This window comes from Oncorhynchus kisutch, linkage group LG14, assembly GCF_002021735.2.
Source record: "Oncorhynchus kisutch isolate 150728-3 linkage group LG14, Okis_V2, whole genome shotgun sequence".
NCBI classification, from domain to species: domain Eukaryota; kingdom Metazoa; phylum Chordata; class Actinopteri; order Salmoniformes; family Salmonidae; genus Oncorhynchus; species Oncorhynchus kisutch.
In genome coordinates this window covers 6,121,505-6,193,593 of record NC_034187.2, presented here as the reverse complement: position 1 = coordinate 6,193,593, position 72,089 = coordinate 6,121,505, and the positions used below count along the sequence as shown (strand labels likewise).

Here is a 72,089-nt window from a genome sequence, read left to right as displayed (position 1 = left end):
CAAGACTAATGAACAGTGAGACATACTATCCCCATTAAGACTAATGAACAGTGGGACATACTACCCCCATTAAGACTAATGAACAGTGGGACATACTACCCCCATCAAGACTAATGAACAGTGGGACATACTACCCCCATCAAGACTAATGAACAGTGAGACATACTAGCCCCATCAAGACTAATGACAGTGGGACATACTACCCCCATCAAGACTAATGACAGTGGGACATACTACCCCCATCAAGACTAATGAACAGTGGGACATACTACCCCCATCAAGACTAATGAACAGTGGGACATACTACCCCCATCAAGACTAATGAACAGTGAGACATACTAGCCCCATTAAGACTAATGAACAGTAGGACATACTACCACCATTTAGACTAATGACAGTGGGACATACTACCCCCATCAAGACTAATGAACAGTGGGGGACACTACCCCCATCAAGACTAATGAACAGTGGGGGACACTACCCCCATCAAGACTAATGAACAGTGGGACATACTACCCCCATTAAGACTAATGAACAGTGAGACATACTACCCCCATCAAGACTAATGAACAGTGGGACATACTACCCCCATTAAGACTAATGAACAGTGGGACATACTACCCCCATCAAGACTAATGAACAGTAGGACATACTACCTCCATCAAGACTAATGAACAGTGGGGGACACTACCCCATCAAGACTAATGAACAGTGGGACATACTACCTCCATCAAGACTAATGAACAGTGGGACATACTACCCCCATTTAGACTAATGAACAGTGAGACATACTACCCCCATTTAGACTAATGAACAGTGGGACATACTACCCCCATCAAGACTAATGAACAGTGGGACATACTAGCCCCATCAAGACTAATGAACAGTGAGACATACTACCCCCATTAAGACTAATGAACAGTGGGACATACTACCCCCATTAAGACTAATGACAGTGGGACATACTACCCCCATCAAGACTAATGAACAGTGAGACATACTACCCCCGTTAAGACTAATGAACAGTGGGACATACTACCCCCATTAAGACTAATGACAGTGGGACATACTACCCCCATCAAGACTAATGAACAGTGGGACATACTACCCCCATCAAGACTAATGAACAGTGAGACATACTAGCCCCATTAAGACTAATGAACAGTGGGACATACTACCCCCATTTAGACTAATGAACAGTGGGACATACTACCCCCATTTAGACTAATGAACAGTGGGACATACTACCCGCATTAAGACTAATGAACAGTGGGACATACTACCCCCATTTAGACTAATGAACAGTGGGACATACTACCCCCATTTAGACTAATGAACAGTGGGACATACTACCCCCATCAAGACTAATGAACAGTGGGACATACTACCCCCATCAAGACTAATGAACAGTGGGACATACTACCCCCATTTAGACTAATGAACAGCGAGACATACTACCCCCATTAAGACTAATGAACAGTGGGACATACTACCCCCATTAAGACTAATGACAGTGGGACATCCTACCCCCATCAAGACTAATGAACAGTGGGACATACTACCCCCATTTAGACTAACGACAGTGGGACATACTACCCCCATCAAGACTAATGAACAGTGGGGGACACTACCCCCATCAAGACTAATGAAGAGTGGGACATACTACCTCCATCAAGACTAATGAACAGTGGGACATACTACCTCCATCAAGACTAATGAACAGTGGGACATACTACCCCCATCAAGACTAATGAACAGTGGGACATACTACCTCCATCAAGACTAATGAACAGTGGGACATACTACCCCCATCAAGACTAATGAACAGTAGGACATACTACCCCCATTTAGACTAATGACAGTGGGACATACTACCCCCATCAAGACTAATGAACAGTGGGGGACACTACCCCCATCAAGACTAATGAACAGTGGGGGACACTACCCCCATCAAGACTAATGAACAGTGGGGGACACTACCCCCATCAAGACTAATGAACAGTGGGACATACTACCCCCATTAAGACTAATGAACAGTGAGACATACTACCCCCATCAAGACTAATGAACAGTGGGACATACTACCCCCATTAAGACTAATGAACAGTGGGACATACTACCCCCATCAAGACTAATGAACAGTAGGACATACTACCCCCATCAAGACTAATGAACAGTGGGACATACTACCTCCATCAAGACTAATGAACAGTGGGGGACACTACCCCATCAAGACTAATGAACAGTGGGACATACTACCTCCATCAAGACTAATGAACAGTGGGACATACTACCTCCATCAAGACTAATGAACAGTGGGACATACTACCTCCATCAAGACTAATGAACAGTGGGACATACTACCCCCATTTAGACTAATGAACAGTGAGACATAGTACCTCCATCAAGACTAATGAACAGTGGGACATACTACCTCCATCAAGACTAATGAACAGTGAGACATAGTACCTCCATCAAGACTAATGAACAGTGGGACATACTACCTCCATCAAGACTAATGAACAGTGGGGGACACTACCCCCATCAACACTAATGAACAGTGGGACATACTACCCCCATCAAGAATAATGAACAGTGGGGGACACTACCCCCATCAAGACTAATGAACAGCGAGACATACTACCCCAATCAAGACTAATGAACAGTGAGACATACTACCCCCATCAAGACTAATGAACAGTGGGGGACACTACCCCCATCAAGGACTAATGAACAGTGGGACATACTACCCCCATCAAGACTAATGAACAGTGGGACATACTACCTCCATCAAGACTAATGAACAGTGGGACATACTACCCCCATCAAGACTAATGAACAGTAGGACATACTACCCCCATTTAGACTAATGACAGTGGGACATACTACCCCCATCAAGACTAATGAACAGTGGGGGACACTACCCCCATCAAGACTAATGAACAGTGGGGGACACTACCCCCATCAAGACTAATGAACAGTGGGGGACACTACCCCCATCAAGACTAATGAACAGTGGGACATACTACCCCCATTAAGACTAATGAACAGTGAGACATACTACCCCCATCAAGACTAATGAACAGTGGGACATACTACCCCCATTAAGACTAATGAACAGTGAGACATACTACCCCCATCAAGACTAATGAACAGTGGGACATACTACCCCCATTAAGACTAATGAACAGTGAGACATACTACCCCCATCAAGACTAATGAACAGTGGGACATACTACCCCCATTAAGACTAATGAACAGTGGGACATACTACCCCCATCAAGACTAATGAACAGTAGGACATACTACCCCCATCAAGACTAATGAACAGTGGGACATACTACCTCCATCAAGACTAATGAACAGTGGGGGACACTACCCCATCAAGACTAATGAACAGTGGGACATACTACCTCCATCAAGACTAATGAACAGTGGGACATACTACCTCCATCAAGACTAATGAACAGTGGGACATACTACCCCCATTTAGACTAATGAACAGTGAGACATAGTACCTCCATCAAGACTAATGAACAGTGGGACATACTACCTCCATCAAGACTAATGAACAGTGAGACATAGTACCTCCATCAAGACTAATGAACAGTGGGACATACTACCTCCATCAAGACTAATGAACAGTGGGGGACACTACCCCCATCAACACTAATGAACAGTGGGACATACTACCCCCATCAAGACTAATGAACAGTGGGGGACACTACCCCCATCAAGACTAATGAACAGCGAGACATACTACCCCAATCAAGACTAATGAACAGTGAGACATACTACCCCCATCAAGACTAATGAACAGTGGGACATACTACCCCCATCAAGACTAATGAACAGTAGGACATACTACCCCCATCAAGACTAATGAACAGTAGGACATACTACCCCCATCAAGACTAATGAACAGTAGGACATACTACCCCCATCAAGACTAATGAACAGTGGAGGACACTACCCCCATCAAGACTAATGAACAGTGGGACATACTACCCCCATCAAGACTAATGAACAGTGGGGGACACGACCCCCATCAAGACTAATGAACAGTAGGACATACTACCCCCATCAAGACTAATGAACAGTAGGACATACTACCCCCATCAAGACTAATGAACAGTAGGGGACACAACCCCCATCAAGACTAATGAACAGTGGGGGACACGACCCCCATCAAGACTAATGAACAGTGGGGGACACTACCCCCATCAAGACTAATGAACAGTGGGACATACTACCCCCATCAAGACTAATGAACAGTGGGACATACTACCTCCATCAAGACTAATGAACAGTGGGACATACTACCCCCATTTAGACTAATGAACAGTGGGGGACACTACCCCCATCAAGACTAATGAACAGTGGGACATACTACCTCCATCAAGACTAATGAACAGTGGGACATACTACCCCCATCAAGACTAATGAACAGTGAGACATACTACCCCCATTAAGACTAATGAACAGTGGGACATACTACCCCCATTAAGACTAATGACAGTGGGACATACTACCCCCATCAAGACTAATGAACAGTGGGACATACTACCCCCATCAAGACTAATGAACAGTGAGACATACTAGCCCCATCAAGACTAATGACAGTGAGACATACTAGCCCCATTAAGACTAATGAACAGTGGGGGACACTACCCCCATCAAGACTAATGAACAGTGGGACATACTACCCCCATTAAGACTAATGAACAGTGGGACATACTACCTCCATCAAGACTAATGAACAGTGGGACATACTACCCCCATCAAGACTAATGAACAGTGGGACATACTACCCCCATTAAGACTAATGAACAGTGGGACATACTACCTCCATCAAGACTAATGAACAGTGGGACATACTACCCCCATCAAGACTAATGAACAGTAGGACATACTACCCCCATCAAGACTAATGAACAGTAGGACATACTACCCCCATCCAGACTAATGAACAGTAGGACATACTACCCTCATCAAGACTAATGAACAGTAGGACATACTACCCCCATCAAGACTAATGAACAGTAGGACATACTACCCCCATCAAGACTAATGAACAGTGGAGGACACTACCCCCATCAAGACTAATGAACAGTGGGACATACTACCCCCATCAAGACTAATGAACAGTGGAGGACACTACCCCCATCAAGACTAATGAACAGTTTGACATACTACCCCCATCAAGACTAATGAACAGTAGGACATACTACCCCCATCAAGACTAATCAAATCAAATCAAATCATTTATTTATATAGCCCTTCGTACATCAGCTGATATCTCAAAGTGCTGTACAGAAACCCAGCCTAAAACCCCAAAACAGCAAGCAATGCAGGTGTAGAAGCACGGTGGCTAGGAAAAACTCCCTAGAAAGGCCAATACCTAGGAAGAAACCTAGAGAGGAACCAGGCTATGTGGGGTGGCCAGTCCTCTTCTGGCTGTGCCGGGTGGAGATTATAACAGAACATGGTCAAGATGTTCAATGTTCATAAATGACCAGCATGGTCGAATAATAATAAGGCAGAACAGTTGAAACTAGAGCAGCAGCACAGTCAGGTGGAAGTTGAAACTGGAGCAGCAGCATGGCCAGGTAGACTGGGGACAGCAAGGAGTCATCATGTCAGGTAGTCCTGGGGCATGGTCGTAGGGCTCAGGTCAGTTGAAACTGGAACAGCAGCATGGCCAGGTGGACTGGGGACAGCAAGGAGTCATCATGTCAGGTAGTCCTGGGGCATGGTCCTAGGGCTCAGGTCCTCCGAGAGAGAGAAAGAAAGAGAGAAGGAGAGAATTAGAGAACGCACACTTAGATTCACACAGGACACCGAATAGGACAGGAGAAGTACTCCAGATATAACAAACTGACCCCAGCCCCCCGACACATAAACTACTGCAGCATAAATACTGGAGGCTGAGACAGGAGGGGTCAGGAGACACTGTGGCCCCATCCGAGGACACCCCCGGACAGGGCCAAACAGGAAGGATATAACCCCACCCACTTTGCCAAAGCACAGCCCCCACAGCCCCCCACACCACTAAATGAACAGTAGGACATACTACCCCCATCAAGACTAATGAACAGTAGGACATACTACCCCCATCAAGACTAATGAACAGTGGGGGACACGACCCCCATCAAGACTAATGAACAGTGGGGGACACTACCCCCATCAAGACTAATGAACAGTGGGACATACTACCCCCATCAAGACTAATGAACAGTGGGACATACTACCCCCATTAAGACTAATGAACAGTGGGACATACTACCCCCATCAAGACTAATGAACAGTGGGACATACTACCTCCATCAAGACTAATGAACAGTGGGACATACTACCCCCATTTAGACTAATGAACAGTGGGACATACTACCCCCATCAAGACTAATGAACAGTGGGACATACTACCTCCATCAAGACTAATGAACAGTGGGACATACTACCCCCATCAAGACTAATGAACAGTGAGACATACTACCCCCATTAAGACTAATGAACAGTGGGACATACTACCCCCATTAAGACTAATGACAGTGGGACATACTACCCCCATCAAGACTAATGAACAGTGGGACATACTACCCCCATTTAGACTAATGAACAGTGAGACATACTACCCCCATTAAGACTAATGAACAGTGGGACATACTACCCCCATTTAGACTAATGAACAGTGGGACATACTACCCCCATTTAGACTAATGAACAGTGGGACATACTACCCCCATCAAGACTAATGAACAGTGGGACATACTACCCCCATTTAGACTAATGAACAGTGAGACATACTACCCCCATCAAGACTAATGAACAGTAGGACATACTACCCCCATCAAGACTAATGAACAGTGGAGGACACTACCCCCATCAAGACTAATGAACAGTGGAGGACACTACCCCCATCAAGACTAATGAACAGTGGGCGACACTACCCCCATCAAGACTAATGAACAGTAGGACATACTACCCCCATCAAGACTAATGAACAGTGGGACATACTACCCCCATCAAGACTAATGAACAGTAGGACATACTACCCCCATCAAGACTAATGAACAGTGGGACATACTACCCACATTTAGACTAATGAACAGTGGGACATACTACCCCCATCAAGACTAATGAACAGTAGGACATACTACCCCCATCAAGACTAATGAACAGTGGGACATACTACCTCCATCAAGACTAATGAACAGTGGGGGACACTACCCCATCAAGACTAATGAACAGTGGGACATACTACCTCCATCAAGACTAATGAACAGTGGGCGACACTACCCCCATCAAGACTAATGAACAGTAGGACATACTACCCCCATCAAGACTAATGAACAGTGGGACATACTACCCCCATCAAGACTAATGAACAGTAGGACATACTACCCCCATCAAGACTAATGAACAGTGGGACATACTACCCCCATTAAGACTAATGAACAGTGGGACATACTACCCCCATCAAGACTAATGAACAGTAGGACATACTACCCCATCAAGACTAATGAACAGTGGGACATACTACCTCCATCAAGACTAATGAACAGTGGGGGACACTACCCCATCAAGACTAATGAACAGTGGGACATACTACCTCCATCAAGACTAATGAACAGTGGGACATACTACCTCCATCAAGACTAATGAACAGTGGGACATACTACCTCCATCAAGACTAATGAACAGTGGGACATACTACCCCCATTTAGACTAATGAACAGTGAGACATAGTACCTCCATCAAGACTAATGAACAGTGGGACATACTACCTCCATCAAGACTAATGAACAGTGAGACATAGTACCTCCATCAAGACTAATGAACAGTGGGACATACTACCTCCATCAAGACTAATGAACAGTGGGGGACACTACCCCCATCAACACTAATGAACAGTGGGACATACTACCCCCATCAAGAATAATGAACAGTGGGGGACACTACCCCCATCAAGACTAATGAACAGCGAGACATACTACCCCAATCAAGACTAATGAACAGTGAGACATACTACCCCCATCAAGACTAATGAACAGTGGGACATACTACCCCCATCAAGACTAATGAACAGTAGGACATACTACCCCCATCAAGACTAATGAACAGTAGGACATACTACCCCCATCAAGACTAATGAACAGTAGGACATACTACCCCCATCAAGACTAATGAACAGTGGAGGACACTACCCCCATCAAGACTAATGAACAGTGGGACATACTACCCCCATCAAGACTAATGAACAGTGGGGGACACGACCCCCATCAAGACTAATGAACAGTAGGACATACTACCCCCATCAAGACTAATGAACAGTAGGACATACTACCCCCATCAAGACTAATGAACAGTAGGGGACACAACCCCCATCAAGACTAATGAACAGTGGGGGACACGACCCCCATCAAGACTAATGAACAGTGGGGGACACTACCCCCATCAAGACTAATGAACAGTGGGACATACTACCCCCATCAAGACTAATGAACAGTGGGACATACTACCTCCATCAAGACTAATGAACAGTGGGACATACTACCCCCATTTAGACTAATGAACAGTGGGGGACACTACCCCCATCAAGACTAATGAACAGTGGGACATACTACCTCCATCAAGACTAATGAACAGTGGGACATACTACCCCCATCAAGACTAATGAACAGTGAGACATACTACCCCCATTAAGACTAATGAACAGTGGGACATACTACCCCCATTAAGACTAATGACAGTGGGACATACTACCCCCATCAAGACTAATGAACAGTGGGACATACTACCCCCATCAAGACTAATGAACAGTGAGACATACTAGCCCCATCAAGACTAATGACAGTGAGACATACTAGCCCCATTAAGACTAATGAACAGTGGGGGACACTACCCCCATCAAGACTAATGAACAGTGGGACATACTACCCCCATTAAGACTAATGAACAGTGGGACATACTACCTCCATCAAGACTAATGAACAGTGGGACATACTACCCCCATCAAGACTAATGAACAGTGGGACATACTACCCCCATTAAGACTAATGAACAGTGGGACATACTACCTCCATCAAGACTAATGAACAGTGGGACATACTACCCCCATCAAGACTAATGAACAGTAGGACATACTACCCCCATCAAGACTAATGAACAGTAGGACATACTACCCCCATCCAGACTAATGAACAGTAGGACATACTACCCTCATCAAGACTAATGAACAGTAGGACATACTACCCCCATCAAGACTAATGAACAGTAGGACATACTACCCCCATCAAGACTAATGAACAGTGGAGGACACTACCCCCATCAAGACTAATGAACAGTGGGACATACTACCCCCATCAAGACTAATGAACAGTGGAGGACACTACCCCCATCAAGACTAATGAACAGTTTGACATACTACCCCCATCAAGACTAATGAACAGTAGGACATACTACCCCCATCAAGACTAATCAAATCAAATCAAATCATTTATTTATATAGCCCTTCGTACATCAGCTGATATCTCAAAGTGTTGTACAGAAGCCCAGCCTAAAACCCCAAACAGCAAGCAATGCAGGTGTAGAAGCACGGTGGCTAGGAAAAACTCCCTAGAAAGGCCAATACCTAGGAAGAAACCTAGAGAGGAACCAGGCTATGTGGGGTGGCCAGTCCTCTTCTGGCTGTGCCGGGTGGAGATTATAACAGAACATGGTCAAGATGTTCAATGTTCATAAATGACCAGCATGGTCGAATAATAATAAGGCAGAACAGTTGAAACTAGAGCAGCAGCACAGTCAGGTGGAAGTTGAAACTGGAGCAGCAGCATGGCCAGGTAGACTGGGGACAGCAAGGAGTCATCATGTCAGGTAGTCCTGGGGCATGGTCGTAGGGCTCAGGTCAGTTGAAACTGGAACAGCAGCATGGCCAGGTGGACTGGGGACAGCAAGGAGTCATCATGTCAGGTAGTCCTGGGGCATGGTCCTAGGGCTCAGGTCCTCCGAGAGAGAGAAAGAAAGAGAGAAGGAGAGAATTAGAGAACGCACACTTAGATTCACACAGGACACCGAATAGGACAGGAGAAGTACTCCAGATATAACAAACTGACCCCAGCCCCCCGACACATAAACTACTGCAGCATAAATACTGGAGGCTGAGACAGGAGGGGTCAGGAGACACTGTGGCCCCATCCGAGGACACCCCCGGACAGGGCCAAACAGGAAGGATATAACCCCACCCACTTTGCCAAAGCACAGCCCCCACAGCCCCCCACACCACTAAATGAACAGTAGGACATACTACCCCCATCAAGACTAATGAACAGTAGGACATACTACCCCCATCAAGACTAATGAACAGTGGGGGACACGACCCCCATCAAGACTAATGAACAGTGGGGGACACTACCCCCATCAAGACTAATGAACAGTGGGACATACTACCCCCATCAAGACTAATGAACAGTGGGACATACTACCCCCATTAAGACTAATGAACAGTGGGACATACTACCCCCATCAAGACTAATGAACAGTGGGACATACTACCTCCATCAAGACTAATGAACAGTGGGACATACTACCCCCATTTAGACTAATGAACAGTGGGACATACTACCCCCATCAAGACTAATGAACAGTGGGACATACTACCTCCATCAAGACTAATGAACAGTGGGACATACTACCCCCATCAAGACTAATGAACAGTGAGACATACTACCCCCATTAAGACTAATGAACAGTGGGACATACTACCCCCATTAAGACTAATGACAGTGGGACATACTACCCCCATCAAGACTAATGAACAGTGGGACATACTACCCCCATTTAGACTAATGAACAGTGAGACATACTACCCCCATTAAGACTAATGAACAGTGGGACATACTACCCCCATTTAGACTAATGAACAGTGGGACATACTACCCCCATTTAGACTAATGAACAGTGGGACATACTACCCCCATCAAGACTAATGAACAGTGGGACATACTACCCCCATTTAGACTAATGAACAGTGAGACATACTACCCCCATCAAGACTAATGAACAGTAGGACATACTACCCCCATCAAGACTAATGAACAGTGGAGGACACTACCCCCATCAAGACTAATGAACAGTGGAGGACACTACCCCCATCAAGACTAATGAACAGTGGGCGACACTACCCCCATCAAGACTAATGAACAGTAGGACATACTACCCCCATCAAGACTAATGAACAGTGGGACATACTACCCCCATCAAGACTAATGAACAGTAGGACATACTACCCCCATCAAGACTAATGAACAGTGGGACATACTACCCACATTTAGACTAATGAACAGTGGGACATACTACCCCCATTTAGACTAATGAACAGTGGGACATACTACCCCCATCAAGACTAATGAACAGTGGGACATACTACCTCCATCAAGACTAATGAACAGTGGGACATACTACCCCCATCAAGACTAATGAACAGTGGGGACATGACCCCCATCAAGACTAATGAACAGTGGGACATACTACCCCCATCAAGACTAATGAACAGTAGGACATACTACCCCCATCAAGACTAATGAACAGTGAGACATACTACCCCCATCAAGACTAAAAGTGTCCCAACTGGCACCCTATATAGTCCACTACTTTAGACCAGAGCACTATGGGTATGCAAACAATATCTGAGGAATAACACAGTGCCACAGAATTAATCTAGTATGATTCAAATATCTCTCCTTTATTGTATCCATGTACAGTACGCCTACTCCTGATCACACGTACAGTACAGTATGCCTATTCCTGATCACACGTACAGTACAGTATGCCTACTCCTGATCACACGTACAGTACAGTATGCCTATTCCTGATCACACGTACAGTACAGTGCCTACTCCTGATCACACGTACAGTACAGTATGCCTATTCCTGATCACACGTACAGTACAGTATGCCTATTCCTGATCACACGTACAGTACAGTATGCCTATTCCTGATCACACGTACAGTACAGTATGCCTATTCCTGATCACACATACAGTACAGTATGCCTACTCCTGATCACACGTACAGTATGCCTATTCCTGATCACACGTACAGTACAGTATGCCTATTCCTGATCACACGTACAGTACAGTATGCCTATTCCTGATCACACGTACAGTACAGTATGCCTATTCCTGATCACACGTACAGTACAGTATGCCTATTCCTGATCACACGTACAGTACAGTATGCCTATTCCTGATCACACGTACAGTACAGTATGCCTATTCCTGATCACACGTACAGTACAGTATGCCTATTCCTGATCACACGTACAGTACAGTATGCCTATTCCTGATCACACATACAGTACAGTATGCCTATTCCTGATCACACGTACAGTACAGTATGCCTACTCCTGATCACACGTACAGTACAGTATGCCTACTCCTGATCACACGTACAGTACAGTATGCCTATTCCTGATCACACGTACAGTACAGTATGCTGAGCAAGCCGTTTTCAAGTTTGGGCAGAGCTGAAATAATTATAACACCTAGACAACTTGACAATTACTGGTCACATGTACAGTACCTTACTGGTCACATGTATAGTACATTACTGGTCACATGTATAGTACATTACCTTACTGGTCACATGTACAGTACCTTACTGGTCACATGTACAGTACCTTACTGGTCACATGTATAGTACATTACCTTACTGATCACATGTATAGTACAGTACTTTACTGGTCACATGTACAGTACCTTAATGGTCACATGTACAGTACCTTACTGGTCACATGTACAGTACATTAATGGTCACATGTACAGTACTGTACATGTGATCAGTAATGTACTGTACATGATGGACTGTCGTTTCTCTTTGCCTATTTGAGCTGTTTGATAGTGCTCTGCTGCACAGTACAGTCATATCTGACTAAGACCATAATATGGCCGGGCCTTAAATTTGGCAGAAGCAAATTGGGCTTGTTTAAGTTTGGGCCTGAACGTCACGGCCTGGGTAAGGTTCGGGCTTAAAATTCATACACTTGCCGGGCTCTAATCCCAGGCCTCCAACCCATCCACCAGAACCCAGTTTTATGCTGCGTTCACATGCTTGTCGGAACTAGGAAGCTGACATTTCCGACTTGCTAACTGGCTGAAGAAAGATGATCCCAAGTTTCCCACTTGAACCAATAGGAGGCTTTACGAAAATAACTTATGTTCATTTTAACTCAGAGGTTCTGAGTTTCTGATAACACGTGAACACGGCATTAGCCGCAAACCTCAGCCCCCCCTCCCCAGCCTCAACCTCCATCACACGCACCATGTGGGTTCCCGAGTCTAAGGCACTGCACCTCTGTGCTAGAGGAGTCACTACAGTCCCAGGTTCGAAATCCAGGCTGTATCACATCCGGCCGTGATTGGGAGCCCCACAGGGCGGCGCACAATTGGCGCAGAGTCATCCAGGTTTATATAGACTTGGTCTTGTACTAAATAGGGGTATCTTTTGTATACCACCCCTACCGTGTCACAACACAACTGATTGGCTGAAACACATTAAGAAGGTTAAGAAATTCCACAAATTAACTTAAGGCACACCTGTTAATTGAAATGCATTCCAGGTGAATACCTCATGAAGCTGGTTGAGAGAATATTTAGATTTTTGGTTACTACATGCTTTCATATGTGTTATTTCATAGTGTTGATGTCTTCACTATTATTCTACAATGTAGAAAAAAAATATATATATAAGAAAAACCCTTCAATAAGTAGGTTTCAACCCTTCAATAAGTAGGTTTCAACCCTTCAATAAGTAGGTTTCAACCCTTCAATAAGTAGGTTTCAACCCTTCAATAAGTAGGTTTCAACCCTTCAATAAGTAGGTTTCAACCCTTCAATAAGTAGGTTTCAACCCTTCAATAAGTAGGTTTCAACCCTTCAATAAGTAGGTTTCAACCCTTCAATAAGTAGATTTCAACCCTTCAATAAGTAGGTTTCAACCCTTCAATAAGTAGGTTTCAACCCTTCAATAAGTAGGTTTCAACCCTTCAATAAGTGTCCACCGTTTTGACTGGTTCTGTACCTGAATAGACAATGACTCAAGTAAAAGTGAGTCACCCAGTAAAATACTACTTGAGTAAAAGTCTACAAGTATTTGGTTTGAAATATACAAAGGTGAAATAATAAAACCTTTTTTTTTAAATCCTTACATTAAAGAAAACCAGAAGGCACAATTTTCTAGTTTTTATTTTATTTACAGATAGCCAGGGGAACACTCCAACACTCAGACATCATTTACAGATAGCCAGGGTCACACTCCAACACTCAGACATCATTTACAGATAGCCAGGGGAACACTCCAACACTCAGACATAATTTACAGATAGCCAGGGACACACTCCAACACTCAGACATCATTTACAAACAGCCAGGGACACACTCCAACACTCAGACATCATTTACAGATAGGAACATGGCTGGAGACCCCTGGTCTAAGGTGTCTGGGATGATGGAAGTTGATGTGTTGCCATAACCAGCCTCTCAAAGCACTTCCTGATGACAGATGTGAGTGCTACAGGGTGGTAGTCATTGTGGCATGGAGCCTTAAAGAGTTCTTGGGAACATGAATGATGGTGGTTATAAGACATGAGCGGATTACAGACTGGGACAAGGAAAGGTTGAAAATAACCCTGAATATGCCTGCCAGCTGAACTGCTCTGAGAACGCTCCCTGGAATACCTTCTAGCTCCTTGTTAACCTGATTAAACACCTTCCCCGAAGCATGCATCAAATACATTGCGTTTGTCTGGAAGAGAGGCATTGTTGGGCGGATCACGGCTGGGTCTTCCTTTGTAATCCATAATAGAGACTGTAGCTAGCCCCTGACACATGGGCAGGCATCAGAGCCTATGTAATATGATTCCACCTTATTCCTATATGGTCCTTTTGCTAGTTTGATGACTCTGCGGAGGTCGTAGCAGGACTTCCTGTACTTGTTCCTGTCCTCAGTCGTAGCCTCTTGGTAAGCCAGTGTACAGTGGGGCAAAAAAGTATTTAGTCAGCCACCAATTGTGCAAGTTCTCCCACTTAAAAAGATGAGCGAGGCCTGTAATTTTCATCATAGGTACACTTCAACTATGACAGACAAAATGAGAAAGAAAATCCAGAAAATCACATTGTAGGATTTTTTATGAATTTATTTGCAAATTATGGTGGAAAATAAGTATTTGGTCAATAACAAAAGTTTCTCAATACTTTGTTATATACCCTTTGTTGGCAAAGACAGAGGTCAAACGTTTTCTGTAAGTCTTCACAAGGTTTTCACACACTGTTGCTGGTATTTTGGCCCATTCCTCCATGCAGATCTCCTCTAGAGCAGTGATGTTTTGGGGCTGTTGCTGGGCAACACGGACTTTCAACTCCCTCCAAATATTTTCTATGGGGTTGAGATCTGGAGACTGGCTAGGCCACTCCAGGACCTTGAACTACTTCTTACGAAGCCACTCCTTCGTTGCCCTGCGGTGTGTTTGGGATCATTGTCATGCTGAAAGACCCAGCCACATTTCATCTTCAATGCCCTTGCTGATGGAAGGAGGTTTTCACTCAAAATCTCACGATACATGGCCCCATTCATTCTTTCCTTTACACAGATCAGTCGTCCTGGTCCCTTTGCAGAAAAACAGCCCAAAAGCATGATGTTTCCACCCCCATGCTTCCCAGTAGGTATGGTGTTCTTTGGATGCAACTCAGCATTCTTTATCCTCCAAACACGACGAGTTGAGTTTTTACCAAAAAGTTATATTTTGGTTTCATCTGACCATATGACATTCTCCCAATCTTCTTCTGGATCATCCAAATGCTCTCTAGCAAACTTCAGACGGGCCTGGACATGTACTGGCTAAAGCAGGGGGACACGTCTGGCACTGCAGGATTTGAGTCCCTGGCGGCGTAGTGTGTTACTGATGGTAGGCTTTGTTACTTTGGTCCCAGCTCTCTGCAGGTCATTCACTAGGTCCCCCCGTGTGGTTCTGGGATTTTTGCTCACCGTTCTTGTGATCATTTTGACCCCACGGGGTGAGATCTTGCGTGGGGCCCCAAATCGAAGGAGATTATCAGTGGTCTTCTATGTCTTACATTTCCTAATAATTGCTCCCACAGTTGATTTCTTCAAACCAATCTGCTTACCTATTGCAGATTCAGTCTTCCCAGCCTGGTGCAGGTCTACAATTTTGTTTCTTATTTTCCACCATAATTTGCAAATAAATTCATAAAAAAGTGTGATTTTCTGAATTTGTATTTCTAGTTGTCTGTCATAGTTGAAGTGTACCTATGATGAAAATTAAAGGCTGACTAAATACTTTTTTGCCCCAGTGTATATTTGGCCTTGTGTTTTAGGTTATTGTCCTGCTGAAAGGTGAATGTCTCTCCCAGTGTCTGTTGGAAAGCAGACTGAACCAAGTTTTCCACTAGGATTTTGCCAGTGCTTAGCTGTATTCTGTTTCTTTTTATCCTAAAACAACTCTCTATTCCTTGCCAATGACAAGCATACCCATAACATGATGCAGCCACCACCATGATGGTACTCAGTGATGTGTTGGATTTGCCCCAAACATAACGCTTCGTATTCAGGACAAAAAGTGCTTTTCTTCATCACATTTGTATCAGTTTTACTTTAGAGCCTTGTTGCAAACAGGATGCAGTGGGGTTGCCACACCGATTTAATTTTTTTAAATGTTTTTATTAAAATACAAATATAGGTTATTGTATGGGACTTATCAATCTTTTTGCGAAAGATAATTAGAAAAATAAGTGTTTTTGTCTGGGATTTTTACGTGTAGGTTAGGCGGGCTAATGCCAAGGGGGACTACTGTGAGGCTAATGTAAACTAACTTGCAAAAACAGAGAAAGGCAAAAAAAATGGAAAATTCAGCAGCTACACAAAAAACGCGAGTGGAACAAGAAACTAGGACGAGGGAAATAAAACACCTTAATGTTTTCCTTGAATACGGCTTTAACTCCGTCGAAGTAAGTGGGGGAGCAGAGGCCTCACATGTTCAGTGTCTCTGGACAACAAGAGACTGTAGCCAACGAAATTACAGCGCCATTTTGGAAACCAAGCATCTGGTTGGCAAAACAAGATACTTTTAACAGGGGATGGATTGTCAGAAGAGCGTGATTAGGAATGTTGCACACCAGCAAGTGTCCCATCTCATCTCCAAGCCGTAATCTATTGGGGAATAGCAGGCTGCCATTGACATAGTTAGGACAGTGATAGCAGACAGCGCAGTGTCAGATACGTCCAAAGAGCAGCTGATGTCCCGATTTAGGGAGTCGGAGTTTGCCATACAGTTGGATGAGGCAACAGATGTGGTGAAGGAGGCCTATTTTTTTTGTTTTTTTGCTGTTGTGAGGTACAACGCAATTCAGGAAAATGTTTTATCGTGTAAATCGATCAAAAAAGGGAGGGCAACTGGGCATGGAGTTATTTTTAAATCCTGAATGATTCTTTTCCTTGAGAATGATTTGAAGTGGGATGCCTGCGGTGTTATCTACACAGATGGAACCCCCCGCTATTACTGGGTTCGAATTAAAAGAATTAAAAGCAACCACAACAAAAGACTCGTTATGTGGAAATCACTACATAATCCACCGGGAAGCACTTGCCACTCTGGGTAAAAGAAGAAGAGCTGATATCAGATATCTTTGAAAAGCTGAACTCCCTGAATCTGTCTCTGCAATTGTCAGAAGCCGAGTTTTTTTTTTTTAATGTTCCCGAAAGATAGCTCGACCTTTCTTGAAAGTGGCTATGGAAAACATCACTTGAGAATGGGCACAATACCATTCTCGCCAGTTTATTTTTGTAAATTTATTTTACTAGGCAAGTCAGTTAAGAACAAATTCTTATTTTTCAATGCCTAGGAACAGTGGGTTAACTGCCTGTACGCAGAACGACAGATTTGTACCTTGTCAGCTCGGGGATTTGAACTTGCAACTTCCGGTTACTAGTCCAACGCTCTAACCACTAGGCTACTAGCTGCCGCTAGTGAACGATGCCATTGGCGATAATGAGTGATTACTTGACAACCTTTGAGCTCCCAAGATTCAGATCACTCACCCCTTTCTGGTGGACATCGACATCTCCCATTTCCACATGGAAATCCAGGATCAGCTGACCTGTGAACTTCAGTTGCAAAGACAGCGAGTTCTGGTTGAAAGCTGACACAGACTACGCAGCTCTCACAAGATATAGTCAAATCAGAGCTCTCCTGCCATTCGAATCAGCCTACCTGTGTGAGCTTGGCTTCTAATGTTTTTGTCCGTGTTGGAAAACCAAGTACAGATCCAGGCTTGAAGTGGAGGACAACCTTGGAGACTTTCTGTATCCAAAATATCTCAAATCACCAAACTGTCTGCGCAATTGAACTCTAGTTTTTTAAACATTATGCTAATTGTCCCACCAGTAGTAGTAGTAGTAACACCAATGATATTAACACCAATGAGATATTTTTGATATGAGGATTTTCTGAATGAGGACATACATGCTCAAATATGAGGTCATCAATCCATTAAAAATGATTTGCTAAAGTGATATGATTAATCATTTTGCTCAAAATGTCAAGAGTGTGCAAAGCTGTCATCAAGGCAAAGGGTGACTACTTTGAAGAATCTAAAATATATGTTGATTTGTTGAATAGTTTTTCGGGGGTGTTTTGGTTACTACATGATTCCATATGTGTTATTTCACAGTTGATGTCTTCACTATTATTCTTCAATGTAGAAAATATTATTTTTAAACAAGAAAAACCCTTGAATGATTGTGTCCAAACTTTTGACTGGTACTCGCTAACCACATCGTGATGCCATCCAATGCCTGACTGCACAGTCGATGATGTGGCGGGAAACCATTGGTTGATACATGTCGTCGGGTAGGAACTCAACCAGTGTGTGAGGGTGTACTATTTCTGCTTCCATTTCCCCAGGAAGTACCGGACTTCCTCGTCCTGTTGGTTCATCCGAGGATCTTTATGATATTCATAACAGATCAAATTGAATAAAAAGGAGGTGGTTTCAAAGGAAGAAAAAGAGTTGAGACCAAGACAAGTGAATAAACAAACAACATTCTGTTTTCTATTTTATTTCCATGTCTGATGTCCGAAACACTCAAACCAACCACAGTACAGAGGGAAGTGAGGTGAAGTGGAAGTTGTCTCTAAGCCAGACGTTTTCTGAACTCATTTCTGGGGATCTCAAAGTTTTGGGTTTTTGGTCCTAATATATATACCATTCAGCAGACGCTTTTATCCCACGCATGCATACATTTTACATATGAGTGGTCCCGGGAATCAAACCCACTACCCTGGTGTTTACAAGCGTCATGCTCTACCAACTGAGCTACAGAGCACTACACAGCCGTTTCAAATAAGCAAAGCTTGATATTGTGTTGATTATTTGAAATAGTCCGTAATGCTAGGGCAACAACAGAAACATGCACCCCTTGGGGTTCCCAGGAAAGAGATTGTGATCCAGGGCCAGGTATGTTTTCATTCCCTTAAAGGTTAAGGGTAATATTGAGGGTTTTTCAGTCATCTTACTAGGCAAAATCTGGTTAATCAATGTTGTTTCAACAACAACAAAATCTATGTGATGACATTGAATGAACAATGTGGAGAATTACTTCCCTTCAGGGTTGGGGGCCAATTCCCATATCAACTCCAGTCAATTCAGGAAGTAAGTTGAAATTTCAATTCTCGCCAATGAGAAACATTTGGAATTTGATTTAGTTTCGGAATTAAAACCGAATTTGAGGCCAACCCTGCTTCCTTACAGGTTGGTACAAAGACTACAACCCTGCTTCTCTACAGGTCGGTACAAAGACTTACAACCCTGCTTCCTTATAGGTCGGTACAAAGACTACAACCCTGCTTCTCTACAGGTCGGTACAAAGACTTACAACCCTGCTTCTCTACAGGTCGGTACAAAGACTACAACCCTGTCCCCTACAGGTCGGTACAAAGACTTACAACCCTGCTTCTCTACAGGTCGGTACAAAGACTACAACCCTGCTTCTCTACAGGTCGGTACAAAGACTACAACCCTGCTTCTCTACAGGTCGGTACAAAGACTTACAACCCTGCTTCTCTACAGGTCGGTACAAAGACTTACAACCCTGCTTCTCTACAGGTCGGTACAAAGACTACAACCCTGCTTCTCTACAGGTCGGTACAAAGACTACTACAACCCTGCTTCTCTACAGGTCGGTACAAAGACAGTATATGAGTGAGAGAAAACATGCAACACTTCTGATTTGATAAAACAGGCAAAAAGGACAAAAGTTGTTCAACGCGGTTTTTGTTGTAAGACAAACGCAAATGATTTAAAGTTAAAACATATTCATAACAATTAACGATTTTATTTTTTTGGTATTGTTCTCTCACTTTGCTACCTTGTATGAGAGGAGAGAAACCCGTCATCGCTTAATTACAAACATAATTTGTAAATTCATGAGTTCACTTTTCATAACAGTTTAGTCAGATACGAGGCTAGTCCAGGCCAGTAACAAAACTAAAAACGACAACTGTCCTTGCCGGTTACAGCAATACTGCTAGCCAGTACATAAAAACACCCTCATCGCGTACTGTCTAAGACACCCGATGAACAGAAATACTGGGGTCATTGTCTCTTTCACTGACTGGTTATCTGCCTGCCTGCATGACAAACAAAAATAACTGATTTGACCAGAGCCCGAGAGGGAGATGGAGAGAGATACACATAAAAAAGAGAGGTATAGGATGCATGCCGTGCAGCTGTTTAGTTTTGTAGATTTTTTAAAGTTTTTTGTTTGACCCAGGGTTTGGAGAAGCCCTTGTGCTCTCTTCCTCCCTCACTCCTTCCTCTTCTTCACCTCCTCCTTATTTCAGCTCCTCCACCTCTTGTTTGACCTCTGTTACGTAGTGGTGATCCTTCCCATGAGCCACTTCCATGATGGCGATCGCCTGGACAGGAAATCAGGAAGTGACACGTTACACACCAACGTTTGTTGGTCGTCACTATCTAACCAAGTTACAAAGACCCTGCCTATTTAAAAAATATATATATTTAAAAAAAACTGATTTTAAACCTAACCACCCTGAAAAGTGTATGCCTAACTTTTAATTATTATTATTTATTTATTTTTCATACATTTTTTACGATTCAGCAAATTTGGACTTTGCAGCTTGGACATCTAGTGGGAACCCTAGGTCAGGGATATCTGACTACGCCAGAGAGCTACAGAAATACAAACCCTGGGTATTCCATATCTGCAGTAACACACATTGAGTGTGTGTGTACTTCCTGAATGCCCTGGTGAATGACGGGGCGTTACCTTCTTTAATGCCTTGACTCCCTGGGTCTTCCTCTCAAGTCCCAGGTAGAGACGGCCCAGTTTCAGGTACATGGAGGCCACGTTCAGAGAATAGGCTGGGTAGTGGACACTGGAAACACAGGAGAGATGAAACAATCCATCAGAGAGCAGGCTGGGTAGTAGACACTGGACACACAGGAGAGATGAACCAATCAGAGAACAGGCTGGGTAGTGGACACTGGACACACAGGAGAGATGAACCAATCAGAGAACAGGCTGGGTAGTGGACACTGGAAACACAGGAGAGATGAACCAATCAGAGAACAGGCTGGGTAGTAGACACTGGACACACAGGAGAGATGAACCAATCAGAGAACAGGCTGGGTAGTGGACACTGGACATACAGGAGAGATGAACCAATCAGAGAACAGGCTGGGTAGTGGACACTGGAAACACAGGAGAGATGAACCAATCAGAGAACAGGCTGGGTAGTAGACACTGGACACACAGGAGAGATGAACCAATCAGAGAACAGGCTGGGTAGTAGACACTGGACACACAGGAGAGATGAACCAATCAGAGAACAGGCTGGGTAGTAGACACTGGAAACACAGGAGAGATGAACCAATCAGAGAACAGGCTGGGTAGTAGACACTGGACACACAGGAGAGATGAACCAATCAGAGAGCAGGCTGGGTAGTAGACACTGGACACACAGGAGAGATGAACCAATCAGAGAGCAGGCTGGGTAGTAGACACTGGACACACAGGAGAGATGAACCAATCAGAGAGCAGGCTGGGTAGTAGACACTGGACACACAGGAGAGATGAACCAATCAGAGAACAGGCTGGGTAGTGAAATGTAAACGCTGTTTACGGACTTTTTTTATTTTATTTGGGGAGTGCGTTTACCCAGCTTTTGAGGGAAAATGCATTGAAAGTAAATGGCGACTTCCTGTACTCGGAGGGAGACGTCCTGTACTCGGAGGGAGACTTCCTGTACTCGGAGGGAGACTTCCTGTACTCGGAGGGAGACTTCCTGTACTCGGAGGGAGACTTCCTGTACTCGGAGGGAGACTTCCTGTACTCGGAGGGAGACTTCCTGTACTCGGAGGGAGACTTCCTGTACTCGGAGGGAGACTTCCTGTACTCGGAGGGAGACTTCCTGTACTCGGAGGGAGAATTCCTTTACTCGGAGGGAGAATTCCTGTACTCGGAGGGAGACTTCCTGTACTCGGAGGGAGACTTCCTGTACTCGGAGGGAGACTTCCTTTACTCGGAGGGAGACTTCCTGTACTCGGAGGGAGACTTCCTGTACTCGGAGGGAGACTTCCTTTACTCGGAGGGAGACTTCCTTTACTCGGAGGGAGACTGCCTTTACTCGGAGGGAGACTGCCTTTACTCGGAGGGAGACTTCCTTTACTCGGAGGGAGACTTCCTTTACTCGGAGGGAGAGTTCCTTTACTCGGAGGGAGAGTTCCTTTACTCGGAGGGAGAGTTCCTGTACTCGGAGGGAGACTTCCTGTACTCGGAGGGAGACTTCCTGTACTCGGAGGGAGACTTCCTGTACTCGGAGGGAGACTTCCTGTACTCGGAGGGAGACTTCCTGTACTCGGAGGGAGACTTCCTTTACTCGGAGGGAGACTTCCTTTACTCGGAGGGAGACTTCCTTTACTCGGAGGGAGACTTCCTGTACTCGGAGGGAGACTTCCTTTACTCGGAGGGAGACTTCCTTTACTCGGAGGGAGACTTCCTGTACTCGGAGGGAGAGTTCCTTTACTCAAAAATAGCGTTTATCACATGACTAAGTCTCTTTGTAAAAAAGCGTCTGCTGTATGTTTCAGTCACCTGTATGGTTGAATGATCTTCTCTCCGTAGCTCATGGCTCCGTCCCAGTCCTGCATGTACAGGCAGACTCCCATGGCCTGGTACATCATGTGAAGCACGTACACGTTAGTGTCTGCAAATATAGAGCTCATCTTCTCCTGGCTCAACTCACAGATCTCCAGCAGGTCACTAGGGGGTGCTAGAGGGTCAAGGACTCAATATAACAGATTATTTTTATTTTTTATTTCCCCTTTATTTAACCAGGTAGGCTAGTTGAGAACACCTTTATTTAACCAGGTAGGCTAGTTGAGAACACCTTTATTTAACCAGGTAGGCTAGTTGAGAACACCTTTATTTAACCAGGTAGGCTAGTTGAGAACACCTTTATTTAACCAGGTAGGCTAGTTGAGAACACCTTTATTTAACCAGGTAGGCTAGTTGAGAAGAAGTTCTCATTTACAACTGTGACCTGGCCAAGATAAAGCACAGCAGTGTGACACAAACAACAACACAGAGTTACACATGGAGTAAACAATAAACAAGTCAACACCACAATAAACAAGCATACAGATAATAACACTATAGAAAAATCTATATAGTGTGTGTGCAAATGTAGAAGAGTAGGGAGGTAAGGCAATCCTTGCTGTCCCCAGTCCACCTGGCCATGCTGCTGCTCCAGTTTCAACTGTTCTGCCTTATTATTATTCGACCATGCTGGTCATTTATGAACATTTGAACATCTTGGCCATGTTCTGTTATAATCTCCACCCGGCACAGCCAGAAGAGGACTGGCCACCCCACATAGCCTGGTTTCTTCCTAGGTATTGGCCTTTCTAGGGAGTTTTTCCTAGCCACCGTGCTTCTACACCTGCATTGCTTGCTGTTTGGGGTTTTAGGCTGGGTTTCTGTACAGCACTTTGAGATATCAGCTGATGTACGAAGGGCTATATAAATACATTTGATTTGATTTGAATAAATGGGCCATAGGAGGTGAAATAATTACAATTTGGCATTAACATTAGTGACAGATGTGCAGAGGATGAATGTGCAAGTAGAGATACTGGGGTGCAAAGGAGCAAGATAAATAAATAACAATATGTGGATGAGGTAGTTGGGTGGGCTATTTACAGATTGGCTGTGTACAGGTGCAATGATCGGTAAGCTGCTCTGACAGCTGATACTTAAAGTTAGAGAGGGAGATATAAGACTCCAGCTTCATGATTTTTGCAATTCGTTCCAGTCATTGGCAGCAGAGAACTGGAAGGAAAGGCGGCCAAGGGAAGAGTTGGCTTTGGGGGTGACCAGTGAAATATAACTGCTGGAGCGCATGCTATGGGTGGGTGCTGCTATGGTGACCAGTGAGCTGAGATAAGGCTGGGCTTTACCTAGCAAAGACTTATAGATGACCTGGAGCCAGTGGGTTTGGCGATGAATATGAAGCGAGGACCAGCCAACGAGAGCATCCAGGTCGCAGTGGTGGGTCGTATATGGGGCTTTGGTGATAAAACGGATTGCACTGTGATAGACTGCATCCAATTACCTGAGTAGAGTGTAGGAGGCTATTTTGTAGTCAAGGATCGGTAGGATAGTCAGTTTTACGGGGGTATGTTTGGCAGCATGAGTGAAGGATTCTTTGTTGCAAAATAGGAAGCCGATTCTAGATTTAATTTTGGATTGGAGATGCTTAATGTGAGTCTGGAAGGAGAGTTTACAGTCTAACCAGCCACCTAGGTATTTGTAGTTGTCCAGCAATCGGTTAAGAGCATGCATTTCATTTACTAGCTTTTAAGAGCGGTTGGAGGCCCCGGAAGGAGTATTGTATGGCATTGAAGCTCGTCTGGAGGTTAATTAACACACAGTGTCCAAAGAATGGCCAGATGTTTACAGAATGGTGTCGTCTGCGTAGAGGTGGATCAGAGAATCACCAGCAGCAAGAGCGACATCATCGTGGTATACAGAGAAGACAGAATGCATTGCGGAGAAGGTAAGGTGGGATTAAAATGGTCGGTGATCTGTTTGTTAACTTGGCTTTCGAAGACTTTAGAAAGGCAGGGCAGGATGGATATAAGTCTGTAACAGTTTGGGTCTAGAGTGTCTCCCCCTTTGAAGAGGGGGATGACCGCGGCAGCTTTCCAATCTTTGGGGATCTCAGACGATATGAAAGAGAGGTTGAACAGGCTAGTAAATAGGGGTTGCAACAATTTCGGCAGATAGTTTTAGAAAGAAAGGGTCCAGATTGTCTAGCCCAGCTGATTTGTAGGGTCCAGATTTTGAAGCTCTTTCAGAACATCAGCTATCTGGATTTGGGTGATGGAGAAATGGGGAAGGCTTTGGCGAGTTGCTGCAGGGCAGTTGACCGGGGTAGGTGTAGCCAGGTGGAAAGCATGGACAGCCGTAGAGAAATGCTTATTGAAATTCTCAATTATAGTGGATTTATCGGTGGTGAAAATGTTTCCTAGCCTCTGCAGTGAGCAGCTGAGAGGAGGTACTCTTATTCTCCATGGACTTTAGTGTCCCAGAACTTTTTGGAGTTTGTGCTACAGGATGCAAATTTCTGTTAGGAAAGCTATGAATACCTTTTTCAAACTGCCTGTTAGGCAGTTGGTTCCTGACTTCCCTGAAAAGTTGCATATCGCGGGGGCTATTCGATGCTACTGCAGTACGGCACAGGATGTTATTGTGCTGGTCAAGGGCAGTCAGGTCTGGGTTGAACCAAGGGCTATATCTGTTCCTGGTTCTACATTTTTTGAACGGGGCATGCTTATTTTATTTCAGATGGTGAGAAAAGCACTTAAAAGAATAACCAGACATCCACTACTGACGGGATGAGGTCAATATCCTTCCAGGATACCCGGGCCAGGTCGATTAGAAATGCCTGCTCGCTGAAGTGTTTTAGGGAGCGTTTGACTATGATGAGGGGTGGTCGTTTGTCCGCGGACCCATTACGGACGCAGGCAATGAGGCAGTGATCGCTGAGATCCTGGTTGAAGACAGCAGAGGTGTATTTAGAGGTCCGGTTGGTCAGGATGACATCTACGAGGGTGCCCGTGTTTACGGATTTCGGGTTGTACCTGGTAGGTTCCTTGATTTGTGTGAGATTGAGGGCATCTAGCTTAGAATGTAGGACAGCCGGAGCGTTAAGCATATCCCAGTTTAGGTCACCTAACAGTACGAACTCTGAAGATAAATGGGGGGCAATTAATTCACATACGGTGCCCAGGGCACAGCTGGGGCCTGAGGGGGGGGGGGTCTATAACAAGCGACAACAGTGAGATTTATTTCTGGAGAGGTGGATTTTTAAAATAAATGTTTGGGCACAGACCTGGACAGAACTCTGCAGATCACTAGGGTGGTGGTAGAGGGTTAGACTCAATACTGCACATAGATCACTAGGGTGGTGCTAGGGGGTTAGACTCAATACTGCACATAGATCACTAGGGTGGTGCTAGAGGGTTAGAGACTCAATACTGCACATAGATCACTAGGGTGGTGCTAGAGGGTTAGACTCAATACTGCACATAGATCACTAGGGTGGTGCTAGAGGGTTAGACTCAATACTGCACATAGATCACTAGGGTGGTGCTAGGGGGTTAGACTCAATATAGCACATAGATCACTAGGGTGGTGCTAAAGGGTTAGACTCAATACTGCTTCCACCAGTCCAATGAGCTCACAGTATAAACGGTGTAAAGGGAGGAGAAAGGGAATTTGACTGTGGGCTAAGGTTCATAACAGGAGTGATGTGTGTGCAAGGGAAGATTTGATCTGAGCGGCTATTGAAGGTTCATTCATACGGTTGCTGAGTGGTGTGGTACTGGACCTACTGGTACTGGACCTACTAGTTCTGGACCTACTACTTCTGGACCTACTAGTACTGGACCTACTAGTACTGGACCTACTACAACCAATCAAATGTATTTATAAAGCCTTAACATCAGCTGATGTCACAAAGTGCTGTACAGAAACCCAGCCTGAAACACCCCAAACAGCAAGCAATGCAGGTGTAGAAGCACGGTGGCTAGGAAAAACTCCCTAGGAAAAACTCCCTAGAAAGGCCAGAACCTAGGAAGAAACCTAGAGAGGAACCAGGCTATGTGGGGTGGCCAGTCCTCTTCTGGCTGTGCTTGGGTCTACATGGGTCACAAACAACACAGGAACTGAATACCTGACATTTCCATAGTGTAGCACCCCCCCCCCCGCCCCTCTGTCAATCAAACCTCCCCTCCCACACTGTATCCAGGCACTAAAGTGGTAGCAGGCATAAGAGCACAGATAAAAATGACTCCTACAGAGTTAGGTATAAAAGGGTCAACTCTTGTTCTTTTATATCGATTGTTGTGCTCTTTTTATACTCATCAACTTGTCTATTGACTCGCTTAGCTAATTTACTTGACGCTGTTGATTTGCTAATTTACTTGACGCTGTTGATTTGCTAATTTACTTGACGCTGTTGCTTTGCTAATTTACTTGACGCTGTTGCTTTGCTAATTTACTTGACGCTGTTGCTTTGCTAATTTACTTGACGCTGTTGCTTTGCTAATTTACTTGACGCTGTTGCTTTGCTAATTTACTTGACGCTGTTGCTTTGCTAATTTACTTGACGCTGTTGATTTGCTAATTTACTTGACGCTGTTGCTTTGCTAATTTACTTGACGCTGTTGCTTTGCTAATTTACTTGACGCTGTTGCTTTGCTAATTTACTTGACGCTGTTGCTTTGCTAATTTACTTGACGCTGTTGCTTTGCTAATTTACTTGACGCTGTTGCTTTGCTAATTTACTTGACGCTGTTGCTTTGCTAATTTACTTGACGCTGTTGCTTTGCTAATTTACTTGACGCTGTTGATTTGCTAATTTACTTGACGCTGTTGATTTGCTAATTTACTTGACGCTGTTGCTTTGCTAATTTACTTGACGCTGTTGATTTGCTCATTTACTTGACGCTGTTGATTTGCTCATTTACTTGACGCTGTTGATTTGCTCATTTACTTGACGCTGTTGATTTGCTCATTTACTTGACGCTGTTGATTTGCTCATTTACTTGACGCTGTTGATTTGCTCATTTACTTGACGCTGTTGATTTGCTCATTTACTTGACGCTGTTGATTTGCTCATTTACTTGACGCTGTTGATTTGCTCATTTACTTGACGCTGTTGATTTGCTCATTTACTTGACGCTGTTGATTTGCTCATTTACTTGACGCTGTTGATTTGCTCATTTACTTGACGCTGTTGATTTGCTTTGCTAATTTACTTGACGCTGTTGAGGAAGAGAGGCAATTAAGCATTTCCCTTTACCACTCACTATATTGTGCACGTGACAAATAAACCGATTTGAGCGAGGGAGAGAGAAGGAGGTAGATAAAGTGAGTGTGGGGATGGAGAGAGCGAAGGATGCGTAGAAACTAAGAGGTGTACAGTAGGGAAAAGGATATTCTTGTAGTGCTTAGCTCTACGGAACTCTTCAATAACATTCCTGGCATAGTGAACCATCTTTCTGACCTCCTCTGGCTGTGGGGGAGAGCTCAACTTTTGAAGCGCCATCTTACCTCCATCCTAGACACAGGAGAGAGAGAGACAGAAGAGACACAGAAGAGAGAGAGACAGAAGAGACACAGGAGAGAGAGAGAGAGAGAGAGAGAGAGAGAGAGACAGAAGAGACACAGGAGTGAGAGAGAGAGAGAGAGAGAGAGAGAGAGAGAGAGAGAGAGAGAGAGAGAGACAGAAGAGAGTGAGAGAGTGAGAGAGAGAGAGAGAGAGAGAGAGAGAAGAGAGAGAGAGAGAGAGAGAGAGAGAGAGAGAGAGAGAGAGAGACAGAAGAGACACAGGAGAGAGAGAGACAGAAGAGACACAGAAGAGAGGGACAAAAGAGAGACATCTGAAACCGAAAGAATGGCTAGAATGGCTCCAGAGGGGATTGCATGTATTCTAGTTTTCACATGAGGACACGCAGACCAATAACTAACACACACACACACACACACACACACCTGCAGTCTTCTTTACTGCAGTGCGTCTCGCACCTTTACTGCAGTCACAGTGTGTGACCCACCCAGTTTTAAGAATTGTCCTTGTCTTGTATGGAGAGGGAAGAGGAGAAGGTTAGCCCTGTTCCTGGAGAGATACCCTCCTGTAGGTTTAAACCAGGCCTCTCCAACCCTGTTCCTGGAGAGATACCCTCCTGTAGGTTTACACCAGGGCTGCTAGTAGTAGTAGTAGTAGTAGTAGTAGTAGTAGTAGTAGTAGTAGTGGTAGTAGTAGTGGTAGTAGCAATGGTAGTAGTAATACTAGTACTAGTAATACTACTACTAGTAGTAGTAGTAATACTAGTAGTAGTAGTAGTAGTAGTAGTAATACTAGTAGTAGTAATACTAGTAGTAGTAATACTAGTAGTAGTAATACTAGTAGTAGTAGTAGTAATACTAGTAGTAGTAGTAGTAGTAGTAGTAGTAGCAGCAGCAGCAATGGTAGTAGTAATAGTAGTATTGGTAATAGTAATAGCATCGGTAGTAGTGGTAATGGTGGTAGTAGTAGTGTTTTCATAGGCTGTGCGCTAGTTACAGTGACCTAGTATGGTCTGGTTTGTGCGTCTGTGGTTACTAAGTTATTATACTGTACCTTAGACCGTGTGGCACACTCATTACACACACAGGTAAAGAAGTATGAATCCCTCAGTCTCTCGTTCCTGTCGTCTGTCGGGTAGAGCAGGTCAATGTAACTGTTGAAGATCTACACAAAGAGAGAGGAAGGGTTAACAGGACCCCCACAGAGAGAGGAAGAGGAAGGGTTAACAAGACCTCCACAGAGAGAGGAAGAGGAAGGGTTAACAGGACCTCCACAGAGAGAGGAAGAGGAAGGGTTAACAGGACCTGCACAGAGAGAGAGGAAGAGGAAGGGTTAACAGGACCTCCACAGAGAGAGAGGAAGAGGAAGGGTTAACAGGACCTCCACAGAGAGAGAGGAAGAGGAAGGGTTAACAGGACCTCCACAGAGAGAGGAAGAGTTAACAGGACCTCCACAGAGAGAGGAAGAGTTAACAGGACCTCCACAGAGAGAGGAAGAGGAAGGGTTAACAGGACCTCCACAGAGAGAGAGGAAGAGGAAGGGTTAACAGGACCTGCACAGAGAGAGAGGAAGAGGAAGGGTTAACAGGACCTCCACAGAGAGAGGAAGAGGAAGGGTTAACAGGACCTCCACAGAGAGAGAGGAAGAGGAAGGGTTAACAGGACCTCCACAGAGAGAGAGGAAGAGGAAGGGTTAACAGGACCTCCACAGAGAGAGAGGAAGAGGAAGGGTTAACAGGACCTCCACAGAGAGAGGAAGAGTTAACAGGACCTCCACAGAGAGAGGAAGAGGAAGGGTTAACAGGACCTCCACAGAGAGAGAGGAAGAGGAAGGGTTAACAGGACCTCCACAGAGAGAGAGGAAGAGGAAGGATTAACAGGACCTCCACAGAGAGAGAGGAAGAGGAACGATTAACAGGACCTCCACAGAGAGAGGAAGAGGAAGGGTTAACAGGACCTCCACAGAGAGAGGAAGAGGAAGGGTTAACAAGACCTCCACAGAGAGAGGAAGAGGAAGGGTTAACAGGACCTCCACAGAGAGAGGAAGAGGAAGGGTTAACAGGACCTCCACAGAGAGAGGAAGAGGAAGGGTTAACAGGACCTCCACAGAGAGAGAGGAAGAGGAAGGGTTAACAGGACCTCCACAGAGAGAGAGGAAGAGGAAGGATTAACAGGACCTCCACAGAGAGAGGAAGAGGAAGGATTAACAGGACCTCCACAGAGAGAGGAAGAGGAAGGATTAACAGGACCTCCACAGAGAGAGGAAGAGGAAGGGTTAACAGGACCTCCACAGAGAGAGGAAGAGGAAGGGTTAACAGGACCTCCACAGAGAGAGAGGAAGAGGAAGGGTTAACAGGACCTCCACAGAGAGAGAGGAAGAGGAAGGGTTAACAGGACCTCCACAGAGAGAGGAAGGGTTAACAGGACCTCCACAGAGAGAGGAAGGGTTAACAGGACCTCCACAGAGAGAGTAAGGGTTAACAGGACCTCCACAGAGAGAGGAAGGGTTAACAGGACCTCCACAGAGAGAGGAAGGGTTAACAGGACCTCCACAGAGAGAGGAAGGGTTAACAGGACCTCCACAGAGAGAGGAAGGGTTAACAGGACCTCCACAGAGAGAGAGAGAGGAAGAGGAAGGGTTAACAGGACCTCCACAGAGAGAGAGAGAGGAAGAGGAAGGGTTAACAGGACCTCCACAGAGAGAGAGAGAGGAAGGGTTAACAGGACCTCCACAGAGAGAGAGAGAGGAAGGGTTAACAGGACCTCCACAGAGAGAGGAAGAGGAAGGGTTAACAGGACCGCCACAGAGAGAGGAAGAGGAAGGGTTAACAGGACCGCCACAGAGAGAGGAAGAGGAAGGGTTAACAGGACCTCCACAGAGAGAGAGGAAGAGGAAGGGTTAACAGGACCTCCACAGAGAGAGAGGAAGAGGAAGGGTTAACAGGACCTCCACAGAGAGAGAGGAAGAGGAAGGGTTAACAGGTCCTCCACAGAGAGAGAGGAAGGGTTAACAGGACCTCCACAGAGAGAGGAAGAGGAAGGGTTAACAGGACCTCCACAGAGAGAGAGGAAGAGGAAGGGTTAACAAGACCTCCACAGAGAGAGAGGAAGAGGAAGGGTTAACAGGACCTCCACAGAGAGAGGAAGAGGAAGGGTTAACAAGACCTCCACAGAGAGAGAGAGGAAGAGGAAGGGTTAACAGGACCTCCACAGAGAGAGGAAGAGGAAGGGTTAACAAGACCTCCACAGAGAGAGAGAGATGAAGGGTTAACTGGACCTCCACAGAGAGAGAGAGGAAGGGTTAACTGGACCAGGGTTAGAGTTCAGGTTTATTGGGTGTGTGAGTGTTCAGGGTGTGAGGCTTGGTTCTTTTATCCTTGTGTGAACCTAAAAACCCTAATAAGGAAAACAAGGAAAATGTGTGTGTGTGTGTGTGTGTGTGTGTGTGCGTCTCAGGGCGCGTGCGTTCAGGCCAGGTCTCACCTCATCTCCAGGCTGGATGTCCTGCACGGCTCGTACCTCAGCTACTGTCCCCTTATAGGTGACGATGACGTTAGGACTACAACTATGGTTCATCAATGCTACACTGGAGGGAGGAGAGAGGGACGAGAGAGGGACGAGAGAGGGGCGAGAGAGGGGCGAGAGAGGGACGAGAGAGGGGCGAGAGAGGGAGAAATGAAGATAACGTCTTTGTGTCATCCATTCGCAATGATTGTGATTCTATCATCTATCAGTATTTAATATCTCAATGGTTAAAATGGTGAATCCAACATTTTGAATACTGCCATTGCATTGGTGTGAATGGGTCCAGACAGTGACAACATTGTAGACTTACTCAGGGAACACAGCAGAGCCCAGGTGAGACAGCTCCTCATCCTCTATGGTGAAACCATTACAGTTTACCTACAGGGGGGGGGTAGAGAGACAGGTGGGAGAAGGTGAGGGGAGGATAGAGAGACAGGTGGGAGAAGGTGAGGGGAGGGGGGGGTAGAGAGACAGGTGGGAGAAGGTGGTGGAAGAAGGTGATGGGGGAGGTAGAGAGACAGGGGGGAGGTAGAGAGACAGGTGGGAGGGGGGGATAGAGAGACAGGTGGGAGAAGGTGAGGGGAGGGGGGGTTGAAGGGGTACAGGGGGGAGGTAGAGAGACAGGTGGGAAAAGGTGAGGGGGGGCAGTAGAGACAGTTGGGAAAAGGTGAGGGGGGGCGGTAGAGACAGGTGGGAGAAGGTGAGGGGGGGTAGAGACAGGTGGGAGAGAGAGAGAGCAGACGTGTAAGGCCAAATATCTCTACTCCTCGAGGTAGCAGATAGGAAATGCTAGTGGGCTGTCCTGACTAATGTAATGAAAGGCTAAAGGTCAGGTTCCTCAGGGCTGTCCTGACTAATGTAATGAAAGGCTAAAGGTCAGGTTCCTCAGGGCTGTCCTGACTAATGTAATGAAAGGCTAAAGGTCAGGTTCCTCAGGGCTGTCCTGACTAATGTAATGAAAGGTTAAAGGTCAGGTTCCTCAGGGCTGTCCTAAAGGTTAAAGGTCAGGTCCCTCAGGGCTGTCCTGACTAATGTAATGAAACTAAAGGTTAAAGGTCAGGTTCCTCAGGGCTGTCCTAAAGGCTAAAGGTCAGGTCCCTCAGGGCTGTCCTGAGTGGGTGAGTCTGGTGTCATTCAGGAGATTATGTCTGTGTGTTAACAAGACAGGTGGAGCGAGAGAGAGAGAGGGAAAGAGAGAAAGAGAGAGAGAAAGGGAGAGAAAAAGACAGAAAGAGGGGGAGAGAGAGAGCCGGAAAGAGGGAAGAGATTGGCAGCTGACAGCCAATCTAGAACAACCAGGATGTCAAAGAGCTGACATTGCACGGTGAGGCCACCTGTGAGTTAGTCTGTCTAACAACAGAGTCTGTGAGGCCACCTGTGAGTTAGTCTGTCTAACAACAGAGTCTGTGAGGCCACCTGTGAGTTAGTCTGTCTAACAACAGAGTCTGTGAGGCCACCTGTGAGTTAGTCTGTCTAACAACAGAGTCTGTGAGGCCACCTGTGAGTTAGTCTGTCTAACAACAGAGTCTGTGAGGCCACCTGTGAGTTAGTCTGTCTAACAACAGAGTCTGTGAGGCCACCTGTGAGTTAGTCTGTCTAACAACAGAGTCTGTGAGGCCACCTGTGAGTTAGTCTGTTTAACAACAAACTCCGTCTTCCTGACTTCAGAGTCTGTGAGGCTCCTTGATGTGGTAGGAGTCGATAATGAAGGGGCTGTGATTTTTCACTGATTGGCTGGCCTCTCACACAATCCAAACAAAGTGAGGTCTCAACCCGCAGGAAAGAAAAAACATTGTTGAGAGAACTAATCAAAGATCCGCACATTTCAGTTTGAATACTGCATTTACAACGACCTCCTGTCCAGATCAGTGTGTCACAGCTCTCCAACCCGTGTCCCACGTGAGCCAGGCTACCCGTGTCCCACGTGAGCCGAGTCAGCCAGGCTACCCGTGTCCCACGTGAGCCGAGTCAGCCAGGCTACCCCGTGTCCCACGTGAGCCGAGTCAGCCAGGCTACCCGTGTCCCACGTGAGCCGAGTCAGCCAGGCTACCCGTGTCCCACGTGAGCAGAGTCAGCCAGGCTACCCGTGTCCCACGTGAGCCGAGTCAGCCAGGCTACCCGTGTCCCACGTGAGCCGAGTCAGCCAGGCTACCCCGTGTCCCACGTGAGCCGAGTCAGCCAGGCTACCCGTGTCCCACGTGAGCCGAGTCAGCCAGGCTACCCGTGTCCCACGTGTGCCGAGTCAGCCAGGCTACCCGTGTCCCACGTGAGCCGAGTCAGCCAGGCTACCCGTGTCCCACGTGAGCCGAGTCAGCCAGGCTACCCCGTGTCCCACGTGAGCCGAGTCAGCCAGGCTACCCGTGTCCCACGTGAGCAGAGTCAGCCAGGCTACCAGTGTCCCACGTGTGCCGAGTCAGCCAGGCTACCCGTGTCCCACGCGAGCCGAGTCAGCCAGGCTACCCGTGGACAACGCGAGTCGAGTCAGCCAGGCTACCCGTGTCCCACGTGAGCCGAGTCAGCCAGGCTACCCGTGGACAACGCGAGCCGAGTCAGCCAGGCTACCCGTGTCCCACGTGAGCCGAGTCAGCCAGGCTACCCGTGTCCCACGTGAGCCGAGTCAGCCAGGCTACCCGTGTCCCACGTGAGCCGAGTCAGCCAGGCTACCCGTGTCCCACGTGAGCCGAGTCAGCCAGGCTACCCGTGTCCCACGTGAGCCGAGTCAGCCAGGCTACCCGTGTCCCACGTGAGCCGAGTCAGCCAGGCTACCCGTGTCCCACGTGAGCAGAGTCAGCCAGGCTACCCGTGTCCCACGTGAGCAGAGTCAGCCAGGCTACCCGTGTCCCACGTGTGCCGAGTCAGCCAGGCTACCCGTGTCCCACGTGAGCCGAGTCAGCCAGGCTACCCCGTGTCCCACGTGAGCCGAGTCAGCCAGGCTACCCGTGTCCCACGTGAGCCGAGTCAGCCAGGCTACCCGTGTCCCACGTGAGCAGAGTCAGCCAGGCTACCCGTGTCCCACGTGAGCCGAGTCAGCCAGGCTACCCGTGTCCCACGTGAGCAGAGTCAGCCAGGCTACCCGTGTCCCACGTGAGCCGAGTCAGCCAGGCTACCCGTGTCCCACGTGAGCCGAGTCAGCCAGGCTACCCCGTGTCCCACGTGAGCCGAGTCAGCCAGGCTACCCGTGTCCCACGTGAGCAGAGTCAGCCAGGCTACCCGTGTCCCACGTGTGCCGAGTCAGCCAGGCTACCCGTGTCCCACGTGAGCCGAGTCAGCCAGGCTACCCGTGTCCCACGTGAGCCGAGTCAGCCAGGCTACCCCGTGTCCCACGTGAGCCGAGTCAGCCAGGCTACCCGTGTCCCACGTGAGCAGAGTCAGCCAGGCTACCCGTGTCCCACGTGTGCCGAGTCAGCCAGGCTACCCGTGTCCCACGTGAGCCGAGTCAGCCAGGCTACCCGTGGACAACGCGAGTCGAGTCAGCCAGGCTACCCGTGTCCCACGTGAGCCGAGTCAGCCAGGCTACCCGTGGACAACGCGAGTCGAGTCAGCCAGGCTACCCGTGTCCCACGCGAGTCGAGTCAGCCAGGCTAACCGTGTCCCACGCGAGCCGAGTCAGCCAGGCTACCCGTGTCCCACGTGAGCCGAGTCAGCCAGGCTACCCGTGTCCAACGCGAGTCGAGTCAGCCAGGCTACCCGTGTCCCACGTGAGCCGAGTCAGCCAGGCTACCCGTGTCCCACGTGAGCCGAGTCAGCCAGGCTACCCGTGTCCCACGTGAGCCGAGTCAGCCAGGCTACCCGTGTCCCACGTGAGCAGAGTCAGCCAGGCTACCCGTGTCCCACGTGAGCCGAGTCAGCCAGGCTACCCGTGTCCCACGTGAGCCGAGTCAGCCAGGCTACCCGTGTCCCACGTGAGCCGAGTCAGCCAGGCTACCCCGTGTCCCACGTGAGCCGAGTCAGCCAGGCTACCCGTGTCCCACGTGAGCCGAGTCAGCCAGGCTACCCGTGTCCCACGTGAGCCGAGTCAGCCAGGCTACCCGTGTCCCACGTGAGCAGAGTCAGCCAGGCTACCCGTGACTGTGACCACAGCAGTAGTGATGATGCAGAGCTGCTGTAACATAGATGTTTAAAAACTAGATCCTATCCTCCTTACCTGTCCAAAGAGCACAGTGAGGGTTTGGTCATCAGGGAAGTCTATGTGTCGAGAGTAGAAATGATGCAGTGCAGCTATATCCGTCTGGTTCATCTCATTCTTCTCACTGTCCAACTTATCCAGGTCTGAGAGAGAGGAGGAGGGGGAGGAGAGAGAGAAAGGGGAGAGGAGGAGGAGAGAGAAAGGGGAGAGGAGGAGCAGAGAGAAAGGGGAGAGGAGGTGGTGGTGGGGGGGAGGAGAGAGAAAGGGGAGAGGAGGTGGTGGAGGGGGAGGAGAGAGAAAGGGGAGAGGAGGTGGTGGAGGCAGAGAAACATTAATCTTCCCATTTCAGGTCATACACTGAACAACATATAAACTCAACATAAAGTGTTGGTCCCATGTTTCATGAGCTGAAATAAAAGATCCCAGAAATGTTCCATACACACAAAAAGCTTATTTCGCTCAAAATGTTGTACACTAATTTGTTTACATCGCTGTTAGTGTGCATTTCTCATTTGTCAAAATAATCCATCCACCCAACAGGTGTGGCCTATCAAGAAGCTGATTAAACAGCATGATTGCACAGGTGCACCTTGTGCTGGGGACAATAAAAGGCCACTTTAAAATGTGCAGTTGTGTCACACAACACAATGCCACAGATGTCTCAAGTTTTGACGGAGCGTGCAATTGGCTTGCTGACCGCAGGAATGTCCACCACAGCTGTTGCCAGAGAATTTATTGATAATTTCTCTACCATAAGCCGCCTCCAAACGTTACTTTGGACAATTTAGCAGTACGTCCAACCGGCCTCAAAACTGTAGACCTCATGTAACCATGCCAGCCCAGGACCTCCACATACGGCTTCTTCACCTGCGGGATCGACTGCGACCAGGCATCTGGACGAAACTGTAGGTTTGCACAACCGAAGAATTTCTACATAAACTGTCAGGAACTGTCTCAGGGAAGCTCATCTGTGTGTTCGCCGTCCTCACCAGGGTCTTGAACTGACTGTAGTTCAGCGTTGTAACAGACTTCAGTGGGGAAATGATCACCTCTGATGGCCACTGGCACGTTGGAGAAGTGTGCTCATCACGGACGAATCCCGGTTTCAGCTGAACCGGGCAGATGGCAGACAGCGTGTGTGGAGTTGTTTTTGCGAGAGGTTTGCTGACGTCAACATTGTGAACAGAGTGCCCAGAGATGGGGTTATGATATAGGCAGACATACGCTACAGACAATGAACATAATTGCATTTTATCGATGGCAATTTGAATTCACAGAGATACCATGACAAGATCCTGAGGCCCATTGTCGTGCCATTCATCCACCACCATCACTTCATGTTTAGGCGGATCTGTACACAATTCCTGGAAGCTGAAAATGTCCCAGTTCTTCCCTGGCCTACAAACACACCAGAAAGGTCACCCAATGAGCATGTTTGGGATGCTTTGGATCGACGTGTACGACAGCGTGATCCAGGTCCCGCCAATATCCAGCAACTTCCCACAGCCATTGAAGAGGAGTGGGACAACATTCCACAGGTCACAATCAACAGCCTGATCAACTCTATGAGAAGGAGATGTGTCGCGCTGCATGAGACAAATGGTGGTCACACCAGATACTGACTGGTTTTCTGATCCACACCCCTACTTTTTTCTCTATCTTTTTGCTACAGCATCTGCATATCTGAATTGCCAGTCATGTGAAATGCATAGATTAGGTCCGAATTCATTTTTTTTAATTATTATTATTAACAGATTTCCTTATATGAACTCTAAAATCAGTCAAATATTTTCAATTGTTTGGTTTATATTTTTTGTTCAGTGTACTATGGTCATCTAGAACACAACATATGAGTCAGATGTTTTCTTGTTGGCACAATGAGGTCAGACCTAGACTAGCCTGGACCCAGATCTGCCTGGGCTCTTGTCGACTACATTGCTGTCGACATAAAGTCCCTGTGGATCAGAAGGAGGGGGGATACGTTCTTGGAAGGGGGGGCTGGAGGCTGTGCACCTGCTAGGTCATGTGACAGGTATGAGGGGTCATGATATATGCCAGCAGCCTGTTGTCTGTGCAGAAACTCCTCTATGAACAGCTAGACTAGAGGCCCGGAGAGGCCTCCCTAGACTAGAGGCCCGGAGAGGCCTCCCTAGACTAGAGGCCCGGAGAGGCCTCCCTAGACTAGAGGCCCGGAGAGGCCTCCCTAGACTAGAGGACCGGAGAGGCCTCCCTAGACTAGAGGACCGGAGAGGCCTCCCTAGACTAGAGGACCGGAGAGGCCTCCCTAGACTAGAGGACCAGAGAGGCCTCCCTAGACTAGAGGAACGGAGAGGCCTCCCTAGACTAGAGGAACGGAGAGGCCTCCCTAGACTAGAGGACCGGAGAGGCCTCCCTAGACTAGAGGACCGGAGAGGCCTCCCTAGACTAGAGGCACGGAGAGGCCTCCCTAGACTAGAGGAACGGAGAGGCCTCCTCCTCTATGAACAGCTAGACTAGAGGCACGGAGAGGCCTCCCTAGACTAGAGGCACGGAGAGGCCTCCCTAGACTAGAGGCACGGAGAGGCCTCCCTAGACTAGAGGCACGGAGAGGCCTCCCTAGACTAGAGGCACGGAGAGGCCTCCCTAGACTAGAGGCACGGAGAGGCCTCCCTAGACTAGAGGCACGGAGAGGCCTCCCTAGACTAGAGGACCGGAGAGGCCTCCTCCATGTTGCTCCAGTCCCACACAGACTCTGCCTATCCTCCCCTCTCTCAGTATGTACAGGCCAGGATACAAGTGTGTGTGTGTGTTCTCTCCTTCCTCATTTGGCAGTGAGCCTGTACTATAGATCATCTATTAATAGTTCTCCTGTAGGTCACACCATGTGACCAGCTCTAGTTCTACTGCAGGTCACACCATGTGACCAGCTCTAGTTCTACTGCAGGTCACACCATGTGACCAGCTCTAGTTCTACTGCAGGTCACACCATGTGACCAGCTCTAGTTCTACTGCAGGTCACACCATGTGACCAGCTCTAGTTCTACTGCAGGTCACATCAAACAGCAATCACTAACTCAGAGAGGCTGCTGCCAACCAATCCAGGCCACTTTAACAATGTTGACATTTCTGACACTACTCATATATGTATATACTGCATCTACTGCACCTTGACTATGCCGCTCGGCCATCACTCATCCACATATTTATATGTACATATTCTCATTCACCCCTTTTAGATGTGTGTGTGTATTAGGTATTTATTGGGGAACTTGTTAGATATTACTGCACTGTCGGGAACTAGAAGCACAGGCAATTCGCAACACTCGCATTAACATCTGCTAACCATGTGTATGTGACCAATAAAATGTGATGACATCTACAAAAGCATTATGCTCCGATTTTTACCTCAATATAGTGTGACATACAGTTGAAGTCGGAAGTTTACATACACTTAGGTTGGAGTCATTAAAACTCGTTTTTCAACCACTCCACAAATTTCTTGTCAACGAACTATAGTTTTGGCAAGTCGGTTAGGACATCTACTTTGTGCATGACACAAGTAATTTTTTCAACAATTTGTTTACAGACAGATTGTTTCACTTATAATTCCAGTGGGTCAGAAGTTTACATACACTAAGTTTGTTGTGCCTTTAAGCAGCTTGGAAAATTCCAGAAAAATATGTCATGGCTTTAGAAGCTTCTGATAGGCTAATTGCCATCATTTGAGTCAATTGGAGGTGTACCTGTGGATGTATTTCAAGGCCTACCTTCAAACTCAGTGCCTCCTTGCCTGACATCATGGGAAAATCAAAAGAAATCAGCCAAGACTACAGAAAAAAAAATTGTAGACCACAAGTCTGGTTCATCCTCCAAACGCCTGAAGGTACCAAGTTCATCTGTACAAACAATAGTACGCAAGAATAAGCACCATGGGACCACGCAGCCGTCATACAGCTCAGGCAGGAGATGCGCTCTGTCTCCTAGAGATGAACGTACTTTGGTGCGAAAAGTGCAAATCAATCCCAGAACAACAGCAAAGGACCTTGTGAAGATGCTGGAGGAAACAGGTACAAAAGTATCTATATCCACAGTAAAACGAGTCCTATATCCACATAACCTGAAAGGCCGCTCATCAAGGAAGAAGCCACTGCTCCAAAACCGCCATAAAAAAGCCAGACTACGGTTTGCAACTGCACATGGGGACAAAGATGGTACTTTTTGGAGAAATGTCCTCGGGTCTGATGAAACAAAAATAGAACTGTTTTGCCATAATGACCATCGTTATGTTTGGAGGAAAAAGGGGGTGGTTTGCAAGCCGAAGAACACCATCCCAACTGTGACGCACGGGGGTGGCAGCATCATGTTGTGGGGGTGCTTTGCTGCAGGAGGGACTGGTGCACATCACAAAATAGATGGCTTCATGAGGATGGAAAATTATGTGGATATATTGAAGCAACATCTCAAGACATCAGTCAGGAAGTTAAAGCTTGGTCTCAAATGGGTCTTCCAAATGGACAATGACCCCAAGCATACTTCCAAAGTTGTGGCAAAATGGCTTAAGGACAACAAAGTCAAGGTATTGGAGTGGCCATCACAAAGCCCTGACCTCAATCCTATAGAACATTTGTGGGCAGAACTGAAAAAGCAAGGAGGCCTACAAACCTGACTCAGTTACACCAGCTCGGTCAGGAGAAATGGGCCAAAATTCATACCCGAAACATTGGACTCAAGTTAAACAATTTAAAGGCAATGCTACCAAATACTAATTGAGTGTATGTAAACTTCTGACCCACTGGGAATGTGTTGAAAGAAATATATTCTGAAAGAAATCACTCTACTATTATTCAGACATTTCACATTCTTAAAGTCATGATCCTAACTGACCTAAAACAGGGAATTTTTACTAGGATTAAATGTCAGGAATTGTGAAAAAAAATTAGTTTAAATGTATTTGGCTAAAGTCTATGTAAACTTCCAACTTCAACTGTATGTCCTATGTGGGGTTGCAATATTCTGGTAATTTCCCCCAAATTCCCTGGTTTTCCAGAAATCCCAGTTGGAGCACTCCGGAATTCCTGTTTATTCCCGCCATGATTACGGGAATCTTCCAACTAGGATTTCTGAAAACCCTTTTGGGAGTTTTAGTACTATGTATCTTATCTGTGTACTTACGGGCTTCAAACTCGCTGAGGAGTAACAGCCTCTCTGACTGTGTCCGTTCCGTTGTGACTTTCTGGTGAAGACACAGACAAAGCAGAACACATTTAGGGGGAATTGATCCACACAGACCCATCCACCAACCCACCCATCCACCAACCCACCCATCCACCAACCAACCCACACACACACCCATCCACCAACCCACACACACAGACCCATCCACCAACCCACACACAGACCCATCCACCAACCCACACACACAGACCCATCCACCAACCCACACACAGACCCATCCACCAACCCACCCACCCATCCACCAACCCACACACAGACCCATCCACCAACCCACACACAGACCCATCCACCAACCCACACACACACAGACCCATCCACCAAACCACACACACACCCATCCACCAACCCACCCACCCACCAACCAACCCACACACACACACCCATCCACCAACCCACCCGTCAACCAACCCACCCACAGACTCATCCACCAACCCACACACACACAGACCCATCCACCAACCCACCCACACACAGATCCATCCACCAACCCACCCACACACAGACCCATCCACCAACCCACCCACACACAGACCCATCCATCCACCAACCCACACACAGACCCACCCATCCACCAACCCACCCACAGACCCATCCACCAACCAACCCACACACAGACCCATCCACCAACCAACCCACACACAGACCCATCCACCAACCAACCCACACACAGACCCATCCACACACACACCCATCCACCAACCCACACACACCCATCCACCAACCCACCCGTCAACCAACCCACCCACAGACTCATCCACCAACCCACACACACACAGACCCATCCACCAACCCACCCACACACAGACCCATCCACCAACCAACCCACACACAGACCCATCCACACACACACCCATCCACCAACCCACACACACCCATCCACCAACCCACCCGTCAACCAACCCACCCACAGACTCATCCACCAACCCACACACACACAGACCCATCCACCAACCCACCCACACACAGACCCATCCACCAACCCACCCACACACAGACCCATCCACCAACCAACCCACACAGACCCATCCACCAACCCACCCACCCACACACAGACCCATCCACCAACCCACCCACACACAGACCCATCCACCAACCCACCCACACACAGACCCATCCACCAACCCACCCACACACACACCCATCCACCAACCCACCCACAGACCCATCCACCAACCCACACACACACACCCATCCATCCATCCACCAACCCACACACAGACCCATCCATCCACCAACCCACCCACACACCCATCCACCAACCCACCCACACACACACCCATCCACCAACCCACCCACAGACCCATCCACCAACCCACCCACAGACCCATCCACCAACCCACCCACACCCATCCATCCATCCACCAACCCACACACAGACCCATCCATCCACCAACCCACACACACACCCATCCATCCACCAACCCACCCACAGACCCATCCATCCACCAACCCACCCACAGACCCATCCACCAACCCACCCACACACACACCCATCCACCAACCCACCCACACACACACCCATCCACCAACCCACCCACACACACACCCATCCACCAACCCACCCACAGACCCATCCACCAACCCACCCACACCCATCCATCCATCCATCCACCCACACACAGACCCATCCATCCACCAACCCACACACACACCCATCCATCCACCAACCCACCCACAGACCCATCCATCCACCAACCCACCCACACACCCATCCACCAACCCACCCACACACCCATCCACCAACCCACCCACACCCATCCACCAACCCACCCACAGACCCATCCACCAACCCACCCACAGACCCATCCACCAACCCACCCACAGACCCATCCACCAACCCACCCACAGACCCATCCACAGACCCATCCACCAACCCACACAGACCCATCCATCCACCAACCCACACACACACCCATCCACCAACCCACCCACAGACCCATCCACCAACCCACACACAGACCCATCCACCAACCCACACACAGACCCATCCATCCACCAACCCACACACACACACCCATCCATCAACCCATCCACAGACCCATCCACCAACCCACACAGACCCATCCATCCACCAACCCACACACACACACACCCATCCACCAACCCACCCACAGACCCATCCACCAACCCACCCACAGACCCATCCACCAACCCACACACAGACCCATCCATCCACCAACCCACACACAGACCCATCCATCCACCAACCCACACACAGACCCATCCATCCACCAACCCACACACAGACCCATCCATCCACCAACCCACACACAGACCCATCCATCCACCAACCCACCCACAGACCCATCCACCAACCCACACACAGACCCATCCACCAACCCACCCATCCACACACAGACCCATCCACCAACCCACCCATCCACACACCAACCAACAGACCCCACCCACCAACAGACCCCACCCACCAACAAACCCCACCCACCAACCCACACACATACATACAGACCCACCAACAGACCCCACCCACCAACAGACCCCACCCACCAACAGACCCACCCACCAACCCACACACATACAGACCCACCCACCTGTTTCATGATGATCCTGGCCACCAGTCTGACGGTCTCTGACGGACACCAGTTCTCCCCATAGGAACACATGGCTGTACACTCCAACTTGTGCATCGGCCAGTCTCCCTTCTACATGTGTGTGCGTAAAAAAGGCAGACAGAACATATTAGAGACGTGCTTTACTCAAGGACACAGAACACAAGTCTGCAGGCAAGCCATCTGATGTGTGCCCCACTTGCCTTGGCAAACAAACTACTATCTATTCAAAACAGTTTCTGACAGAGAGTCAGAGGCATGAAAGATCGTCATGGCAACCACCAGAACTATGTGTCTGATTCACCTATTCCTAAATGCTGTAATTACTATTATTTTAGCAGAAGTTGTTATCCAGACTTCTTCAGTATATACGGCCTATTCTGGAATCAAATCCACAACCCCTACCCTACACCTGTTCCTGGAGAGAAACCCTCCTGTAGGTTTACACTACAACCCTGTTCCTGGAGAGATACCCTCCTGTAGGTTTACACCAGGACACTCCAACCCTGTTCCTGGAGAGACCCTCCTGTAGGTTTACACTCCAACCCTGTTCCTGGAGAGAAACCCTCCTGTAGGTTTACACTCCAACCCTGTTCCTGGAGAGAAACCCTCCTGTAGGTTTACACTCCAACCCTGTTCCTGGAGAGATAACCTCCTGTAGGTTTACACTCCAACCCTGTTCCTGGAGAGAAACCCTCCTGTAGGTTTACACTACAACCCTGTTCCTGGAGAGAAACCCTCCTGTAGGTTTACACTCCAACCCTGTTCCTGGAGAGAAACCCTCCTGTAGGTTTACACTCCAACCCTGTTCCTGGAGAGAGACCCTCCTGTAGGTTTACACTCCAACCCTGTTCCTGGAGAGAGACCCTCCTGTAGGTTTACACTCCAACCCTGTTCCTGGAGAGAAACCCTCCTGTAGGTTTACACTCCAACCCTGTTCCTGGAGAGAAACCCTCCTGTAGGTTTACACTCCAAACCTGTTCCTGGAGAGAGACCCTCCTGTAGGTTTACACTCCAACCCCAGGTGGAACTAACCTGGTTCAACCAGCTTATTATTACGATCAGGTGTACTAGATTAAGGTTGGAATGAAAACCTACAGGAGGGTAGCTCCCCAGGAACAGGGTTGGAGAGCCCTGGTTTAAACCTACAGGAGGGTAGCTCCCCAGGAACAGGGTTGGAGAGCCCTGGTTTAAACCTACAGGAGGGTAGCTCTCCAGGAACAGGGTTGGAGAGCCTTGGTTTAAACCTACAGGAGGGTATCTCTCCAGGAACAGGGTTGGAGAGCCTTGGTTTAAACCTACAGGAGGGTAGCTCTCCAGCAACAGGGTTGGAGAGCGGTGGGTCAGGTTTCCCAAAAGCATCTTAAGGCCAAGTTAATCGTTAAAACCTTCATAGCAGCATCGCTAAAATGTCAGAGCTGTTTCCCCCGAAGCCATCGTTATTAAAATGTAGCACTTGAAAACCCTGGTAACCCAACGCCTGCCTCAGACCACTGGTAACCCAACGCCTGCCTCAGAGAGAGGCAACAACCGACATACAAGTCCATATACACCTAGTACATTATTCATTTCCTCTGAAAGTGGCGCTGTGATTGTGTAAAAGTGGTGGAAGTCAATGAGGATCATAAGATGGCAAGTCTAATTTACAAACCCACTATCAATTACTATCCCCGGCAACGTCCACACTGAATTGGTAGCCTATTTCATGTCTATTCCTGGTTGGTGATCTCTATAGTTTCAGGGTTGTGAAAGCCTGTGTTGACATAGTCCTCTCCTATTCAATCTCTTTATGAAGAAGATCATATCATGTGCAGCAGTCCTGTGAATGTATTTCCCAGAAGCCCATTCATATTGATCTGCAGAGCCTCTCACCTCAATAGCTGTGTTGTATCCGGTCTTGATATCGCATCTTTTAAATACTTCATTTTCAACTTAGTCTAGTAAAAAAAACAATTTAATTAATTATTTGTGGCTTTTAAGTCATTTGGGTTTTTGCAGCTCCAGAGCTAATGACTATTCAGAATGAAAACATAGTAATTGACAGTTGATTATACTAATTGTTGATACAGTAGTGATTCATGATCATTGCACAGGTGCACCTTGTGCTGGGACAATAAAAGGCCACTCAAATGTGCACTTTTGTCACACGTCTCAAGTTTTGAATTTGGCAGTAAGTCCAACCGACCTCACGTGTAACACAGCTGATAAAACTCTGGGTTTGCACAGCCAAAGAAGCTCATCTGTATGCTCGTTGTTCTCACCAGGGTCTTGATCTGACTGCAGTTCGGTGTCGTAACCGACTTCAATTGGCAAATGCTCACCTTCGATGTCCACTGGCATTCTGGGAAAGTTCACGGATGAATCCCGGCAAGATGGAGTCGTGTGGGGGGAGCGGTTTGCTGATGTTAATGTTGTGAAAAGAGTGCCCCATGGTGGCGATGGGGTTATGGTATGGGCAGGCATACGCTACGGACAACAAACAACTGCATTTTATCGATGTCAATTTGAATGCACAGAGATACCGTGACGAGATCCTGAGGCCCATTGTCGTGCCATTCATCTGCCGCCATCACCTCATGTTTCAACATGATAATGCAAGGCCCCATGTCGCAAGGATCTGTAGACAATACCTGGAAGCTGAAAATGTCCCAGTTCTTACATGGCCTGCATAGTCACCAGATGTTAACCATTGAGCATGTTTGGGATGCTCTGGATTGATGTCAGCTTAGCCTAGTGGTTAGAGCATTGGACTAGTAACCGGAAGGTTGTGAGTTCAAAGTTCCTACTTTCAGAGGAAGGCCCAGTGCTGTTGAATGCAGCTCCCCTTTCAGAGGAAGGCCCAGTGCTGTTGAACACAGCTCTACTTTCAGAGGAAGGCCCAGTGCTGTTGAATGTAGCTCTACTTTCAGAGGAAGGCCCAGTGCTGTTGAACACAGCTCTACTTTCAGAGGAAGGCCCAGTGCTGTTGAATGCAGCTCTACTTTCAGAGGAAGGCCCAGTGCTGTTGAACACAGCTCTACTTTCAGAGGAAGGCCCAGTGCTGTTGAATGTAGCTCTACTTTCAGAGGAAGGCCCAGTGCTGTTGAACACAGCTCTACTTTCAGAGGAAGGCCCAGTGCTGTTGAACACAGCTCTACTTTCAGAGGAAGGCCCAGTGCTGTTGAACACAGCTCTACTTTCAGAGGAAGGCCCAGTGCTGTTGAACACAGCTCTACTTTCAGAGGAAGGCCCAGCGCTGTTGAATGTAGCTCTACTTTCAGAGGAAGGCCCAGTGCTGTTGAATGTAGCTCTACTTTCAGAGGAAGGCCCAGAGCTGTTGAACACAGCTTAGTAGTTGTGTTACACTGGTTGTGTGGGTTCACTATGACCTTTCCTTAGGGGGATCCATTTCTCTGGAACACACACACACACACACACACACACCTTCCCTGGGGACTCATTTATAAACGTTGTGTACTTAAAAAAAAGATATACTCCAAAACAGGCATGCGCCAGTTCAGGGAAAAAGTTGGCATTTATCAAAAGTGAAATTGACGAGATCAATTGTGTTTTGCTCTATGGTCTTTAGACCGTACGCAGGCAGTAGTCTAATGTTTAGTGAAAATGATCACATGCTTATTCATTACAACAACAACAAAAACAGGTAAATAAGATGCGATCATTCGCCACTAGTGAGTAGAGCTATTTGATTTGATATTTTCTAGCATTTTTTTTGTTGCACTCTAAAATAGTTCGAAATAAGCCACAGAATCCATTTCATTTATTATTATTATTATTATTATTATTATTATTATTATTATTATTCATTTCATTTTCCAAGATCATTGCAGAATAAATTCCTCCTCTTTTTCTGTGATGGTTTCCTAGTAGCCTTCATTCAAGTAGCCTAAAGGCCCGACAATGTCCCAGCTTCTCATTGAATTCAAACCCACTTTACGATAGAAAAATTCACTTCCAAGTATTTTTTTCTCTATTCGATGCGGAGAGCAGTTTTTTAAAAACGGTAGAACAGAAGATTCCCATTTGTGTTTTTGTAGATGTCTGAATAATGTCTCAATGAAATATTGTTTACATTCGAAAACATAAGCTATTTTTTATAACCATTGCAGAATGTACGTTGTATTTCATATTCTTATTCCGTGTGTGTTTTTCTAGTAAAACATCACTATTGATTATTGTGTTGTTAGGTTTTGAGTTTGCATAAAGGCATTTCCACTGTACTTGTGCATGTGACATTAAAACTTGAAACTGAAACTCATCACCTTTTCTGGCTGTTGGGTTGATATATCAGAAGAAGCTGTAGCCTACAACAAAATGACCATCTCTCATTTCATTGGCCCTATTAGGGAGGCTGTTATTTAGAGTATTTTGCTCTGTGCAACCGATAGAGAGCGCAGCTTATAATATACAGTACCTTTAACAGATGAACAGACTGTAAGCAGGCCCACTGTAAGCAGGCCCACTGTAAGCAGGCCCACTGTAAGCAGGCCCACTGTAAGCAGGCCCACTGTAAGCAGGCCCACTGTAAGCAGGCCCACTGTAAGCAGGCCCACTGTAAGCAGGCCCACTGTAAGCAGGCCCACTGTAAGCAGGCCCACTGTAAGCAGGCCCACTGTAAGCAGGCCCACTGTAAGCAGGTCTACTGTAAGCAGGCCCACTGTAAGCAGGCCTACTGTAAGCAGGCCCACTGTAAGCAGGCCCACTGTAAGCAGGCCTACTGTAAGCAGGCCCACTGTAAGCAGACCCACTGTAAGCAGGCCTACTGTAAGCAGGCCCACTGTAAGCAGACCCACTGTAAGCAGGCCCACTGTAAGCAGACCCACTGTAAGCAGGCCTACTGTAAGCAGGCCCACTGTAAGCAGACCCACTGTAAGCAGGCCTACTGTAAGCAGGCCCACTGTAAGCAGGCCTACTGTAAGCAGGCCTACTGTAAGCAGGCCCACTGTAAGCAGACCTACTGTAAGCAGGCCCACTGTAGTTGTTTTTTGTTCTTTTGTTGGGGGATTATACAATGCTCAAAAAAATAAAGGGAACACTGAAACAACACAATGTAACTCCAAGTCAATCACACTTCTGTGAAATCAAACTGTCCACTTAGGAAGCAACACTGATTGGCAATAAATTTCACATGCTGTTGTGCAAATGGAATAGACAACAGGTGGAAATTATAGGCAATTAGCAAGACACCCCCAATAAAGGAGTGGTTTTGCAGGTGGTGACCACAGACCACTTCTCAGTTCCTATGCTTCCTGGCTGATGTTTTGGTCACTTTTAAATGCTGGCGGTGCTTTCACTCTAGTGGTAGCATGAGACGGAGTCTACAACCCACACAAGTGGCTCAGGTAGTGCAGCTCATCCAGGATGGCACATCAATGCGAGCTGTGGCAAAAAGGTTTGCTGTGTCTGTCAGCGTAGTGTCCAGAGCATGGACCAGGAGACACTCCAGTACATCAGGAGACGTGGAGGAGGCCGTAGGAGGGCAACAACCCAGCAGCAGGACCGCTACCTCCGCCTTTGTGCAAGGAGGAGCAGGAGGAGCATTGCCAGAGCCCTGCAAAATTACCTCCAGCAGGCCACAAATGTGCATGTGTCTGCTCAAACCGTCAGACTCCATGAGGGTTGTATGAGGGCCCGACGTCCACATGTGGGGGTTGTGCTTACAGCGCAACACCGTGCAGGACGTTTGACATTTGCCAGAGAATACCAAGATTGGCAAATTCGCCACTGGCGCCCTGTGCTCTTCACAGATGAAAGCAGGTTCACACTGAGCATATGTGACAGACGTGACAGTCTGGAGACGCTGTGGAGAACGTTCTGCTGCCTGCAACATCCTCCAGCATGACCGGTTTGGCGGTGGGTCAGTCATGGTGTGGGGTGGCATTTCTTTGGGGGGCCGCACAGCCCTCCATGTGCTCGCCAGAGGTAGCCTGACTGCCATTAGGTACCGAGATGAGATCCTCAGACCCCTTGTGAGACCATATGCTGATGCGGTTGGCCCTGGGTTCCTCCTAAAGCAAGACAATGCTAGACATGTGGCTAGAGTGTGTCAGCAGTTCCTGCAAGAGGAAGGCATTGATGCTATGGACTAGCCCGCCCGTTCCCCAGACCTGAATCCAATTGAGCACATCTGGGACATCATGTCTCGCTCCATCCACCAACACCACGTTGCACCACATACTGTCCAAGAGTTGGCGGATGCTTTAGTCCAGGTCTGGGAGGAGATCCCTCAGGAGACCATCCGCCACCTCATCAGGAGCATGCCCAGGCGTTGTTGGATCCGCCTGTAGTGTTTTTTATTTTTTATAAAAGGAACACTAAAATAACACATCCTAGATCTGAATGAATTAAATATTCTTATTAAATATTTTTCTCTTTACATAGTTGAATGTGCTGACAACAAAAATCACACCCATCGAGGTCTGGATTTGGAGTCACACTCAAAATTAAAGTGGAAAACCACACTACAGGCTGATCCAACTTTGATGTAATAGTCCTTAAAACAAGTCAAAATGAGGCTCAGTAGTGTGTGTGGCCTCCACGTGCCTGTATGACCTCCCTACAACACCTGGGCATGCTCCTGATGAGGTGGCGGATTTCACAGAACTGTGATTGACTTAGAGTTACATTGTGTTGTTTAAGTGTTCCCTTTATTATTTTTTTACTAACAAAATAAAAAGCTTAAAACAACTGAGATCGTGGGACCAAAGTTTGTAACACTTTTTTTTTTTTTACTACGTTAAAAATGTCTAAAATATGCTAAATGCTAAGGTTTGCTAATTCTGTAGCCAGTTAGCTATCTAGTTAAGTACTTAGCTTCTTGCTAAATCAAGCGTTGCTTGGTAACAGCAGAGAATCCCTTTCCTGGATCAAGAGCCTTGCCGTCTAATATTTATTTTGGTTTTTTTGGCGTGCAGCAAACTGTGAGGAGGCTTTTTTTGTTACTTGTATAACTTTATGAGCTGGGAAGTCCTCCTGCAAATATTTTAGGTCAGAGACCTAAAAAAAATTGATCATAATGCGCTAGCATTAGCATTTGCTATGGGATTTGACATGTACTTGTTAGCGTTGCTAACATTCGGTTCTCAGAGGATCAGTGTGGTTTGAAAATAACACCTTTTGTCTTCAGTGCCTGAATTACCGAATATCCTGGGGATGTTACAAGGTCAACATTACAGTTTTCACACACTGTCATATAGTAAGCATTGTAACCACAAACACACTATACCTGGCAGTCAATCTCACAGTAGTAAGCTTGTTTACACTTTCCACATTTGGAGAGGCCTTCCTTCCTGCAGAGAGAGAGAGAGAGAGGGGAGAGATAGGAGAGGGAGGAGAGAGAGAGATGAGAGGAGAGAGAGAGAGAAAGAGGAGAGATAGGAGAGGGAGGAGAGAGAGGAATGGGGGAAGGAGAGAAAAGAGGAGAGAATGTGAAATTTTGTTGTTGAAAGTTGATATGAGCGAGACATCAAGGATAGTAAGATATTACCTACACACCAAGCTCTCGCTGTCTCAAACACACACACTCGTGTGTGGGTTCACATCCATCTCTCTTAAGGGCAGATGGTGCAAAGAAAGGTCACTTTTCTCTATATATATATATAAATATATAAATAGTCCTGGGCATGTCTCCAGAAACAAGTGAGGCTGTGGTGTGTGGGTCCATGTGTGTAGGCTACATATAAAAAGGCCTGTCCTAGAGAGTCAGGAATGCCACTACTAAAGTAGTTCCGGTCTCTCAGCCTCACGGTGTGTCACAAACTAAAGCAGGTTCCGCTCCGGTCTCTCAGCCTCACGGTGTGTCACAAACTAAAGCAGGTTCCGCTCCGGTCTCTCAGCCTCACGGTGTGTCACAAACTAAAGCAGGTTCCGCTCCGGTATCTCAGCCTCACGGTGTGTCACAAACTAAAGCAGGTTCCGCTCCGCTCTCTCAGCCTCACAAACTAAAGCAGGTTCTGCTCCGGTCTCTCAGCCTCACGGTGTGTCACAAACTAAAGCAGGTTCCGCTCCGGTCTCTCAGCCTCACGGTGTGTCACAAAATAAAGCAGGTTCCGCTCCGCTCTCTCAGCCTCACAAACTAAAGCAGGTTCTGCTCCGCTCTCTCAGCCTCACGGTGTGTCACAACAAACTAAAGCAGGTTCCGCTCCGGTCTCTCAGCCTCACGGTGTGTCACAAACTAAAGCAGGTTCCGCTCCGCTCTCTCAGCCTCACAAACTTAAGCAGGTTCCGCTCCGCTCTCTCAGCCTCACAGTGTGTCACAACAAACTAAAACAGGTTACGCTCCACTCTCCGTCTCAGCCTGTAGCCTTCAGACCAAACAAGACCAGGGCTGGGTCAATACAATTCCAATAAATTTAGAAACTAAACCAAATTCCAAATCTTCCTCGTTGAGAAGCATTGAAGAGAATTGGGATTGCAGGGTATTTTCAGGGTACAACAAGTGTATGGTTAAAATTGGCAGAAACCACACACACATTTCTTTCCACAGGGCGGTGTGGTGAGACAGGGATGCAGCTTAAGTCCCACCCTCTTCAACATATATATCAACAAATTGGCGCTGGCACTAGAACAGCCTGCAGCACCCGGCCTCACCCTACTAGAATCCGAAGTCAAATGTCTGCTGTTTGCTGATGATCTGGTGCTTCTGTCACCAACCAAGAAGGACCTACAGCAGCACCTAGACCTTCTGCACATATTCTGTCAGACCTGGGCCTGACAGTAAATCTCAGTAAGACAAACATAACGGTTTTCCAAAAAGGTCCAGTTGCCAAGACCACAAATACAAATTCCATCTAGAAACCGTTGCCCAAGAGCACACAAAAAACGATACATACCTCAGCCTAAACATCAGCACCACAGGTAACTTCCACAAAGCAGTGAACGAGCTGAGAGACAAGGCAAGAAGGGCATTCTATGCCATCAAAAGGAACAAATTTCAACATACCAATTAGGATCTGGCAAAAAACAATGCTTGAATCCGTTATAGAACCCATTGCGGTCTGTGGTCCGCTCACCAACCAAGAATTCACAAAATGACAAACACCCAATTGAGACTCTGCATGCCGAATTATACCAAAAATTATACTCAAATAACACATGATCCAGAAAAGAGACGTACAAATTCTACAACCACCTAAAAAGAAGCAATTCCCAAACCTTCCATAACAAAGCCATCACCTACAGAGCGATGAACCAGGAGAAGAGTCCCCTAAGCAAGCTGGTCCTGGGGCTCTGTTCACAAACACAAACAGACCCCCAGGACAGCAACACAATTAACCCAACCATGAGAAAAAAGATAATTACTTGACACATTGGAAGAAATTTACAACAAAAAAACAGAGCAAACTAGAATGCTATTTGGCCCTAAAAAGAGAGTACACAGTGGCAGAAAACCTGACCGCAGTGACTGACCCAAAATTAAGGAAAGCTTTGACTATGTACAGACTCAAATCTATGTATAGGCGAATTCAACAGGTGTAGGTAGACCTTAACTCTATTTCTAGAACATCACTTTTGGTTAAGAAAATATTTACCAAATAAACATTTTCAAAAATGATACAAATGAACACAATAAAATAAGAATAACGAGGCTATGGGTACCGGTACCGAGTCAGTGTGTGGGGGTACAGGTTAGTTGAGGTCATTTGTACATGTAGGTAGGTGTGAAGTGACTATGCATAGATATTAAACAGCGAGAAGCAGCAGAACAAAACAAATGGAGGGAAGGTCAGTGTAATATAGTATATATATTACATATATTACAAATGGCCATTTGATTAAATTGTTCAGAATCACTAACCTTTGATGATCTTCATCAGATGACACTCACAGGACTTCATGTTACACAATACATGCATGTTTTGTTCGGTAAAGTGCATGTATATATTTAAAACATCTAATTTGAGGGGGGAGAAGGTGTTGTCGTGCCTTCCATCTTGGTGTGTTTGGACTGTGTCCTTGATGTGGACACCAAGGAACTTGAAACTCTCGACCCGCTCCACTACAGCCCCATCGATGTTAATGGGGGCCTGTTCGGCCCGCCTTTTCCTGTAGTCCACGATCAACTCCTTTGTCTTGCTCACATTGAGAGAGGTTGTTGTCCTGGCAACACACTCTGACCTCCTCCCTATAGGCTGTCTCATCGTTGTCGGTGATCAGGCCTACCACCGTTGTGTCGTCAGCAAACTTAATGATGGTGTTGGAGTCATGCTTGGCCACGCAGTCGTGGGTGAACAGGGAGTACAGGAGGGGACTAAGTACACACCCCTGAGGGGCCCCAGTGTTAAGGATCAGCGAGGCAGACGTGTTGTTGCCTACTCTTACCACCTGGGAGCGGCCCGTCAGGAAGTCCACGATCCAGTTGCAGAGGGAGGTGTTTAGTCCCAGGGTCCTTAGCTTAGTAATGAGCTTCGTGGACACTATGAAGTTGAACGTTGAGCTGTAGTCAATGAACAGTTGTTCCGCTTATGCTTTGAGTACACATCCTGGTAATCCGGCCCTGCGGCTTTGTGAATGATGACCTGTTAAAAGGTCTTGCTCACATCGGCTTCCGAGAGTTTTATCACACAGCTAGTGCTTTCATGCATGGTTCAGTGTTGCTTGTAAGGTTGCACATTTTGGGGAATATTCAGAGGTGGAACCTTTCCGTGGGAATTAACGGGAATATATGGTAATTAATATTAATACCATTTAAATGTAGATGTTTATTGCATTGAATATATTTAATATGGAGACAGAAACATAAACCTTTTACCTTATCATAAGTACACATAATTGCAAATGATTAAATCCTACCAAAAGACATTTCTTAAAACAATTTATTTACAAATGTAACTTTAAATTGACTCTTCATATGGGATGATTTCACTGAACAACAAAAGGATATATTGAATGATCGCATCTCCACGTTGCAGCAGGAGTTTCCAGGAGTTGGCGGATGCTTTAGTCTAGACCTCATGTGGCTGGAGTGTGTCAGCAGTTCCTGCAAGAGGAAGGCATTGATGCTATGGACTGGCCCGCCCGTTCCCCAGACCTGAATCCAATTGAGTACATCATGTTTCGCTCCATCCACCAACGCCACGTTGCGCCACAGACTTTCCAGGAGTTGGCGGATGCTTTAGTCAAGGTCTGGGAGGAGATCCCTCAGGAGACCATCCGCCACCACATCAGGAGCATGCCCAGGCGTTGTAGGGAGGTCATACAGGCACGTGGAGGCCACACACACTACTGAGCCTCATTATGACTTGTTTTAAGGACATTACATCAAAGTTGGATCAGCCTGTAGTGTGGTGTTCCACTTTAATTTTGAGTGGGACTCCAAATCCAGACCTCCATGGGGTTGATGAATTTGATTTCCATTGATAATGTGTGATTTTGTTGTCAGCACATTCAACTATGTAAAGAAAAAAGTATTTAATAAGAATATTTCATTCATTCAGATCTAGGATGTGTTGTTTTAGTGTTCCCTTTATTTTTTTTGAGCAGTGTATATTCACCCCACCTAGTATTGTAATCAAAACTTACCAGAAAGCATTGGCTCAGACAGTGTAGCAGTGTGGGCTCAATAGCATCTCAGTAGTGTGCAAGATCTTGAGAATCAGCACTACATGTGATGGAAGAATGCACTGTGCCTGCAGAGTTTCGCAATTCCATTGAATTGGGGATTGTTAACCCCGTTCCACTAGCGGAACCCCTCGCCAACAGCCAATGAAATTGCAAATACGAAACATAAATCTCATAAATCATATTTCTCAAACATACAAGTATTAGGCACCATTTTAAAGATACAATTCTCGTTAATCCAGCAACAGTGTCTGATTTCAAAAATGCTTTACAGCGAAAGCTCCACAAACGATTATGTTAGATCACCACCAAGCCACAGAATAAACACAGCCATTTTTCCAGCCAAAGAGAAGAGTCACAAAAAGTACAAAGAGATAAGATGAATCACTAACCTTTGATGGTCTTCATCAGATGACACTCACAGGACTTCATGTTACACAATACATGCATGTTTTGTTCGGTAAAGTGCATGTATATATTTAAAAAATCTAATTTGAGGGGGGAGAAGGTGTTGTCGTGCCTTCCATCTTGGTGTGTTTGGACTGTGTCCTTGATGTGGACACCAAGGAACTTGAAACTCTCGACCCGCTCCACTACAGCCCCATCGATGTTAATGGGGGCCTGTTCGGCCCGCCTTTTCCTGTAGTCCACGATCAACTCCTTTGTCTTGCTCACATTGAGAGAGGTTGTTGTCCTGGCAACACACTCTGACCTCCTCCCTATAGGCTGTCTCATCGTTGTCGGTGATCAGGCCTACCACCGTTGTGTCGTCAGCAAACTTAATGATGGTGTTGGAGTCATGCTTGGCCACGCAGTCGTGGGTGAACAGGGAGTACAGGAGGGGACTAAGTACACACCCCTGAGGGGCCCCAGTGTTAAGGATCAGCGAGGCAGACGTGTTGTTGCCTACTCTTACCACCTGGGAGCGGCCCGTCAGGAAGTCCACGATCCAGTTGCAGAGGGAGGTGTTTAGTCCCAGGGTCCTTAGCTTAGTAATGAGCTTCGTGGACACTATGAAGTTGAACGTTGAGCTGTAGTCAATGAACAGTTGTTCCGCTTATGCTTTGAGTACACATCCTGGTAATCCGGCCCTGCGGCTTTGTGAATGATGACCTGTTAAAAGGTCTTGCTCACATCGGCTTCCGAGAGTTTTATCACACAGCTAGTGCTTTCATGCATGGTTCAGTGTTGCTTGTAAGGTTGCACATTTTGGGGAATATTCAGAGGTGGAACCTTTCCGTGGGAATTAACGGGAATATATGGTAATTAATATTAATACCATTTAAATGTAGATGTTTATTGCATTGAATATATTTAATATGGAGACAGAAACATAAACCTTTTACCTTATCATAAGTACACATAATTGCAAATGATTAAATCCTACCAAAAGACATTTCTTAAAACAATTTATTTACAAATGTAACTTTAAATTGACTCTTCATATGGGATGATTTCACTGAACAACAAAAGGATATATTGAATGATCGCATCTCCACGTTGCAGCAGGAGTTTCCAGGAGTTGGCGGATGCTTTAGTCTAGACCTCATGTGGCTGGAGTGTGTCAGCAGTTCCTGCAAGAGGAAGGCATTGATGCTATGGACTGGCCCGCCCGTTCCCCAGACCTGAATCCAATTGAGTACATCATGTTTCGCTCCATCCACCAACGCCACGTTGCGCCACAGACTTTCCAGGAGTTGGCGGATGCTTTAGTCAAGGTCTGGGAGGAGATCCCTCAGGAGACCATCCGCCACCACATCAGGAGCATGCCCAGGCGTTGTAGGGAGGTCATACAGGCACGTGGAGGCCACACACACTACTGAGCCTCATTATGACTTGTTTTAAGGACATTACATCAAAGTTGGATCAGCCTGTAGTGTGGTGTTCCACTTTAATTTTGAGTGGGACTCCAAATCCAGACCTCCATGGGGTTGATGAATTTGATTTCCATTGATAATGTGTGATTTTGTTGTCAGCACATTCAACTATGTAAAGAAAAAAGTATTTAATAAGAATATTTCATTCATTCAGATCTAGGATGTGTTGTTTTAGTGTTCCCTTTATTTTTTTTGAGCAGTGTATATTCACCCCACCTAGTATTGTAATCAAAACTTACCAGAAAGCATTGGCTCAGACAGTGTAGCAGTGTGGGCTCAATAGCATCTCAGTAGTGTGCAAGATCTTGAGAATCAGCACTACATGTGATGGAAGAATGCACTGTGCCTGCAGAGTTTCGCAATTCCATTGAATTGGGGATTGTTAACCCCGTTCCACTAGCGGAACCCCTCGCCAACAGCCAATGAAATTGCAAATACGAAACATAAATCTCATAAATCATATTTCTCAAACATACAAGTATTAGGCACCATTTTAAAGATACAATTCTCGTTAATCCAGCAACAGTGTCTGATTTCAAAAATGCTTTACAGCGAAAGCTCCACAAACGATTATGTTAGATCACCACCAAGCCACAGAATAAACACAGCCATTTTTCCAGCCAAAGAGAAGAGTCACAAAAAGTACAAAGAGATAAGATGAATCACTAACCTTTGATGGTCTTCATCAGATGACACTCACAGGACTTCATGTTACACAATACATGCATGTTTTGTTCGGTAAAGTGCATGTATATATTTAAAAAATCTAATTTGAGGGGGGAGAAGGTGTTGTCGTGCCTTCCATCTTGGTGTGTTTGGACTGTGTCCTTGATGTGGACACCAAGGAACTTGAAACTCTCGACCCGCTCCACTACAGCCCCATCGATGTTAATGGGGGCCTGTTCGGCCCGCCTTTTCCTGTAGTCCACGATCAACTCCTTTGTCTTGCTCACATTGAGAGAGGTTGTTGTCCTGGCAACACACTCTGACCTCCTCCCTATAGGCTGTCTCATCGTTGTCGGTGATCAGGCCTACCACCGTTGTGTCGTCAGCAAACTTAATGATGGTGTTGGAGTCATGCTTGGCCACGCAGTCGTGGGTGAACAGGGAGTACAGGAGGGGACTAAGTACACACCCCTGAGGGGCCCCAGTGTTAAGGATCAGCGAGGCAGACGTGTTGTTGCCTACTCTTACCACCTGGGAGCGGCCCGTCAGGAAGTCCACGATCCAGTTGCAGAGGGAGGTGTTTAGTCCCAGGGTCCTTAGCTTAGTAATGAGCTTCGTGGACACTATGAAGTTGAACGTTGAGCTGTAGTCAATGAACAGTTGTTCCGCTTATGCTTTGAGTACACATCCTGGTAATCCGGCCCTGCGGCTTTGTGAATGATGACCTGTTAAAAGGTCTTGCTCACATCGGCTTCCGAGAGTTTTATCACACAGCTAGTGCTTTCATGCATGGTTCAGTGTTGCTTGTAAGGTTGCACATTTTGGGGAATATTCAGAGGTGGAACCTTTCCGTGGGAATTAACGGGAATATATGGTAATTAATATTAATACCATTTAAATGTAGATGTTTATTGCATTGAATATATTTAATATGGAGACAGAAACATAAACCTTTTACCTTATCATAAGTACACATAATTGCAAATGATTAAATCCTACCAAAAGACATTTCTTAAAACAATTTATTTACAAATGTAACTTTAAATTGACTCTTCATATGGGATGATTTCACTGAACAACAAAAGGATATATTGAATGATCGCATCTCCACGTTGCAGCAGGAGTTTCCAGGAGTTGGCGGATGCTTTAGTCTAGACCTCATGTGGCTGGAGTGTGTCAGCAGTTCCTGCAAGAGGAAGGCATTGATGCTATGGACTGGCCCGCCCGTTCCCCAGACCTGAATCCAATTGAGTACATCATGTTTCGCTCCATCCACCAACGCCACGTTGCGCCACAGACTTTCCAGGAGTTGGCGGATGCTTTAGTCAAGGTCTGGGAGGAGATCCCTCAGGAGACCATCCGCCACCACATCAGGAGCATGCCCAGGCGTTGTAGGGAGGTCATACAGGCACGTGGAGGCCACACACACTACTGAGCCTCATTATGACTTGTTTTAAGGACATTACATCAAAGTTGGATCAGCCTGTAGTGTGGTGTTCCACTTTAATTTTGAGTGGGACTCCAAATCCAGACCTCCATGGGGTTGATGAATTTGATTTCCATTGATAATGTGTGATTTTGTTGTCAGCACATTCAACTATGTAAAGAAAAAAGTATTTAATAAGAATATTTCATTCATTCAGATCTAGGATGTGTTGTTTTAGTGTTCCCTTTATTTTTTTTGAGCAGTGTATATTCACCCCACCTAGTATTGTAATCAAAACTTACCAGAAAGCATTGGCTCAGACAGTGTAGCAGTGTGGGCTCAATAGCATCTCAGTAGTGTGCAAGATCTTGAGAATCAGCACTACATGTGATGGAAGAATGCACTGTGCCTGCAGAGTTTCGCAATTCCATTGAATTGGGGATTGTTAACCCCGTTCCACTAGCGGAACCCCTCGCCAACAGCCAATGAAATTGCAAATACGAAACATAAATCTCATAAATCATATTTCTCAAACATACAAGTATTAGGCACCATTTTAAAGATACAATTCTCGTTAATCCAGCAACAGTGTCTGATTTCAAAAATGCTTTTCAGCGAAAGCTCCACAAACGATTATGTTAGATCACCACCAAGCCACAGAATAAACACAGCCATTTTTCCAGCCAAAGAGAAGAGTCACAAAAAGTACAAAGAGATAAGATGAATCACTAACCTTTGATGGTCTTCATCAGATGACACTCACAGGACTTCATGTTACACAATACATGCATGTTTTGTTCGGTAAAGTGCATGTATATATTTAAAAAAATCTAATTTTACATTGGCGCGTTACGTTCAGTAGTTCTAAAACATGCGATGATTTAGCTTAGAGCCCCATCAAATGACAGAATTACTCATAAAAAACATTGATAAAGATATGACTATTATAATTAGAGAGATACTTCTTCTTAATGCAACCGCTGTGTCAGATTTTTAAAAAACTTTACGGAAAAAGCAAACCATGCAATAATCTGAGAACAGCGTTCAGACAACAAAGAGGCCAAAGCGATATCCTCCATATTGGGTAGTCAAAACAATAGCATTAGAAATATTCACTTACCTTTGATGATCTTCATCAGAATGCACTCCCAGGAATCCCAGGTCCACAATAAATGCTTGATTTGTTCGATAATGTGCATCATTTATGTCCAAATAAATCCTTTTGTTAGGGCGTTTAGTAAGCAAATCCAAACGTGCGTGCAGGTCCAGCAGAACGTCGGACGAAAAGTTCAAAAAGTTATATCCACCTGCATTGCTTGCTGTTTGGGGTTTTAGGCTGGGTTTCTGTACAGCACTTTGAGATATCAGCTGATGTACGAAGGGCTATATAAATAAATTTGATTTGATTTGATTTGATATAACAGTCCGTAGAAACCTGTCAAACTATTTACGAATCAATCTTTAGGATGTTTTTAACATAAATGTTCAATAATGTTCCAACCGGAGAATTCCTATGTGTGTAGAGAAGCAATGGAATGAGAGCTCACTCTCTCGTGACCGCACATCATGAGACCAAGGCACTCTGCAAGACCACTGACTCAAACAGGTCTCATGAGCCCCTCCTTTATAGTAGAATCCTCAAACAAGTTTCTAAAGACTGTAGACATCTAGCGGAAGCCTTCAGAAGTGACAAATGACCCCATAGACACCGTGTATTCGATAGGCCAAGCTTTGAAAACCTACAAGCCTCAGATTTCCCACTTCCTGGTTGGATTTCTCAGGTTATGTTATACTCACAGACATCATTCAAACAGTTTTAGAAACTTCCGAGTGTTTTCTATCCAATACTACTAATAATATGCATATGTTAGCATCTGGGACAGAGGAGCAGGCAGTTTACTTTGGGCACCTTATTTATCCAAGCTACTCAATACTGCCCCTGTCACCAAGATGTTAACCAAAATATGTCACAATACCTAGAATTGCCTTAAGTGTATCCCACAAAAAAGGTTCACTGTTATAAGTTAACTTTTTTGATGAAGACATTTAGCTCATCTGGTAGGCTAGCGTCATTGGGCAGCTCGCGTCTGGGATTCATTTTCTAGTCCGTAAACGTTTTAGCCCTGCCACATCCGACGAGCGTCAGAGCCAATGTAGTCGGATTCAATCTTAATCCTGTATTGACGCTTTGTCCGTTTGATGGTTCGTCTGAGGGCAGAGTGGGATTTCTTATAAGCGTCCGAATTCGTGTCCCGCTCCTTGAAAGTCGCAGCTCTAACCTTTAGCTTGATGCGGATATTGCCTGTAATCCATGGCTTCTGATTGGGATAAGTACGTACGGTCAAAGTGGGGACGACGTCGTTGATGCACTTATTGATGAAGCCGATGACTGAGGTGGTATACTCCTCAATGCCATTGACTGAATCCCGGAACATTTTCCAGTCTGTAGCGTAGCATCCGCATCATCTGACCACTTCCGTATAGAGCAAGTCACCTGTACTTCCTGCTTTAATTTTTGCTTGTAAGCAGGAGGATATAATTATGGTCAAATGTTTTAAATAGAGGGAGAGCTTTGTACATGTCTGTGTGTGAAGTAAAAGGTGGTCTAGAGTTTTTTTTTTTTCCCTCCGGTTGCACACGTAACATGCTGGTAGAAATGAGGTAAAACTCATTTAAGTTTGCCTGCATTAAAGTCCCCGGCCACTAGGAGCACCATTTCTGGATGAGCATTTTCTTCTTTGCTTATGGCCTTATAGAGTTGGCATCACAGCATCAGTCTGTGGTGGTAAATAGACTGCTACGAATAATATAGATAAGATCTCTTTGTAGATAGTGTGGTCTACAGCTTATCATAAGGTACTCTACCTCAGGCGTGCAATACCTCTAGACTTCTTTAATATTAGACAACACACCAGCTGTTATCGACAAATAGACACACACACCCCTACCCCTCGTCTTACCACACGTAGCTTCTCTGTTCTGCCGGTGCATGGAAAATCCCACCAGCTCTATATTATCCGTGTCGTCGTTCAGCCACGACTTGGTGAAACATAAGATTACAGTTATTGATTTTATTTTCCAATGATTTCACGATAGCCAATAAGGATGGAAGTGGGGGTTTACTCGCTCGCCTACGAATTCTTATACGGGAGCCCGACCTCCGCCGGCTTCACTCTTTTCTTCCAGGAAATGACTGGGATTTGGGCCTGTTCCCGAGAAAGCAGTATATCCTTCGCGTCGGACTCGTTAAAGGAAAACTCTTCTTCCAGTCCATGGCGAGTAATCGCTGTTCTGATGTCCAGACGTTATTTTCGGTCATAAGAGACGGTAGCAGCAACATTATGTACAAAATCAGTTACAAAAATAAGTTAAACAACGCAAAAAAACTAACTAAATAGCAGTTGGTTGGGAGCACGTAAAACATTTGCCATCCTCTCCGGCACAGTTCTACAGTGAGCATAGCCTTGCTATTGAGAAAGGTCACCGTAGGCAGACCTGGCTCTCAAGAGAAGACAGGCTATGTGCTCACTGCCCACAAAATGAGGTGGGAACTGAGCTGCACTTCCTTAACCTCCTGCCCAATGTATGACCATATTGGAGAGACATATTTCCCTCAGATTACACAGACCCACACATAAATCGAAAAATAAATCCAATCCCCATATCTATTGTGTGAAATTCCACAGTGTGCCATCACAGCAGCATGATTTGTGACCTGTTGCCACAAGAAACAGGGCAGCCAGTGAAGAACAAACACCATTATAAAAATCAACCCATGTGTTTAATTACTTTCCCCTTTTGTACTTTTAACCATTTGCACATCATTACAACACTGAATGACATTTAAAATGTCTTTATTCTTTTGGAAATTTTGTGAGTAATGTTTGTTAATTTTTTATTGTTTACTTCACTTTTGTTTATTATCGATTTCACTTGCTTTGGCAGTGAAAACATGTTTCCCATGCCAATAATGCCCCTTAAATTGAATTGAGAGACAGAGAGGGCGTGTGTCTGTCAGAGAGACAGAGAGGGCGTGTGTCTGTCAGAGAGACAGAGAGGGCGTGTGTCTGTCAGAGAGACAGAGAGGGCGTGTGTCTGTCAGAGAGACAGAGAGGGCGTGTGTCTGTCAGAGAGACAGAGAGGGCGTGTGTCTGTCAGAGAGACAGAGAGGGCGTGTGTCTGTCAGAGAGACAGAGAGGGCGTGTGTCTGTCAGAGAGACAGAGAGGGCGTGTGTCTGTCAGAGAGACAGAGAGGGCGTGTGTCTGTCAGAGAGACAGAGAGGGCGTGTGTCTGTCAGAGAGAGAAAGTTTTGTTTTTCACTTTCGGTTTTGTACAGCAGCTTCAAAAAGCTGAAAGAGAGAGAGAAGAGGAGAGAAAATAGAGAGATGTCTGTCTCGCTCCTCCATTTTGTTTCAATGGAATTAAGATGATCTTATCGCTACGATGCTTTTGGGAAACCCAACTGAAAGCAAACTGTGTGTGTGTTTATCCTTCGTCTTCAACTGAGTGTAAACAGAGAGGAAGAGGCGAAGCGAATGGACTTACTCCGTGAAAAATCTGTCCGCGTGAGATGAGACCATTTTTTGTATGGTCTCCGAGCGTGTCGAATTACGTGACAGCAGCTAATGTGTGATCCCTAATAAATACCAAAACGATACCCGATCTCGCCTGCCTTCAATAATTGAGGACGTGTATTTCCATTGTTAGAGCGGTCACTCGGCTATCTTGTCACTATAATAGATATTATACATATTACGAGGCTGGTGAGGTCTGCACGCCGCATTACCGGGGGCAAACTACCTGCCCTCCAGGACACCTACAGCACCCGATGTCACAGGAAGGTCAAACAAAAAAATAATCAAGGACACCACCCCCCCCCCCAAATTAAATTATTTATTTAATTTGACCTTTATTTAACCAGGCAAGTCAGTTAAGAACAAATACTTATTTTCAATGACGGTCTAGGAACAGTGGGTTAACTGCCTGTTCAGGGGCAGAACGACAGATGTGTACCTTGTCAGCTCAGGGGTTTGAACTCACAACCTTCCGGTTACTAGTCCAACGCTCTAACCACTAGGCTACCCTGCCGGGAACTACAAGCACAAGCATTTCCCTACACTCGCATTAACATCTGCTAACCATGTGTATGTGATAATCTTTGGTATAAATGAGGGAGTCGCTGAGGAGCATGCCTCTTCAGAAAGCATTCCATAAACATTACCAGTCAAACGTTCGGACACGCCTACTCATTCCAGGGTTTTTCATTATGTTTCACTATCTTCTACATTGTAGAATAATAGTGAAGACATCAAAACTACGAAATAACACATATGGAGTCATGTATTAACCAAAAAACACAAAAAACACACAAAAAAAGTGGTATTACATATCAAAATATATTTCATATTTTAGATTCTTCAAAATAGCCACCCAGCTTTGCACACTCTTGGCATTCTCTCAACCAGCTTTATGGGGTAGTCACCTGGAATGTATTCATGGAATTTCTTTCATTTTTAATGCATTTGAGCCAATCAGTTGTGTTGTGACAAGGTAGGAGTGGTATACAGAAGATAGCTCTATTTGGTAAAAGACCAAGTACATATTATGGCAAGAACAGCTCAAATAAGCAAAGAGAAATGACAGTATATCATTACTTTATGACATGAAGGTCAGTCAATACGCAAAATTCCAATAACTTTGAATGTTTCTTCAAGTGGCATTGCAAAAACCATCGAGCTCTATGATGTAACTGGCTCTCATGAGGACCGCCACAGGAAAGGAAGACCCAGAGTTACCTCTGCTACAGAGGATAAGTTCATTAGAGTTACCAGGCTCAGAAATTGCAGCCCAAATAAATGCTTCACAGAGTTCAAGTAACAGACACATCTCAACATCAACTGTTCAGAGGAGACTGCGTGAATCAGGCCTTCATGGTCAAATTGCTGCAAAGAAACCACTACTAAAGGACACCAGTAAGAAGAAGAGACTTGCTTGGGCCAAAAAACTCAAGCAATGGACATTAGGCTGGTGGAAATCGGTCCTTTTGTCTGATGAGTCCAAATGTGAGATTTTTGGATGATCTCTGCATGTGTGGTTCCCACCGTGAAGCATGGAAGAGAAGGTGTGATGGTGCTTTGCTGGTGACACGGTCAGTGATTTATTTAGAATTCAAGGCACACTTAACCAGAATGGTTACCATAGCATTCAGCAGCGATACGCTATCCCACTTCCTTAAAAATATGTTGTTGTTTATTTGTACCAATGTACTGTCCCCATTACAACAAAAATACATGTACATTTTGTCCAATAAACATTGAATTGGACTGTAGAATTCCTTTCATTCTTATGAATGACTGTTAGGGAGTGCCAATATGTCAGACCGGAGGCTTCAAACACTCTCAATGGCAAATACACAGCATCAGCAATCCAGGGTTTATATAGCTCATTGGTCACAACGCAATTTCATGAATTCCTTATTGGCAGAACAACACGCTGAGCCTGATGCCGCGTTCCCATACTTGTCAGAACTCGGGAAACGTCCGACTTGATGATCCGTTGTACGCGGCACGTGTATAACTACAACCAGTTAGCCAGTCGGAAGTGCCCGAGTTTACTAGTTCCAACTAGTACGTGAACGCGACATGCTACTGAATGGGCCTTCTCAGAAGAAACAGCTGTGTGTTTTTGTCAGCTGCTGAAAGCCATGCTGAACCCACATGGTTCGGAGTGACATCCACTTCTAGTCAATGCCTAACAGCGTGTCGAATTATTTCTACAACGTTATTGGTATGGTTTGAGAACACCTTACTGTAGTAAAATCGATAACATAGCAGCCGTATATCAAGGTGACAACAGAGAGAAATATCGTATTCATGCAGAATAAGAGTGACCAGCTAGCTTGATAGAACCACAAACATTACTCTTAAAATATTATTTCTATTATATAAACAAACCCAAACACGTCGTGTTCAGACAGTTGTCCAGGTCCATACCTGGTGAAGCAGTATTCACAGTGCGCTCCTCTCTCATTCACCGTCAGGACGTAGGAATAGGCAGGACAGGCAAACACGAGGTCTCCGACAGCAAAGTGCTTCACAGCCCGTAGTCCCCTGCCTTTCCCCGGGCTAGCGAACCTCTCCGTCCCCGCTATTCCCTCGTTCTTCATTAAACCATTCATCTTCAATGCCGTGTGTGGTCTGTTCACCTAGGTGACTAGCTACCGCTCTCTTTTTGTTCTGTTTTGTTTTTTTACTTGCTTGTTGACTACCCCGAGTGTGTTGACGTTAGCAAGACAGCGACCTAGATAACATTGGTTGTGTCCTTATGCAAAGAAAATAAATATATGCAATGATCAGACTTGCTAGCGTTGTTCCTTGTATGTCTTTTGGCTAGCTGGCTTCAGCTACACACACACACTGACTACAGCCTCTCACCAATACCAAAAGGCAAGGCTAACTAGCCTAGCATCATATGGTTAGCTTGTCACTTCTACGACCAGTCCTTGACTACGACACATTGAACTACAGGATACCGAGGTCCTAATGCCACGTTCAAGTGCCAGTCGGAACGACGAAACGTTTCAGACTTACAAACGAGTTGTAGTAATACACGTGCCGCGTTCAACCAATGAGCACTTCGGACATGTCCGAGTTTCCTATTTCTCGACAAGGTAGTGAACGTGGCATAATGCCCCGATAGTTTCAGTGTGAGGAATGGTTTAGATGTTGCTGGAGATAATATCGAAAGATGTTTCATAACTATCTCATTGTTCTATATGTCTGTGGTATTATCACACTCACTAGTCTCCCATTGGAAACGACATGGTGTGGTCTATCTAGGCAGGGTAACCTCGTTTGGGTGATTTCTGGTATATCATCATGGCACGTTTTTCGACAAATTCAGTTTTTTTTTTTACCCGATTTAGTATATTACCATTGGACATTAATGTTGAAAGTTCAATTTATATTCCTAGAACTTAAGTTGAAAATGGTTTTGTCGCTGCTTCTTATTGACAAGGTGTGTTGATAAATAGCCAATAAGCAGAAACAGTTGGTGATATATTGAAAACCTAAACCTAAAATGTACTATCTACACATACAGTACCAGTCAAAAGTTTGGACACACCTACTCATTCAAGGGTTTTTCTTTCATTTTACTATTTTCTACATTGTAGAATAATAGTGAAGACATTAAAACTATGAAATAACACATATGGAATCATGTTGTAACCAAAATAAGTGTTAAACAAATCCAAATATATTTTAGATTAGCCACCCTTTGCCTTGACAGCTTTGCACACGCTTGGCATTCTCTCAACCAGCTTCACCTGGAATGCTTTTCCATCAGTCTTGAAGGAGTTTCCACATATGCTGAGCACTTGTTGTCTGCTTTTCCTTCACATCCCAAACCATGTCAATTGGGTTGGAACCAAAAATATCAAATTTGGACTCATCAGACCAAAGGACACATTTTCACCAGTCTAATGTCCATTGCTCGTGTTTGTTGGCCCAAGTAAGTCTCTTCTTATTATTGGTGTCCTTTAGTAGTAGTTTATTTGCAGCAGTTCAACTGACTCCTCTGAACAGTTGATGTTGAGATGTGTCTGTTACTCTGTGAAGCATTTATTTGGGCTGCAATTTCTGAGCCTGGTAACTCTAATGAATTTATCCTCTGTAGCAGAGGTAACTCTGGGTCTTCCTTTTCTGTGGCGGGCCTCATTAGAGCCAGTTTCATCATAGCGCTTGATGGTTTTTGCAATGCCACTTGAAGACATTTTCAACTTTATATCTTAAAGTAATGATGGGCTGCCATTTCTCTTTGCTTATTTGAGCTGTTCTTGCCATAATACAGACTTGGTCTTTTACCAAATAGGGCTAATTTCTGTATACTACCCCTACCTTGTCACAACACACTGATTTGCTCAAACGTGTTAAGAAGGAAAGAAATTCCTCAAATTAACTTTTAACAAGGCACACCTGTTAATTAAAATGCATTCCAGGTGTCTACCCCATGAAGCTGGTTGAGAGAATGCCAAGAGTGTGCACGGCTGTCACCAAGGCAAAGGTTGGCTACTTTGAAGAATCTCAAATATAATATATATTTTGATTTGTTTAACACTTGTTTGGTTCCTACATGAGTCCATGTGTGTTATTTCATAGTGTTGATGTCTTCACTATTATTCTACAATGTAGAAAATAGTAAAAAATAAAGAAAAACCTTTGAATGAGTAGGTGTGTCCAAAACCCGCATAATGACCTTATTAGTGACAAGTCCTTTGTGAGCTAGCCAGCTAGTTAACATTAGCTCAGGATTTGTGTAGGCATACTTTTTCCTGTGGTGACTAGGTAGCTAATATTGCCTGGTGGGCGAGCTAATTAGGCACCTTGGTTGGCTTGTAGGCTACATTAGCTAACGTTGCAACACAGACAGGTTTAGTTATAAAAAATATTTGGTTGCACCGTATCTCACCATGGTGCAGTCAGATTTTCCTGACAGGCGGTGAAATGCTAGTGAATGAGCCTAACGATACCGATTAGCGCTAACTAGCAAACATTGAAAATCCCTGCCCTCATGGACTAGTTAGCATCTGACCATCCATGGGGTCTGGGGGAAAGTCTGACTACACAAACAAATAACTAGGTAGCTAAACTTTAGCTAAATACTCCTGCCCTGGTGGGATAACATTAGCTAGCATGTCACCACGTGGAAAAGTGACTGCACGAACAGTGAGCTAATATTACCTAGCTGGCTAGCTAGCTCACAAAACACAAACAGTTTTGTTCCACGAGTGCATCTATTGTACATGACTAATCAAATGACCTGTGAAGACAGTTAGACATGTCAGCAGGGATGGAAATTAAACTAGCCTGAGTCTAATACTTTTCAGACTGGGCTAGTAGATAATGTCCCAAGCTAGCCTGACACAGGAAACATCACATGCCACAGATTTAGGACCTGAAAGTCTGCTGGCAAAGTGCCCAAAATCCTTCAGTTTACATCCCATTCAGACGATCCCACTGTCACTGTTGGTCTTCCTCAGTGACTTCAAAGGGTTTTAACTTTTCTCTTCAGAATTAGAATCAGAAGTACAGTCATATAGTGCATTGTAATACTTCACCTATTCGGGCTAATATTTACCCTAGACTGTCCTGATCATCTTGCTGAGCATTCCAGTTAATTCCTCCATCCCAGCAGAAATATTCCATCCACATAGTAGGATTTTAAATGTGCAGATAGACCAAAGTCCAGTCTATTTTACCATTACTAGAGTCAAGTCTGGGGGTTATGGTATTTTAATATCGATGTTATCAACCTCGCTAGTAAAAGGCAAACCGGAAAGAGAAGTTGCCCTGTATTTACCAGAAAAGACATTAGACGAACAGGCCAGTAACTCAATATGATACGATATTGTGTAAAACATTGAATTTGTAGATGAATCAACATTTTGACTTTATGTCCCCTTTTCCCCATGTTTTAGACATGAGGTGTGACATGGGGAACATCAGGATCACCCCACGAGAAGCAGTGCATGATCCACACTACACCCAGCAAGGAGATCTGCTGGGAGTGATGTCTCTCCCATCCTTAGATGCTCTCTCTCTCTCTCTCTGTCTCTCTCTCTGTCTCTCTCTCTCTCTCTCTCTCTCTCTCTCTCTCTCTCTCTCTCTCTCTCTCTCTCTCTCTCTCTCTGTCTCTCTCTCTCTCTCTCTTTCCCTCTCTCTCTCTCTCTCTCTCTCTCTCTCTCTCTCTCTCTCTCTCTCTCTCTCTCTCTCTCGCTCTGTCTCTCTCTCTTTCTCTCTCTCTCAATTCAATTCAATTCAATTCAAGGGCTTTATTGGCATGGGAAACATGTGTTAACATTGCCAAAGCAAGTGAGGTAGATAATATATAAAGTGAATATATAAAGTGAAATAAACAATAAAAATTAACAGTAAACACTACACATACAGACGTTTCAAAACAATAAAGGCATTACAAATGTCATATTATATATATACAGTGTTTTAACAATGTACAAATGGTTAAAGGACACAAGATAAAAATAAATAAGCATAAATATGGGTTGTATTTACAATGGTGTTTGTTCTTCACTGGTTGCCCTTTTCTCGTGGCAACAGGTCACAAATCTTGCTGCTGTGATGTTACACTGTGGAATTTCACTCTCTGTCTCTCGCTCGCTCGCTCACTCACTCACTCACTCGCTCACTCACTCGCTCGCTCGCTCACTCACTCACTCACTCGCTCACTCACTCACTCACTCACTCACTCACTCACTCACTCATATAATCCATATTATTTCCGATGGGTGTATCCTATCCAACTCGACTACTTCTTATTTGGAGGTCAATGGCAATGGGGGATGATTCCAGATGCCGGTAGCCTTTTGCTTTGATGCTGTCAGTTAATTTGAAATATTGTCAGTTAAATTTAAATGTTGTCAGTTAATCATTCCAATTAAACTGGCTGGCTAGATATACTGTATCTACAAATTCACCTGGCTAATTAATAGTTTTAGGAGAAGTGGCATGATGTTGTTACATTTGTAAGTGATTTATTTATTTAACCTTTATTTAAATGATCTGGTAAAACTGGTCTATCTGCACATCTAAATGAGCTAAGTGGAAACATCTGCTAACTACTTTAATCATTTCATTTATTGCTCAGGCAGCTGCCATTTTCCATTGGGAAAGACAAACGGCCCTACATTTACCAGAAAAGGAAGCTCCGCACTACGAAGAGGATAAGAAATCATTTTGAACATCAGATAATATCAGATAGAAAATCACAATGTGCCCACATTACTTTAGTTGGCTACTTTGAGCAAAACTTGCATGTCATATTTTTTGGGACCATTGGCTCCCCCTGAAAACAGGTACTGACTGGAGGAGATGGAGGCTTTGGTGGTCCACACAACAAAGATGGCGCTGTCCCTTGTGATGTGGAGCTGACCTTACCAAGATATAGAAATCCTTCCAACTTCACATTTGATTTAACTAGGCAAGTCAGTTAAGGGAACAGTGGGTTAACTGCCTTGTTCAGGGGTGAAATGACAGATTGTTTTTTTTTACCTCATCAGCTCAGGGATTCGATCCAACAACCATTTTGGTTACTGACCCAATGCTCTAACCACTAGGCTACCTGCCATCCAAAGGACAGTCAATGGTAAGGTCCTTTGCACCATAGGGACACATGGCCTCCTCCACTGCAGTGCCTACCAGACCATTCAATGAAGAACCCAGGATCCCAGACCTTGTTTTCAGTCCTGATTAGATTGATGATATTGCAGCTGTGGAATATTTAATCAACTGTCATTTTTTTCCGCATTGAGGACAAGTGCAGTTTTTCAACAACAACAACAATAAAATGTTTAATTGATTACTTGGGATTTGATCACTTGACA

At 45.7% G+C, this 72,089-nt stretch overlaps 1 protein-coding gene across 2 annotated transcripts; it reads right to left on the bottom strand.

Moving 5' to 3' along the window:
- Positions 1-19,102: 19,102 nt before the first annotated feature.
- Positions 19,103-67,396, bottom strand: LOC109885002 (N-lysine methyltransferase SMYD2-A). 2 transcript variants are annotated; one of them, XM_031787720.1, is made up of 12 exons: positions 66,682-67,396; positions 51,386-51,449; positions 44,143-44,253; positions 41,531-41,591; positions 36,398-36,522; positions 32,564-32,631; positions 32,212-32,314; positions 29,783-29,893; positions 28,600-28,720; positions 23,188-23,362; positions 21,361-21,469; positions 19,103-20,989 (listed from the first exon to the last, which is right to left on the bottom strand). In XM_031787720.1, the coding sequence occupies exons 1-12, from the start codon at positions 66,864-66,866 to the stop codon at positions 20,906-20,908; spliced, it is 1,317 nt and encodes a 438-aa protein (XP_031643580.1). In that variant the 5' UTR covers positions 66,867-67,396; the 3' UTR covers positions 19,103-20,905. The 2 variants fall into 2 exon arrangements, with proteins under 2 accessions (XP_031643580.1, XP_031643581.1); XM_031787721.1 differs by lacking the exons at positions 19,103-20,989; positions 21,361-21,469 and adding an exon at positions 21,491-21,785 and having other exon boundaries at positions 66,682-67,247.
- Positions 67,397-72,089: the final 4,693 nt, after the last annotated feature.

What these genes read in the sequence shown, in the direction of transcription:
- LOC109885002 (XM_031787720.1), bottom strand. Translation starts at nt 66,866, where the DNA reads ATGAATGGTTTAATGAAGAACGAGGGAATAGCGGGGACGGAGAGGTTC. An exon ending in CCAGGATCATCATGAAACAG is followed by an intron (nt 41,592 to 44,142) that starts GTGGGTGGGTCT and finishes TGTCTTCACCAG; the next exon opens with AAAGTCACAACGGAACGGAC. An exon ending in ACATCCAGCCTGGAGATGAG is followed by an intron (nt 29,894 to 32,211) that starts GTGAGACCTGGC and finishes CTCTTTGTGTAG; the next exon opens with ATCTTCAACAGTTACATTGA.